Genomic DNA, 72,089 nt, shown 5'->3' on the forward strand with positions numbered 1-72,089 from the left:
CCATTGTTCTGTGATTTGCAAAGTTACTATAGCAATTACTGCTTGTTTATTCAAGGGTTGCTTAATTTATACAAGCAAACTTTCCTTTCTGCTTGATGAGAGTTTTCTCCCACTTCTGGCCAGACAGAGTTCTTTAAGTTAACTCTTATTTTGTAAGGAGATGCCATAAAATAGTTTGTACACATCATGCAGGGTTAGACTATCCACTGATTCCTATATTTCGTGAAATAGATGCAACTGATGTTAGGTCAGATGGCTTAGATTTATAATGAGGAAAATAGTGTATGGAATTTAATTTAAGTGATGGCTCATCGTCTCCCCTATGTTTAGTGCCTGTCTGTGAGAAAATATTGACATCGCTGCCCAGTATTGCATGTTTATGACAGGAAGACAGGAAATACAAAACCACACGAAAATACTGTACTTAGTCTTGACTATTTCTTCACAATGATGAAGTATACAATCTTCAAATATGCTTGCAAGATGAATTAGGAATTACTAATAGTACATTAACATTTAAAATGTTAAGCAACCTCCCAAGCTGAGCCGAAATCAGCAATACTTGAAGAAAGAGAAAGGAGGAAGGAGGGGGAGAAACATGGGAGAGAGGGAGGGTGGAAGGGAAGAAAAGTAACTGACTTAGAGGAAGGTGAGGGTAAGGGCAGGAGAGAAACTGGGGTCATTGGTGGTGGGAAATGCAGACTAGTGAAGTGGGTAGACTAGTGGGTGTTGGAATAGACAAAAAAATAAATTATATTAAATTTTACAAAGAAAAAGTATTACGCAATAGAAAATGAATCTCTACCACTAAAACATCATAAAAAATCAATTTTAAGTTGTTTCTTCATCTTTGCTCAGTCCAGTTAGCTGCTAAAGCTCTAAATGGCAAACTTTTGATCATAATTGACCATTTCTTAGCTAAACTGAGTCATGTTGGAATCACCATATTTTTCAGGCTAATGTATATCTGAAACAATAAGATCTGCTAAATTTGGGGAAATCCAGAGTTTATTTTTAATCTCATTTTCTATTTTCAAATTAATCCTCCAAATATACTGTAATTAATATATTGCATATGGTTTTCTGTTCAGTCATTTTATTGTTGATTTACTCGCAGCTTGTTTCTGTAACTAAAAATTCTGCTTTATCTGAGTCTTAATATGTAATACATACTGTAACTAGTACAGCATATTACGTAACTTCTCAAAGTCATTCTCTTTCATTGTAAAATATAAATAATCACAGTACTAGTATTTTCCACCTAAAATATTCTGAAAAGTACAGGAGACAATATATAATGCACATGATAAGTACAAGTCAAATAGCAATTGTTATCTGATGACAATTTCTATTCTTGAGATGACCTATTATGAGTTTTACTGAGCTTCTAATTAAAATGATTTTATTTCACTTTTTAAAAAAAATTTAATTAGTGAAAAACCATGAGGTACAGTTATGGACTTAAAAGTTTTTATGTTTTTTGGGGGTGGGAGGGATACTGGGATCCGTAGTGGTGGGAAATGGGCACTGGTGGAGGGATGGGTATTTGATCATTGTATAATTGAAACCCAAGCACAAAAATGTGTAAGTCTGCAACTGTATCTCATGATGTCTCACTATTAAAAATTTTTTAATAAAAAAAATTAAATAAAGATGAAAAGAAGTTTTTATGTTTGTGTTTCAGTTATACAATGATCGAGTACCCATACCTCCACCAGTGCCCATTCTTCACCACCAACGGTCCCAGTATCTCTCCCACCCCCCGAACCCCCCACATCCCACCCTGCCTCTGTGGCAGGGCATTTCCTTTTGTTCTATCTCTCCTTTTGGGTGCTGTGATTTGCAAAAGAGGCATTGAGTGGCAATCATATTTGGTCTATAGTCTACTTTCAGCATGCATCTCCCATCCTGGGAGGATCCTCCCAACACCCTTTACTTGGTGTTCCCTTCTCTATCTAAGCTGACTTTTTCCCTAGCGTGTGACGCTGGCCTCCAAGTCAAAGAGTGAACTTCCTCGTACTTATTGCAGCTATTCTTGAGTGTTAGTCTCCTATTTTGTTACTTTATATTCTCCAGATGAATGCAGTCTTTCTAAGCTTGTCCCTCTCTTTCTGACTCATTTCACGTAGTATGATACCTTCCATGTAGTACCACTTATATGTAAATTTCATGACTTTATCTTTTTTAACAGCTGCATAGTACTCCACTGTGTAGATGCATCAAAGTTTCTTTACCCAGTCATCTGTTCCTGGGCACTCAGGTTTTTCCAGATTCTAGCTATTGTAAATAGTGCTGCAATGAACGCACAAGTGCAGATGTCACTTTGACTTTACTTTTTTGCCTCTATGGGATATATTCCCAGGAGTGGTATTGCTGGGTCAAATGGGAGCTCAGCTCAATTTCTAATTTTTTGATAATTGTCCATACTGTTTTCCAAAAGGGCTGAACCATTCAGGACTCCCACCAGCAGTGAAGGAGGGTACCTTTCTCGCCACTTCAACGCCAAAACCAGTTGCTTTTGTTCTTTTGGGTGTGGGCCAGTCTCTGTGGTGTGAGATGATACCTCATTGTTATTTTGATCTGTATCAACTCGATGATTGGTGATGTAGAGCATTTTCTCATGTGTTTTTTTCCCATTCAGATTTCTTCTTTGAGAAAATTTCTCTTCATTTTGTCGTCCCATTTTTTGATGGGGTTGGATTTTTTCTTCTTGTGGAGTTCAGTCACTACTTTGTATATTCTTGATATCAACCCTTGTCAGATGGGTATTGGGTGAATATCCTTTCCCGTTCTGTAGACTATTTTTTGTTTTGCTCTTCTTTTTAGGTACAGATGCTTCTTAATTTAAGGTAGTCCCATTTTTCTATCTCTGTTTTCACCTGCTTGGCCAGTGGAGTGTCATCTGTGAAGATACTGTTAGCTTCAATGTCACGGAGGGTTTTGCCAACCTTGTCTTCAATGTACCTTATGGATTCTGGTCTGATTTTGAGGTCTTAAATCCATTTTGATCTTACTTTTGTACATGGTGTTAGGTAGAGATCTGAACTCATTTTTTTTGCATGTAGCTGTCCAGTTTTGCCAGCACAATTTGGTAAAGAGCCTTTCCTGCTCCACTTCACATTTCTTGCTCCCTTATCAAACATTAGATGTTCACACATTTGGGGTTGTGTGTACGGATATTTCACCTTGTTCCATTGGTCTGTAGGACCAGCCTTTGTTCCATAACCATGCTGTTTTAATTATTACTGCTTTGTAGTAGATTTTGAAGTTAGGGAGGGTGATTACTCCCATTTTCTTTTTCCCAAGAATTTCTTTAGCTATTCGTGGTGGCTTATTCTTCTATATTAATTTCAGGAGTATTTGCTCCATTTCTTTGAAGAATGTCATGGGTATCATTATAGGGATTGCATTGAATTGTATTGATGCTTTGGGGAGTATTGCCATTTTGACCCTGTTAGTTCTCCCTATGCATGAGCAGGGGATATCTTTACATTTTCTCGTGTCCTCTTTTATTTCCTGAAGTAGCGTTTTGGAGTTCTTATGTACAGGTCTTTTATTTATTTAGTTAAGCTGATTCCCAGGTACTTGATTTTCTGGAGCACAATTGTGAACGGGTTTTTTTTTTTCATGTAACTTTCTTCTCTCTCACTGTTTGTGTATAGGAAAGCCATGGACTTTTGGGTATTGATTTTATAGCCTGCAACTTTTCTGTACAAGTCTGTTTCTAGGAGTTTCTTGGTAGAGGTTTTAGGGCTCTCTAAGTATAGTATAATATCATCTCAATAGTGAGAGCTTTATTTCATCCTTTCTTATCTGAAAGCCCTTTATATCTTTTTCTTGCCTCACTGCTATTGCAAGTTCTTCCAGCACTATATTGAACAGCAGTGGAGAGAGTGGGCATCCTTGTCAAGACCCTTACCTTAGAGGGAAGGCTCTCAGTTTTTCCCCATTGAGGGTGATGCTTGCTGTATGCTTGTGGTAGATGGCATTAACTATATTGAGGAAAGTCCCTTTTATACCCATTTTAGAGAGGTTTTTCATCATAAACCGGTGCTGAATCTTGTCAAATGCTTTCTTTGCATCTATTGATATAATCATATGGTTTTTATCTTTTCTTTTGTTGATATGATGGATTATGTTGATTGATTTCCGAATGTTAAACCATCCTTGCATCCCCGGGATGAATCCCACTTGGTCATAGTGTATGATCTTTTTGATTAGTTGTTGAATTCTATTTTCTAGTATTTTGTTGAGAATATTTGCATTCGTGTTCATCAGGGATGTAGGCCTGTAGTTTTCTTTTCTTGTGGTGTCTTTGTTTCCTTTTGGTATTAGTTAGATATGGGCTTCATAGAAGCTGTTTGGGAGAGTTGCTGTTCCTTCAATTTCCTGGAAAAGCTTGAGAAGAACTGGCATTAGAACCTCTTTAAATGTTTGGAAAAAATCGCTAGTGAATCCATCTAGACCTGGGCTTTTGTTTTTGTGAAGACTTTTGATTACAATTTCAATTTCTTTGATGTTAATAGGACTTTTCAAATACTCTAGATCTTCTTGATAGAACTTTGGGTGATTATAGGAATCCAGGAATTTATCCATTTCTTCTTGGTTCTCTTGTTTCGTGGCATATAGACTTTCAAAGTAGTCTCTGATGATCTTTTGAATTTCTTTGGTTTCTGGTGTGATATCCCCTTCTCATTTCTCATTCTGTTTAATAGGATTCTCTCTATCTCTTTCTTTGTGAGTCTTGCTAGTGGTTTATCTATCTTGTTTATTTTCTCAAACATCCAGCTCTTGGTTTCATTGATCTTTTGGATTGTTATTTGGTTTCCATGTCATTGATTTCTGCTCTAAGTTTTATTATTTCTTTCCTTCTGTCTGGTTTGGGCTCCTTTTGTTGGTCCTTTTCTAATATCTTGAGCTGTGAAGTCAAGTTGTTTATGTGGCCCCTTTCTTCCTTTCTGAAAAACGCTTGCAGAGCTATAAATTCTCCCCTTACCTCAGCTTTAGCTGCATCCCATCAGTTCTGGGCGCTCGTGTCTTCATTCTCATTTGTTTCCAGATATCTTTTGGTTTCATCCTTGACTTCCTTCCTGAGCCACTCGTTGTTCAACATTAAGTTGTTAAATTTCCAGGTGTTTGATTTGGTCTCTGTGTCTGTGTGTGATTCACTTATAATCTCAGTACATCGTGGTCTGAAAAGATTGTTGATAGTATTTCTATCTTCCTGATTCTGTTGAGGTATGTTTTGTGGCATAGCACATGGTCCATTTTGGAAAATGTTCCGTGTACACTGGAGAAGAATGTGTATTTTTTTCTTTTTGGGATGTAAAGCCCTGTATAGGTCTATAAGACCTCTCTCTTCTATTTCTTCCTTCAAAGCTAATGTTTTCTTGCTGAGTTTTGTTCCTGTTGTTCTATCCAGAGGTGATAAGGCGATGTTGAAATCTCCAGCTACTATTGTGTTGCTATCAATGTCCTCCTTAAAATCTGTTAGCAGATGTTTTAAATATTTAGTCGTTCTCTCATTAGGTGCATATACATTTAAGAGTGTGATTTCTTCCTGTTGTACGTATCCCTTTATGAATAGAAAATGGCCTTCGCTGTCCCTTCAAATCTTTTTCAACCTGAAATTTATGTTGTCAGTTACTAGTATGGCTACCCAGCTTTATTATTATTATTATTATTATTTACTGAACCATCGTGAGAACAGTCACAAAGCCTTTCAGTTAAAGTCTCGGTCGGTCAAACAATAATCAAACACCCCTCCCTTCACCAGTGCACATTTTCCACCACCAAGAACCCCAGTATACCTCCCTCCCATGCACTCCCTGCCTGTGTGGCAGATTTCCACTTTAATCTCTCTCTCTCTCTCTTCTCTCTCTCTCTCTCTCTCTCTCTCTCTCTCTCTCTCTCTCTCTCTCTCTCTCTCTCTCTCTCTCTCTTCCATTGATCACATTCAATATTATGACAAAAGACCTAACATTGTTATTTGGAATTTTCCCCAACATTCAGACCTGCCACAAATACATCATTAGATAATTTGTTTTCTATTGCTGATTATGAAGAGCATATGGTGTCATGTGGCCACAATAGCGGCCATGAGAATTTGGATTTCTCATATTTTAGTAATAAACCTAGAAGGATTACTGCCAGAAGCCCCTGGGTTCTGAGATTGGTATGTGTGTGTCTGGGTTAATGGTTGGTCAAAAGCCGGAGGAGGCGTTTGAGGGTGGCAACCTGGAGCATTGTCATGGCGGGAAGCATGGACGATTCCATCCCCCATCCCATGAATCCCCACATGCCTCGTCAATGCAGTCTCATACCTGGCTGTTCATTAGGCTCTAAAAGATGCAGGCCACCATTCCACTACCACAAAGGGGGACCGACAAAGGAACAGACACCCTTCCCCTCCCAGGGTGGTATAGCACCATAGTTAAATACACAGTCCAGATGCATTTCGGTTGGACATTACATTTTGCTCAGATTTTCACACCACCATTCAAGCCTGGTTTTTCTGGGACAAACGCTCGATCATTTACTTTCCATTGATCACTTTGCATATCAGGAAATGTATGCTTATGCGGCTGTGTGGTTCGAAAAATAGTCCTGATACCTGCATGCGAGACCCAATCTTGTAGAAGTTCATGGTCACCAGGATTCCATCTGGAGAAAGTGGGGAGAGAGCACCTACCCCATCTGAGATATCCCAGTGATATTGCCTCTGTATGGGGCCCGGAGAATTCTCCGGGAGTTGTGGAGCCCTCCAGCCAGTTTTCTTCGCTGCTTTGTGGTGTAAGATGGCACTGGAGGCAGGTTGTGGGCGTGAGTTCCAGAATCAGAGGTTGCCTGGGAGCTGGGGCAGCCCTATTGCAGTTCGGAAAATGGTCCTGGTACCCGCATGCCAGAACCATGTTATAGAAGCTCATGGTCACCGGGATTCCATCTGGAGAAGGCATGGAGACAGCACCTACCCCATCTGAGACCTCCCAGTGATATCGGCTCTGCATGCACCCCAGCTTTTTTAAGGGAGCTGTAATTAAACTTATTTTAAAAGCACTCAAGTTAAGCCACCATTGTGTAAATAGGAGATGTGTATCAATCCACTATATTTTGTTTTTTTTTAAAAAATGGCAAATTAAAAATATACATTCTTCAAACATGCTTGCAAGATGAATTAGAAATTACTAATAGTGCATTAACATTTGAAATGTTAAGCAACCTCCCCAGCTGAGCAGAGAAGATCAGGAATACTTGAACTGAAAGAAAAAGGGGGAAGGGTAGGGAGGAAGATGAGAAGAGGAAGGGTGAGAGGGAAGTAAAATAACGCCTGGCCACCCACCTACAAGATGGTCAAACTTCTTCTTCAAGACCCAGAACGAACCATTTGATGATCCTCATTTTCCTGGAGCAAGCAGATGCCATTGGGCTACACTAGCATGCAACAGGGACAAATGGAGACATTACTGGCACCCACTCAACCAAATCAATGAGCAACAGGATGACAAAGGATACGAGTGATATTCTCTCAACTTCAGTTTTCACATCTCTTCCATACTCTCTAGCACTCAATTTACTATTCCTTGGGAATGCATACCTTTACTTTTTCTACTGTTGTCACTCACTTTTTAAATATAGTATCATGATACTGTAGTTCTATTCCATGTTCTGATTCCTGATTTTTTTTATCAGTTCTTCCTATTCTTTTATACTTCAACATCAGAATCTGATCTGACAAAGACCGAATTGCTATAAAGATACAGGGCAAGACAAGTTCAGATTGAGATGACTAAGCTTCTATTCTTAGTACTAAATCTAACTTACTAGACCAGGAGGGGAGAATTTGTAAGGATGGAGAGAATTGGACATCAATAGAGACAGGGGAGTTGTGACAACACTGTCATGTTAATTTAAGTCTCTCTGTTGGAAATTGGTGTCTCAAAGGTCTCCATTAATAGCCATTAACATTTTTATAGATGGAAAAACAGACTCAAATTTTCATTGTTAGCCTACATAAGCACAACTGATGTTTTTCCAGGTTAACACAGTAAAATTGATTGGCCTTTGCTTCCACCAATTGTGAAATTTCCATGCTTATCATAGTTAGGATTAGGACATAAGAATTGTGAACTTTCCATGCTTGTTGTAGTTAGGATTAGGCCATAAGAATTGTTCCATATTGGGCTAAAGAGATTTTTTTTAGGTTTTAGTATATAATTCATTTATTTGCCTTATTTCCACTACTGTAAACAAAAGTGACCTACATTTATCCTATCTTTCCCATCTATTGTCTAATTTTTTAATTAGTTTATTTATTTTGAATACCCATCCTTCCACCAGTGACCATTTCCCACCACCGCAGATCCCAGTATCCCTCCCACCCCCCACACCCCCTAACCCACCCTGTCTCTGTGGCAGGGCATTCCCTTTTGTTCTCTTTCTACTATTGGGTGTTGTGGTTTGTATAAGAGTTAAGCCTGATTTTCAGGGAGAAACGTTGGATGATTTACTTTCCATTGTTTGGAGTAAAAGTCCTGGTTCCCGCATACTCAAGCTATGCTTGTAGAGGCTCCTGGTCACTGGGGTTCCATCTGGAGGAGGTGGGATGAGGCACCTACCCCATCTGGGACTTCCCAGTGATCTCGGCTCTTTTGGGGACCTGGTACATTCTCCGGGAGCTGTGGATACCCCCCCCCCCACCCCCGCGGCCGGAATCAGAGGTTACCTGGGAGCCGGGAATGTCCCGGCAGTTTGGAGGAAAAGTTCTGGTTCCCGCATACTCGAGCCATGGGCTAAAGAGATTTTACAGTGAGTAAGGCCCTTGCCTTGCATGGGGATAAGCCTAAATTTATCTCTAAAGTTGCATATGGTTTCCTACATAGCTCCAGGAGTGATCTGAGCAAAGTTAAAAGTAAGCCTTGAGAACTGATGATTATTATCTTAAAAATAACACTCCTCCCCAAATTCTTTTTTTTTTCTTTTTGGGTCACACCCAGTGATGCTCAGAGGTTATGCCTGGCTCTGCACTTCGGAATTACTCCTGTAAGTGCTTGAGAAACCATATGGGATGCCAGGAATTGAACCCAGCTTGGCCACATGCAAGGCAAACGCCCTCCCCACTGTACTATCACTTCGGCCCTCCTCCTGAAATTCTTATACAGGTGATTTTACTAATTTTATAAAATTATATGTTGCATGAGATATGACAACTGGAATTGTGTTTTATTTTTTAAGCTTTAGAGGGGAAGCTTCCAAACAGTGATTAGAAGATCAGGGGGCTCTCCTAACAATTCTCTATCAATATGCAGGGGACCAAAAGTTGAAAGTGTGGACAGAGAATGGGGTGTTGCTTAGGCCTTGCAGTGCCTGAGATTACATAGGGTACCCAAAGGGTTCATGCTGAGCTTACTGGGTGCTCAGGGGTATACTGAGTCAACCCTGTAGTGTTGGGGGACCTCTAGGGTTGCATCAACACTTTGCACTCAGGAGACCATCTGGTACCAGAAATTAAACTGGGGTGGCCACATGAAAGGCAAAGACCTTAATACCCAAACCATCTCTCTGGATTCTTTATTTAATTATGGGACAACACTATCTGTATCAAGGTAAGATTTTTGAAATAAATACTTTAGCACACAATCAGGAACTCTTTTGTCCCTTGAATAGACTTTGTTGTCAGGTTACAAGAAGATATTTAGGGTATTAGTACAAGAAGCAGAGTCAAGAATTCATGGGAAATGTAATGTGAATAGTCATTTGTATTACTCAGATGCTCACTTTGGGGTCCCTTATGTCACCTATCAAAACTAGGCTTAGTTGTTTTATTTTTATTTCATCTTAACTTTTGTTTTGAAGGCCATAACAAAGCAGTACCCAAAGTTTACTCCTGGTTCTGTGCTTATTGATCATTTCTGGTGATGCTCAGGGGACCATATGTAGTGTTGGGGATTCAGTCTAGGTTGATTGTGTGTAAGGCAAACACTCTACCCTTGGAATTAGCTCTCTGGTTCTCCTTCTTATTTCAATCTCTCCCCAGAGTGAATTATTTCTACTCTGTGTATATCTCTATTATCATACCAACCCTCAAAATATAGTCCAAATCTCTCATTCAATGTGACCTTTCAGCACACCCTCACAACAATTAAAATCTCACATCTTGATTCCAAGTTCCTTAGTTAGATTGACTAACCTTGTTTTAGTTGTTTACACAAAACCCCAATGACTATGCCTGGATATCATAACCATTAGTTAGCTTCCCTTCAAAGCTGTGTGAATATTTTCACAAAAAATGTGAAAATAAAATTACTGATCTATAGTATAAGAACAATGATAAATACTGATAAGAAAATAGGTATCATTATGGTCTAATTAACACTGTATTTCACTTTGGGCAAGTTTAGTTGCTCAGTTCAACATATAGGACTTACAAAATCTCACCAGTCCAATTCATGAGAGAACCAATTGAAAAGAAAAAGTTATATTGTCCATTTATCAGATGCTTGCATTATCAAAAATTGTGGATAATCTAAAATTCAAACCTACTTAAACACTGACAAGGTATCCCACCACTATTTCTTTTTTGTAAGCAAAAAGTGCTAAACTCCTGGATCAGAGTCAGAGAACTTCAACTTAAGATAATATTTGTGACCATTATGTGAGTGCTTGTATTAGGTTTATAAGTTCCAAATCCCAAAGGACAATGCAAAGAGATATAGTAACATCTGCATGTACAATAGACTATTTAGTTGAGGAAGAATTCTGAGCTCAGAGAATCCAACTCGTTTTTAACAGGCAATAAAACTAACTGACCTTTACCATAGGGGCACATATATCTTTATTACACTGAGATGAAATACATCTACCTTTTTCCCCAGAGGGGAGTACTATCTTTATTTTTAAGACTGCTTTTTATACAAACACTTTTGAAAGATTGTCTAGAGCAAAGACAATCTCTACTTGCAAGATAGCTGCTATAAGAGAACAAATGGATAATTCTATGCTACTTTGAAAAAAATATTATCATCTTCAGAATGGTTATATTTCATATGAGAGAGTGGATTAGAAATTTCATGCATTAAGAAATTTAAATAGTCTGTGCTCATTTTCTCCCCATATTTTCTTCCTTGTCAGTAAAAACTTTAGAAAAAGAACATTATGAGGATATGCTACTTCAAAAGATCAGATAAAAATATTACTAATGGTTAAACAAAATCAAAATAACCTTGAGAGAAATCTCTCTGAATTTTAAAAATCAACAGATTTTCATTGATTTTTTCCAAGATAGAGCTTTATAATATGAAAGATTAGTAGCTTTACTGATTTCCCAACCATTAGGATTTTAGACAATCTTGTATTATCAATTTAAAGTTTTGAAATTGTAGCTTTCACCTGTTTTAAATTCATAAACTTTTGTGATACAAATTAGTTGTAATATATAATGTGAAAACAACATTTTCTTTCATAATCACATTGCATATAATTCATTAGATGTGCTAGAGTGTTTGGAACCTCACTAAAACCCTGGAGATGTTCTGACTGGAGAGAAAAAGAAAGAAGTGATGTGTTTAATCATCTATGTGCCTATGTCTGCAGGAGTGTTAGAGGCCTAGATCTCAAGACTCCTTACTTCTTGTAGAGGTTTCTTCCTACCACTTTGCAGTATACTACATTAAAAAGCAAAGCAGAAGTGCAAATTAAATTATACGAGAACTGGAGAGAATTTTCCTGTAGTTGAAGTCTGTCTGAAACACATTTGTGTAGCAGCATGTTGAACACTTGATTGAATTCATGGGGACTTTACTTGAAGAGGCTCAAGGATATAATCTCCCTCCACAATAGAAAATGTATCAAGGAAATAATTCTTTATGCTCAAAAGATTCAGTGGTGAAAAGAATAGAAGAACTCAGTAGGACTTCTATTCAGACTTGAAGTAGGAGACTTAGGAAAGAGGTTGTTAGAACAGCCATCCTGCAGTTTTAACATAAAGGTTCAGGGACTTTGAACACATGATGAAACTTTCCAGGAGATTTCTGAACTAGTGCTGTGGTTTGTACTGAGCATTTTTGTACACAAGTATCTTGGACAATTGGTGTAAAGAGTTTTGGTATCCCTCACCTTTAATTATTGCTAATTATTTAGGTATAACTCTAGGATATAGACTATAGATGCAATTAACAGTAAGATTAATTTTAAACTGATGTTCTGAAAATTAAAAAATAATTCTATTCATTATTTCCATATATATATATGCATATATATATATATATATATATATATATATATATATATATATGAGTCCAGCAAGCTACTCAGAGTATCCTGCCTGCATGGCAGAGCCTGACAAGCTACCCGTGGTGTATTTGATATGCCAAAAACTAACAATAACGAGTCTCATTCCCTGACCATAAAAGAGCCTCCAAGACGGCAATGTTAGGAAAGACGAGTAAAGAGAGACTGCTAAAATCTAAGGGCTGGGAGGAATGGAGACGTTACTGATGCCCGCTTGAGTAAACCGATGAACAATGGGGTGACAGTGATACAGTGATAAAGTAATTTCCAAATACAAATAAAATAGAGCCGGTTTTAAAATAAGAAACCATACAGTCACAAACTCACTAGAAAACATACTTATTAATGTTAGGATTAACACTAGTTGTCTGTATGTGGCTCGATGTGTATTTATATGTGTGTATGTGTGCATGTGTGTGTGTGTGTGTGTGTGTGTGTGTGTGTGTGTCCCTACCATAGCTGTTTTAGGTTTGCTGTGAAAACTTCTAGTATTTGTAAAATTTGTTAATCACATCAGTTTTTCTGGATCACAAGGAACAGAATGATAGACCTAAATTTGATCAATTGAGTTACTTAACATGACTAACAGTAATTCCTAGGTGAAAAAATGTTAACAGCTTAATTTGAAAATACTCAGATATTTAGAGCAACCCCGAGCATGTCAGCTCAAAAATACAAAGCAGAAGGCTACTATTTGGGCATGGAATTCATAGTGATGAAATGTTCTAAAAGAGAGTAGTAAAAACCAACTAGCTTTCTTATTCTTCCTCCGACTGAGGGCTGACATATTGCCAAAAAAGATAGCCATATTGTATCTTTTCTGTTCTTATATAAACTATCATAAAAGAATAATAATAAGAGAGTTATTCTTGTGAATATACTAAGATCTTAGAAAATTAAAATATACATATGCTGTAGATATGTAATTTGAATCAAAATTGAAAATTGTTTATTCATTTCACTTCGATTGTCTTCAGTTTAAGCATTTTAATAGATCAGAGGACCTGGAAAATCTAATTAAAAACTAAACTTCAGTTTAAATTATGACTCTTAAAAAAAATTGCCCAGGGGGCTGGAGCAATAGCACAGTGGGTAGGGGGATAGGGCATTTGCCTTGCATGTGGCAGACCCGGGTTCGATTCCCAGCATCCCATATAGTCCCCCAAGCACCGCCAGGAGTGATTCCTGAGTGCAGAGCCAGGAGTAACCCCTGAGCATCAGGTGGGTGTGATCCAAAAAGCAAAAAAAAAATTATATATATATATATTGCCCAAAGGATTGTAATCTAAATGGGGTAGAATGATACATGAGAGTGAAAATTGGGGATTAGTTTCTACATTGTCTTTTCTATCATTTATTAGAAATATGTCACCACAAACCAATACAGAAATTATTTGACATATTATTAAAATATTATTTGTTATAGTAGTCATCTCAGGATATCATGACAAAATGCCATGGACAGTGTGTGGGTTGAAATGATAGAAATTTATTTTCTGTTAGTTCTGAAGTTAAAAGTCTAGATGAAAGTGTAAGAATGCCTATAGACTTTGAGATCTTCCCTATCCATAAATTCCTTTTAATCTCTACATCTGTAAAAGCAGTCTTTAATATTTGTTATAACTTACATGTAATAAAATGAAATCTCATATATTGTAATGTTTCATTTTGGGGGCTGGAGTGATAGTACAGTAGGTGGGGCATTTGCCTTGCATGCAGCCAACCAAGGTTCAATTCCCAGCATCCCATCTGGTACCCCAAGCACCTCCAGAAGTAACTTCTGAGTGCAAAGCCAAGAGTAACCCCTGTGCATAGCTGGGTGTGACCCAAAAAGCAAAAAATAAAAATAAAAAAAATAGAAAAAAGTCTAAAAAAAAGACTCATTTATGTTGTCCTCAACAGTCAGATTTAATTTTAGGTGATTTAATTTTGACTTTAGTAGATAATTATATTTATCCTTTGTATATAAAATTTTCTATATTATCAAGAAATGTTTTATTGTAATGTGTGCTTCTTTTACCAACAGGCATGGTATAACTGAAAGCAGAAAGGACTATGGGATATTTGAAATTCTTATGAACATTCCTTCTACTCAGAAACTATGTTTGTTGATATCTGTCATCATTGAATGTGTCAATGATGAGGTAAGAATGTTGTGATTGGAAACAATCTCTGAACCATGTTCCTAATCTAGAGCAAGTGGTTCATCCTTAACGATATTCAAGCTATCCAATTTTGGTGCCAGTTACACATATCATTGGCTCCCTGTTGAAGTGTGATTTTTTTCTAGACTTCTTGATTGTTCAAGAATTTTCAAAAGAATCACAGAATAGACAATTTAGGTAGTCTCTGAATGCCTGGTATAGAAAATTATGTTATGCATATTTCCTCTGCCTAGTCCTCATTTCTCAGTGTCTCCAGGAGTCATTTAACTGCAAAGAATTAAGTAAACCATTAGGAATTATCTAATTCTCTCATTTTAAATATAACATTAAATCATCTATTAGAATAGTGATGAGTTTAAAATCTATCTCTCAGCTGGTATCTTGAAAAATAGAATGTTGCTACTTTCTAGTTTAAAATGCAGAATATTTACTTGTTTTAAGGATAACCAGCTCAAGTCATAAGTAAAGGCTGGCAAAATATGAGTTATTTCTTATTTAAAAATTGTTCTGATTGAGGGCCAGAGCGATATCACAGTGGGTAGGGCGTTTGCGTTGCACGCGGCCGACCCAGGTTTGATCCCTGGCATCCCATACGGTTCCCTAAGCACCGCCAGGAGTAATTCCTGAACGCAAAGCCAGGAGCAACCCCTGAGCATTGCTGGGTGTGACCCAAAAAAGAAAAAAAATAAACAAAATAAACTGGCTTCTAAAAAAAATTGTTCTGTTGATTTTATTTGTATTTGCGGCCTTAAATGTATTAAATTCAAGTGTTTATTTTACAAAATTTACCTTTCAAAAACAATGTGATGATTTTTCTTTGCAAAAGCAAGAAGTTCTTAGCAAAGGGAAAAAGTTTGAAATTGACACTCTGAAATAATGTACACCCAAATCAAACATAATGTTGTGTTTCAGACAGAAAGCTCTGAGTGGGAGAGGGTCTTAAAGAGAAGGGTGATGCCCCAAGTCAGGACACTTTGGGGGGTCTTCAAAAAAGGTCAGAAGCACTGAGTGTGTAATAAGCAGGGGCCACTACCTCAGCCATTATCTTTCTTCTGACAAAGCGGCGCACTGACCTGGCATGCTGACAAATGGAGAGGAAAACGCTGCACCGAGATGTAAATTCCCTGTCCAGGTCCCTCATGAATATCTTGTCTCCAGGATTCAAGCTAGTGACCTGGAAAACAAGGTTCCTCCCCAATCAAAATGACAGGCAGAGCTGGTTTCCTGTTAGGAAGACTATGAGGTGTGTAAAAAAATTATGATTTCTGAGGAGAAAAAATGAGATGTCACACAGAGCAAAATATTACTTTCAAATGGTCCTCTGCAGTTCTTTTGAATGGCAGCTGTTAAGAATTCAATTGTGTACATGACATGCTGGAATTCAGTAAGGAAGTTCTGTTGGGGGGTAGGAATGAATTGAAATTTTCTATTTAAATACTTATTTGAGAATATTTGAATATCTGTCATTCTTTGTAGCCTACAGGTTAATTCTTGAAAAAATAATTTCCATTAGAAACACAAATTCTAACCTTGTCAAATTCTCTTATGTAATGCCTCAGTGCTGAAAGGCTACCATTCTAAAACTATACTATTAAATGTATAAACTTGTTTTACAGATCATGTTTTTCTTTAGAAATTTCATTGGTCAGTGTTTCATTGTAGAGGAGTCAGTCAGATTTATTTGTTTTCATGATTTATTTGTTTTCATGTTTAACTTAAAATAATTCTAAATCATCATTCTTTGATTAGAAAAAATATTGAAAATACACACGTTTCAATGTAAAATTGTATAAAATTTATATAGAAAATATACTGATTTTAAAGCATTATATAATAAAAACTATGTATAATAAGATATGCCTTAGATTACAGTTATTGTTAATTACTATGTATAGTTAGGTATTCCTTAACTCTAGTTAACTTAAAAATATTCAACATATTTTCGTGATGCTTTACCTATTTTTCATAAAAACATGAACCTGTAAATAAATAAAAGTAAGTGAATAATTCTATGATACCACACTCAACTTGAAACAATCAAATATGTGATATAATATGCAAAGTGTGTGTATAACTCATTGATTAGTCTCTTTGGCTAACCCCAAAACACCAGTTATATTTATGCAAATTAAAATTAAATTAAAAGAACTGGCATACAACTCAGAAGCAAAGTGCATGTTTAAGCATAAGATTATGGGTTTCATCCATGGCACTACAAGATAATTAAAATAGAGATTTTTGTAATTTCTAGCGCATACAAAAACTTTTTAAGTAAAATTAACTTAATACTATTTTCAAATTTTTTACTTTAATGATTATGTTTAATCAGTTCTTAAAATTTCTATTTTAAGTTAGAACATCACTATTTGAAATAGGAAAGTAAAAGAAAAACAAATATTTGGGGATTTGTCACTCGAAATTTTGTACACATTGGCATGTTTCTCTCTTTTTAACTTCTGCATAAATTTTTTGTCTATTGCTGCATTGATTTATTTTGCTCATATTAAGTATAATTCAAATTAGTATGAGCACTATCATATTTTTTTCCCTGAGATGGAAGTTGTCCTTCAAAAGAATTGCTTGTTATGTAGAAGTCTTTAGGGCTTGACACTGTGCTATGAATGAAAGTTTTTGATGTTTTGGAGATGATATGAACCATCTTTGGAAACTACAATTTAAATTTACAATTGAAAGAATGAATATGTTAATGAGTTCTAGCCATGAATTGCACACTCAAATTATCAATTGTGCATAAAAATTTTCCAGGCTATTTGTTCTGAAAATAAGTACTAAATTATACATTCATCTTAGATTCAGGCATAAAAAAAGCTTTTCACAAATATTTTCAGATGGTAGTTTTTATGTGTGCAAATACTATACAACCTTGTTATATAGTATTTTCACTTTTCTAGATTAAAATCAACATACAACGAGTACATTTATTGTTACAATAATACAAACATATTTTTCAACTCTGAAATAATAAAATTCACAATTGTTTGGGAAAACTACCATGAGCATGTCTTCTATTTTGGTTATATTATTCTAATATACCCTCAGTCCAAGAAATAATATTTAAACATTCATTTTAATAAGCAATGTAGTAGCAAATATTTAAACGCTTAAATATTACATTATTTTTGAAGAATTTTAAAATGTCAGAGATATATTTATCTTTCGCCTTCTACAACATAATAGTCAATAGTTTCAGATCAAAAGTAGTTTCAACATTATAAACATAGAAAAACTTAATATTAGAAGAATGGAAAAGCAAATGACACTTCTATAATTAGAAATATTAGTTTTGGTTCGTTTTACAAAATAATTTATTCCTGATCATAGCCAAAAATATAAAATAAACCCCCAAATTCTCAAACCAAATATCAGATTATAGAGTGCATCTATATTCTTCATCAGGGGATTAGTTAGAATGAAATATTTTTCTGTATTGTCAGAAAGGAATAACAGCATGAGCTTGAATGGAATCTTGACTCTTCATTGCTACTTCATTTGTTTTTTAGAGAAAGGGTATGGAATTAGGAAGCAGATAGAACAAAGATTTTCACTGTCTTGTGAGCAAAGCGTAGAATATTCATAGTAAGTGATAACATGAACAGGGTATTCCCTCAGGATCTAAGCTGTAAACCAAATATACTCTACGAGAATGAATATTTGATATGACTTCCACTGAAGATTAGAAACCTGTAATCACAGAACATTAGACCTAGTAAAATGTTAAGGAATACAGTTTGATCCTATAAAGTTGGTTTTTGATGACTGTGTAGGTTCTAATGTAGTTTAGAATCACATGTATAAATTAAATAACTTCCAGATATGCTTGTTTGTATTTCAAAATTAACTGTAGATAAAAATATTAAAAAATACACCTTGTAATATGAACAATTAACTAAATAAATGAGTACAATCTTTGCAATGGTCTAATTCAGTTAGAATGCCTGCCAATTAATTAGTGATTAGAAATAATCTTGTCATATCTTTTGGTAGTTTTAAAAGATATTTCTTTTGACAGAAATTAATGATGCAAAATTTTTAATGAAAAAGATATTTCACATGCATAAGTCATTCACCTATTATGTATCAGGCAAATTTTTTCAAAGACATCACTTATAAAAAGTGCAGTTTTCTCTTTGCATATTTTCTTTTCATGAGAATGTCTTTCCTTTTGATTTCTCTAGTTGCCTTCTGCCCTTCTGACTCAAAGTCCTTTGCTTTCAAACCCTCATAGTGACCTTCTTATTTATTTAAAGAACTCCTGGTTTAGTCTCCAAAATCATTCTGTTTCATGCTATCCTTCCTTTAGTTTATCTTTAGGTGACTGTTTCTTTCAGGGTTTGCTTGATTGTAGAAATTGAAGCCCCCTACACTAATGAAAGAAAACAGAAATGACCATCTGCCCAAAGGTCAGAGCAGAAATTTCCACTATCCTCACATGAAATTGGAAAGGAAACCTGGGAGATCCAGTACAGTGGAAGCAATGATCCCCTTTATCTGGTTTTCTCTGAACATGCATGTGAATATATTTCTTGTCTTCATGTGACTTTTTCTCTTTTTATTTAGAATATACTCTACTTTGGAGGAGGCCCATCTTGACTTCTCCTTGGAAATGACTTCTATATAAGAGACCACATGCTTTTCAAGTCTGCTATCTGATTTTCATTTTTCCATACTTAGAGCAGCAGTTATAATTTTCTCAGAGACAAAAGTGATAGACCAACGCAATCTCTGAACTAGGTAGGGTTTCACTTCTGAATTAGCATGTTCAGAGAGAAGGAATTCTCTGACACAAACCCTGTTGACGGGTAGAGAGTAGACAAAAGTAGCTTATTCGATTGTTGATGAGAGGCACTCAGAGACCTTATTGTTTCCCATATAGCTTTTGTTTCCTTTTTATAAATTAAGAAATTTCTTAATAATTATTAAGAAATTTATTAATTACTTAGTTACTAATTATTAGGTGAAGTTATTAATCACTATATACTAATGGTTCTGGCAAATGCTTCAAGGAGTTGGACAAAAAGTTATATAAATGAAAACACATCTGGTATATGGCAATTGTCTGTGGAGGATTTATTTGTTAATTGTAAAGAGCATGACCATTGTAAAGGCATGGTAATCTATGAATGAATTAGAGAAACCAAAGTGTCAGAAGCAAGGTACAGTGTGAAGCGAGGTATAAGTGTAGTCTGTGACTCCTGAACTGATCCAAAAGTACAATTCTAATGGTTCCGCTGGTTGGCATCATGAAAATTAGTTCAAACGGTATATCTGCTTTATACAATTCTTTGAGTAGTTAACATACCTGGGTTCTAATTTTTCTGTCATGTAGTGACTTCAATAGTTTAAATTAAGATGCTCTCATTGTGTTTACAGTAAAAGGAATGACTGTTAGGTAATTCACAAATTAGAACACATCAGAATTACAAGATGGCAGTAGTTAATGGGAGTTCAGTGTCAAAGCAAAGTGGGACGATTGTAGATTCTATCCTAGATCACCAATCACAAATGTCTAAGAATTGTACCCAGGAATGTAAGTTTTTCAAAACTCTCCAGATGATTTCAAGCAGCTGTGATGGGAACTCCATTTGGAATACTGCTTGCTTCTCTCTCAGCTCTGACAATCTAAGAGACTAACATTACATTCTAAAACTAACCTTTCTCCATAAGCTGTTCAGTTACAAATAGAATCTGAGATTGCCATATTGAGTAAAACCAGACTTCCGTTAGGATAGATTAGCACAACTGCCATGATTTTTCCCCAGAGGCTAATATGAGGGATTTGGGTTTTCTTTTCTACTTATTTTGATTCTTGGATTCTTAATGCTGTTTTCATTTTACTGTTTCAGTGTTATATCTTTATACTAACTATAATTTCCTACTCTTCAAAAATGCAACTCCTTAGTTTTTAGTCTAAAAAAAGAATATATAATTCTTCTTTACGTATATAAGATTTTCCCCTAGTCATATTTCTCTAGATACTCAGTCTCAGTTATACAATTATCTTCTCTGTTTCTGGCATATATTATACATAATTACATCTTATATATTGATTGTAGAACTTGGTTTACTTCTCTGCCTTTACTCCACTAATTTTATTTTATAGAACAAAAATTGTGCCTTGTTTATTTCTTTCTTTTGCTTAACACGTAGTATGAAATACGTATGTCTATGAAGTGAATTATTGACCTGAAAACTGATGTCGCCATTGTTACTTACAATGTCAATGTCACTTTCATTAGACTCATTGCCAACTTCTGTTTGTCAGACTATGAGTTTGCTTATTTCTGTTTAGCCCTTTTGTTTTCAGGTGAAATATCTGGGATTAGCTCAAAATAAATGGATCAATGTCAGTATGTTGGTAAACTTCAGAACCAGATTCTAAATCTCCTAGGATTTTGGAGCCCAAGGTCTTGACCACAAAGATATACTCTCTCCAACATTTATCACTGTTTCTCTGAAGTCTGGAGTCAAGATTTGTAAGGCAACTTTAGACTCAGAGTTACCAACTTATTCACAAAAAGTAGATTGCAATAGTTGTTTCTTCCCAATCATGACTCACATAATACTAGATTTTGAGTTCTTATCTACTTATTTTCACTGCCTAACCACATCTCTAACTAAGATCTGGTTAGACAAAGCTAGAGGGTTTACAATTCTGAAATGGGTGGGGGGTGGGGAGAGGCATTATTTGGTGATATATCCATTTGTTCAGGGAAAATACAAAAGAACAAAAAAAGCAAACAAACTATCAAAACTCCAGTGCACATAGCCATCTTAGTACACTAAATGATTTAGAGGCAAACTGTAGTAGTTAATTAAAACTATTTAGCTTTTGTGAGTCATAAAGAGGTTTACTGATATTTTTGTTACTATTGATAACTTACGAATGCTAACTTAGTTCTCCAGCATTCTTAAATATCCCTTGTCACTGATACAGTCCTGCATTTCTGAATTCTAACGCTTTTCTGTCTATCGATGGTCAATCTCAATTACTTGAAATCCACAAGGAATAATTATAGTAACAACAATTAAGATGTTTTACAAATTTACTTTGCATCAATCTTTATATCATTTAACTCATTTCTAAAACAATTTATAAAAGAACCTTAAAACTATCCTCACTTTAAACATTAGGGTCAAAACTCTCCTTACTTTTCTGAGGCCTAAAGAAAACAAGTATATGTATCTAGAAAGTAGAAAAAATGGAATTCAAATAAAAGTCTCTGATTTTGAAGCCTACTCTATTTACCACAACTTTCTAAAAATGTCATCATTATATTTAAACTTCTCTATATTTTCATGTCTCAATCTGTTCCTCCCCTTAATTTCCTTTTCATTATTTAAAACTCAGGTACAGGACCAGGACAACAGTAGAGTGTGTAAGGCTGAATGCCTTACATGCAGCTGACCCAGGTTCAATTCCCAGCACCATACTTGGTCCCAAGTCATCTGGGAAGGATCTCTGAGTACAGAATCAGGAGTATGACTTGAACACTAGTACCCCATCAAAAAATGGGGAGAAGAAATGAACAAAAGTTTCCTCAAAAAAAGAATACAAATGGCCAAAATGCACATGAAAAAGTGCTCAACATAGCTAGCCATCAGGGAGATGCAAATCAAAACAACAATGAGATATCATCTCACACCACAGAGACTGGTACACATTCAAAAAAACAAAAGCAACCAGTGCTGGCATGGATGTGGGGGGAAAGAGATGCTCTTTCACTGTTGGTGGGAATGCCCACTAGTCCAGCCTTTCTGGGAAACAATATGGACAGTCCTTCAAAAACCAGAAATTGAGCTTCCATATGACCCCACAATACCACTTCTGGGAATATATCCCGAGGATGCAAAAAAGCACAGTAGAAATCACATCGATACTTATATGTTCATTGCACCACTGTTCACAATAGCCAAAATCTGGAAACAACCCAAGTGCCCTAGGACAGATGACTGGTTAAAGAAACTTTGGTACATCTACACAATGGAATACTATACAGCTGTCAGGAGAGATGAAGTCATGAAATTTGCTTATAAATGGATAGGCATGGAGAGTATAATGCTAAGTGAAATGAGTCAGAAAGAGAGGGACATAGAAGAACTGCACTCATTTGTGGAGGATAGAATAACATAACACAACACTGACACCCAAGGACAGTAGATACAAGAGCCAGGAGGATTGCTCCATAGCTGGAAGCTCATCTCATGAGCAGAGGGGTGAAGGCAGCTGGAATAGAGAAGATGATCACTAAGAAAATGATGGCTTGAGGAAAAGGTCGGAATGGGAGATGTGTGCTGAAAGTAGATAATGGACAAAACATAATGACCTCTCAGTGCCTGTGTTGCAAATCATAATGTCCAAAAGTAGAAAGAGAGTATGCGAAATATTTTCTGCTGTGGGGGAAGGGAGATGGCTAGGAAGGGGGGTATACTGGGAAGATTGGTGGTGGGGAATGTGCACTGGTGAAGAGATAGTTGTTTGATCATTGTGTGATTGTACCCAAACATGAAAGCTTGTAACTATCTCACGGTGATTCAATTAAAAAAAAATAAAAGCAATATGACTTGAGCACAGCCAAATATGCCCCCAAACCAAATTTCACATCCAGTAATGATAATAATAATAGTAATAATAATAAAAATGATAGCATATAGCACTTGTAGCACTGTCCTCCAGTTGTTCATCAATTTACTCGAGCGAGCACCAGTAACGTCTTCATTGTGTGACTTGTTGTTACTGTTTTTGACATATTGAATATGCCACGGGTAGCTTGCCAGGCTCTACTGTGGTAGCTTGCTGGGACTTCCAAGAGGGAGCGTAAAACTGAACCTGGGTCAGCTGCGTGCAAACAAACGCCCTACCTGCTTTGCAATGGCTCCAGCACATGATAAAGTGTAACAACAATTTTTAAATACAAAAGAAACAAAACAATCCAAGAATCATGTCTTGGAAGACTCTACTTGCTCCTTCCACTTCTACCACCTATTGCATTGTGTAACCTGACTGATGGCTTTATTAGTGTCAATCTATTATAGCATTTATAAAATTGTAGTTAATTTTTCTAAATGTGAAGTATACTCTTATGTTTAAAGTTCCAACAAACTTACTGGCCTGCAAGATCAAGTAAGGTATTAAATGAGCAAATAAATGAGATCAGTTTCTGATTTCTAAAAATCATCCAATTATTTGAACATCAAATCATTTGTAACTTTACAACAAAAGTTATGAAATTAGGTGTAAAGACATACCCTTTACTGGGATTCATAAGTATTTTTTCTATACTTTATATTATTACAACACCCATTTATTCTTTCAATATGTATTATTTATATCAATATAATAAAATATATATTATATACTTTTCTATATTTCTAATGTACATATAAGATTGATACCTATATTTACCTATGCATAAATATTACATTAATATTAGTTATATCATCATGTATGCTGTATCTCATGTACAAATAAAACACATATATGCAATATATGTGATTAAAGGTTACAGATATACATCATTGTGTTCTTCAATAATTTTGTTTATTATTTATAATGATTTTTGTTACATATAAATCACTTGCTTATTTGTTTATTATTTATAATAATTTTGTTACTATAATGACCAAATTTTAAAAATAATTAACAACTCTCCTAAAATTATAAGATCTACCTAATTCACAGTCATTTAAAAATTATCATGAGTTGTCCCAATAATGTCTTGTTAGTTTTTTATATCCCATACAAGATCACTCATTGTCTTTAGTTTTCATCAGTTTTTTAAAACTCAGTTTGGTATCGTTTTTCTCTCATTCTTTTTATTTCATTTTGTTTTAGGGCCACTTTCACTGATTCTCAGGGGCTAGTTCTGGCTCTACACTCAGGAATCACTCCTGGTGGTGCTTGGAGGACTATATGAGTTGCGGGGTATCAAATCTGGGTCATAGTGCACAAGGGAAGACCCCTACCCTCTGTATTATCCCTCTAGCCTCATTTTTCAACATTTTTCCTATATCTCATTATTCTTAGGAACATTGAGTGTATGCCAATTATGCTGTAGAATAATTGATAATTTTATCTGATAAATTTGTCTCAATTTTCCTCGTGATTTGATTCAATTTTGCATTTTGTCAAGAATTTCACAGAAGTTATACTGTATCCTTCTCAGTTACCAAATCTTGAGGCAGATCTTATTTATGTATTCAATTTCTTTTTATACTTACTATAGATAATGTTGACATCCTTAAAAGGTGATATTCTCTGCACTTTAATATGTCATTAATGATTGGCAAGTAATTTTATGTTATTTAGGAAAATTTTTTTTGGTCTTTTTTTTTTTTTTGCTTTTTGGGTCATGCCCGGCGATGCACAGGAGTTACTCCTGGTTCATGCACTGAGGAATCTCTCCTGGCGTTGCTCAGGGGACTATATGGATGCTGGGAATTGAGCCTGGGTCGACCACATGCAAGGCAAACACCCTACCCACTGTGCTATTGCTCCAGCCCTAGGAAAAGATATTTTGAAATAATGGAAATATTCCTTTTGTTTTATTGGGGACCATACCTGGTGGTGTTTGGGAGAAAATCTGACTCTGTGCTTAAGGATCATTCCTGTTGGTGTTCAGGGGACCATATGGTATTGGGAACCACTACTGGGCCCCCTGTACTCAGCCATCTGAGCTCTCTTTCCAGCTATGAAAATATTTTTTCATTCTAATTTTCCATTATTTCTTGAATAAAGTACCATAATTAGTGAAATACCATGTTTTGCTAAGTCCATCATTACTTACTCAGTGATTTAAAGTCCATACAGACATTTTAAAACTCATTAAATGCCCTTAGTTTTGGTCACCCGTGCACCTTATGCTAGGAGTCTTTTACAGTTTCTATTGATGAACTTTTATGAATTTGCTTATTTATTAAATAGGTATTTTATAAGTCAAAATATTTTGATCTTCAGATATATGTGAAGCTGTGTTAGGTAACTAACTTCTTGTGTGTCTTTCTGACTTGTTTTCAGTGACATCATCATGTTGGTGGCTTAAAATCTGTCATGCTGTGGAAATTGTCACACTTCCATGAATATCTTACCCTCTACAACATTTTCCAGCACATTGCTAACTATCACTTCACTTAATCACTTAACTTCCCGTTAGTCGTCGATTTGCTCGAGCGGGCGCCAGTAACGTCTCCATTTGTCCCTGTCGCGTGCTAGTGTAGCCCAATGGCATCTGTTCGCTCCAGGAACATGAAGGGCCTTAAACCGATCGTTCATGATCTTGACGAAGAAGTCTGACCATCTGGTAGGTGGGCGGCCACGCGGTCTTTTGACATCCCGTGGAATCCAGTCATTAACAGCTCTAGTCCAACGGTCGTCTTTAAATCTCATTACGTGACCAGCCCATCTGATTTTCGACACCTTGGCAAATGAGACAGCGTCCCTGATCCTTGATCGTCGACGGATGTCAGAACTCCGGATTCTTTCTCTTATTTGCGTGAAACATGATATTCCAAGCATAGCTCTTTCTATTCTTCTTTGGGAGACCTGAATAGCGTTCTCATCTTGTTTGTGTAGGGCCCAGGTCTCTGAGGCATGTTAATGCAGGAAGAACAGTGGAATCAAAGAGATGTGCCCGGAGCCAGAGGTTCTTCGTCCTCTTAGCTATTTCTTCGACGTTCTTGAAGGCGTTCCAAGCCGCTCTCTTCCTCCTGCACAGCTCGGGTGCCAGGTCATTTGTCATGTTGACCTCTCGACCTAGGTACACATAGCTGTTGCATTCAGAGATGGTGGTTCCATTGAGAGCGAATGGGGTGTCAGGAACAAGGCTGTTTCTCATAAACATTGTCTTTGTAAGATTCAGCTGTAGTTCTACCTTTCCACACTCACGGTCAAAGTCGGCCAGCATTTGTGCCGCTTGGTTGATGTTTGGTGTTATTAAAACAATGTCATCAGCAAAGTGGAGGTGGTGTAGTTGCCGACCATCTATCTTCACTCCCATTCCTTCCCATTCCAGTCGTCGCATGATGTTCTCGAGGGTGGCACTGAAGAGTTTCGGTGAAATGGTATCACCCTGCCGCACCCCTCTCTTGACATCAACGATCACTTCTTTGTAGAATGGTGAGATCCTGGTAGTGAATCCGCAATACAGCTCACGGAGGATCCTGATGTATTGGGCTTGAGTGCCCTGATTGGCTAGGGCTTCAATGACCGCTTCCGTCTCAACAGAATCAAAGGCCTTCTTTAAATCAATGAACGTTAAGCAGAGCGGCATCTTGAACTCCCGAGAAACCTCAATGAGCTTGGTTATTGTGTGGATATGGTCGATGGTGCTGAATCCTTTGCGGAACCCGGCTTGCTCGCATGGTTGTCCTTCATCTAGTGTTCTGCCAATCCTATTTAGGATGACTCGAGTGAACAACTTGTAGATGACAGACAATAGGCAGATCGGGCGATAGTTGCCAATGTCATGGATGTCTCCCTTCTTGAACAGTAGTACAGTCCTGCTGGTTTTCCATTGGGACGGAACCTGCTAACTATGTCAAAGTGCAAATATGTTATTAACTTCATTCACTCTGTCTAAATAAGCATCCAGGGCTGGAGTTGGTATAAATTTTCTTGAGATATTTGCTATCCCATCTTGATCACTTGTCTTAGAACATAATCCTAAGGAACAGAATGACAGAATGCTTAGATAGTAGGGAGCAAATTTGCCAACCTGTTACTCCTTCCCCAATATGTTAAAGAGGCATCATAAACCTAGAGGCATCTGTCAGAAAGAGATCACTTCTTTTCTCTAAGCTTGGTTCTTTGGGATCTCCAGAGGCGTGTGTCTGGAGCTGAAGAGTTCCCTTCCCAACGGGCAATTGCAATTTCCCTGCTTCACTGTCTTAGCTGCCATTTCAGGTCCACTGATTCCTTTCCCCCTCTACGTCAGAGCCTCCACATCACATCTGTGTCTCACCTCAGCCAATCACTGATAGCTTCCCAAGACAACAAGGTAAAATTCCCTGGTGGATTCTTTCTAGAAAGGTGTGTGTGTGTGGCGGGGGGGGGGGGGGGGGGGTGTCTCCATCAGATTCTTATCAAAAACGTGTGTGCCCAGCTGGAACAGTTATTTATCTCAGATTGATAAGCAAGCCTAGGGTTGTTTTCATCAGGTCTGAATCTGCTTTTACTAGGAATGTTGACTCTACAAACCTGGGAGCAAATTTAATCACATGCTTTTACTGAGAGGATAGACAACCGGCTAGGATTTCTCTAATGTGATAGTACTTGAACGTACTATCCGGCTTTAAATGTAATAACATTTGAAAGGTTTGCTCTAATACTATGAGGGGTTGTAGCATTCTTGAACAGAACAGATGCAATTTTAAGCACTGTGCATTTCTCAGGGAGATAACCTGGAACATGGAAGCTTTATATACCTCTTCCAAGTTCAAAAAGATCACTCTGTTTCCTCTTCAAAGGAAAAGAGGAAATATTAAGGGGAAAGCTAGATATTGAGATTTTCCTCTTTATTTTGTGTCATGTAATCTATATTTTACCATTTTTACAGTAATTTGTAAGAATAATTTTATTATGGCAAATTTTATAAACATTCAAGTTGCTTTATTTTATAGTATTTTATGATGTATGTGATTGTAAAAAAGAGAATTACATTAAATTTACAAAGTTAACAATTTTTCTGATAGTGAAAAACAGAGAATTTAAAGGCTGACATCTGCTATTATGTTGGATTTTTTGATGAGGTTCAAAGATGGATCTCCATGACCTGGAAAAATAAATCAAGGTCACTGATTGACTCATGCAAAGTCTTTTCAGCCATTTATATTACAATGTAATTATAGCAAACTGATGTGCAATCCTGAAAGAGCTGTAACCTAGTCACATTGATACATATGCATTGTATGATGAATAAATGAAAAGAAAAATATGCTAAAGAAATTGCTTATATTCTTCATTATGAGGAGGTTGGAAGTCCTGCACAAGCAATCTTAAAGATTACTTTTCACTTTCCCATCCTTCAAGTGATATTTAGGTTTTCCTAATTTATTATCATCCTATTATTAGGTACTCTTTATTTTGTTGTTGTATTTAAGACATAGTTTTATTGTCTTATCTAATCCTATAAGGAACATTATTCCTCAATTATGCTATTGAAAAAAATCTAAATAATTATTGGCATGTCTTGAAGGAATATGTAATTGATGTGTATATTGAGGTGTTATTTGCTACAGTTATTCTGGTAAATTGCTTGAGAAAAGATAAATACTAATATTTCAGATTATCCTTTATTCAGGTTTAAACTAAGTCATATTATATCATAATTTGTATTCTTATCAAAAAGTGATAACATAAACTAAAAGAAGCATGACATGAAATTATGCCTATTGGGGAAGCACATTCTTAATGGTGATAATTCTTTATTAGTATAAAAAGGAAAAAGTTGATTGCCTGAAGTATCAAAGAGGATGATCAAGAATTTAATGATTGAAAAAGTTATAAGAAGAGGTTACATAGCCCTTGTCTTGGTCTTATTCAAGGACAATTTTCTTCAATTATGCTTTGGAAGAAAAAAATAATATTAAGGATCAAGGAGCATAGCGGAGGCAAAGGGGAGTTTTACAAATATCCCTTACTTTAGAAAACTGGAAAAAGAAAATGCAGGTTTTTTTCCCCTGATTTCAGGAAATTTAAGTACATCACTGCACTTCTCTTTGTCAATAACTAGTAGAATGTTTAATAACAGTCGAGAGGCACAGGTAACATATTAAAAAAGGTAAAGGCCCTCCCGTTGATCGTCGATTTGCTCGAGCGGGCCCAGTAACGTCTCCATTGGAGACTTTGTTGTTACTGTGTCTGGCATATCGAATACTCTCGGTAGCTTGCCGGGCTCTCCGAGAGGGGCGGAGGAATCGAACTCGGGTCGGCCATGTTGGCCGTGTGTAAGGCGAACGCCCTACCCGCTGTGCTATCGCTCCAGCCCAGCATAGTTTTATTACTTTTATAAAGTGTCTAATTTTCCAGTAATCATGAATCTTTCCAAGATAGTTTTATGTTACATGTATTTGGACTACAGTCCCTCTAGTCCATTTTGGTACAAAACACATTTTTCACCGTTTATGTGAAATCTAATCTTGTTATTACAGAATTATCTATATAGACATCTATTTATCTATCCACCTATGTATTTATCCCTATAATTATCTCTAGTGTTACAGTATAGCATCACCTCCTTCTTTCAGAAGATGTTATTTATCATTTAGGAACAGGATCTTTTTTTTTCTGAAACCATTGCAGAAAAGCACTATAGCACTGTAGTACTGTCCTTCCGTTGTTCATCAATTTGCTCAAGCGAGCCCAGTAACGTCTCCATTGTGAGACTTATTGTTACTGTGTTTGGCATATCGAATACATCACAGGGAGCTTGCCAGGCTTTGCTGTGAGAGCAAGATACACTCAGTAGCTTGCCAGGCTCTCCGAGAGGGGCGGAGAAATCGAACCTGGGTCAGCCAACTTGGCCACATTCAAGACAAACACCCTATCACTGTGCTATCGCTCCAGCCTGAAAGGAAATAATCTTCTTAGGGATCCATTTGTGGGGCATTTTTAATGAAAAATGCCTTTAAATTTACAAAGTAAACAAATTATTTGAACATTTTCAAAGAAATTTTTGAAATTATTTATGAATGTTGCATTCCATAGAAATCAAAGTTAGTTTTTATTAAACTTTCTAACCAAGCCTGGGAATTAAGAAAACAGAGAAACATCTTTCCTTTTACCCCCTGATTAAAATTCAATATTATGCCAACCTTAATTAAGAACATAATTCCAAATTCATTTTTATTCTTAAAAGTATGACTGATGATACTGTAAATCATAAAAACTATCTAGTCACACTTGACTGGTTTAAGAAAATAACTTGCTTTCTCAAGAAAATTCATTATGCAGTGGATACCATATTAAGCACTGAAATTGAAGAAATACATAACTCAGTGAATGAAAAATAAATTCTTATATCTATAAATATTTACATTTGAAGAATGTATAATGTAGGGTGTCCTAAAGTTTGACTGAAAGAAGCATTCGTCTTCAGGTAAGTGGGAGTGGGGGAGCAACAACATATTTAAAACACTAAAGAGCTTGCAAAACTAAATCACATCAGATGCTGCAGAGTAGCATAAATAGGATTGTATCTCTGTGCATTTTCAGTAGTTAATATGCAGATAGAGCACTTTTGTGGAATTAGTTTGGCTCCTGTTCAGCTCCCAGCAATATCAATATTAAATCTCTAGTACAGTTAGAATAAGTAGGGGATTAACATATTTCCAGATTCATTTTATTATGTACCTTGATGGTTGATTTCTTGTCTAAAAATAAATTAAAAAGTAAATAAGCAAAGGAAAAATTTCTGAGGTTACTGCATAGATAAATGATTTCACTTTAAAAATGAGAAATTTTAGACATTTTAGGTACAGAAAAAAAGGAAAAGATTCATTTTTGCATCACTTTAGCATGACTAGATTTTGATATTTTTGTACAAATGACATTTTCCAAACAAAGATGATGAATACTAGCCTTACTGTTGACTTACTAAAATATCACATTGTTTCAATTCCCAGCACCACAAAAATAATTAAATTAAAAAATAATGTGTCAGATAAAAATTTATTAAGATTTGTCTCACCCTCACCCTTACCCTTTCTTTTAAGGTAAGTAAATATAACAAAAATAAAAACCTGTGGTTGTTATCTGTGATATTTTCTGCAGTGAATTCTATTTATGTCTATGCTTTGTCTGCAGTTTTCCTCTTGAAATTTGGCATAATATACATAAAAATTAGAATATCTGCCACTATTGTAGATTCTGCCAGAAAGAGCCATCAATATGAAAAGGGGGTGGGGGAATGGCACTGCCTTTCATAGATCACCCTTCAACCATCATAGTGACAAAATAATTGTAGGACCAGTAATATTAGTCAGACCACATGGGCACAGGACACTGAGTTTGTGACAGAAGCAAATGTGCTATTAAGGAAGTAGCCAAGTAAGGGCATGCTGTTCTGACACTTCGAGTGCTGCCTATGAATATAGAATGCCTTCTTTGAGTGAATGTCAGGGCACGGTGATTACCATAATTAAAACATACATGTATGGCACATTTGTAACTGTTTAAAGTTCTAGCAAGTAAAGATTAGTCACAATGGGAAATCTGCCACACTGACCATAGCCTGAAGACAATGCCAAGTTCAGGTGTTATATACAGTAATACCCATATTAAGAAAGCACAGCTCTAAACTTAAGGATTCTGTTTGCCTCATGGGATCATACTACCAGAATCTATTATGCATGTCATGGTTTGAAAGAGAAAAAAATGAAGTCATTGGCTTCAACCAATCCTTTTCTTTCTTACCAGGCAGCAGAGACTGAGGAGCTTTGGGTCTTATGTTTTATAGGAAAGCCAGAAAGCATTTCTCCCTCTGTGAAAACCTAGCAATAAAACATTCTGGAAAGTCCCATTAATTATGGTGTATTGAAAATTGAATTGAAGAGCAACACATTAGTTAGTGCCCAGTATTCTCTAAATTTACAAATGCATTAATCCCATGGTTGTCTATATGGGCTTATAGGTGGCCTGTATGATAGCACAGCGGGTAGGGCGTTCGCCTTACACGCGGCCAACATGGCCGACCCGAGTTCGATTCCTCCGCCCCTCTCGGAGAGCCTGGCAAGCTACCGAGAGTATTCGATATGCCAGACACAGTAACAACAAAGTCTCCAATGGAGACGTTACTGGGCCCGCTCGAGCAAATCGATGATCAACGGGAGGGCCTTTGCTTCATATGTATATATATATATATTTTTTTTTTTCATACACACATATATATGGGCTGGAGCGATAGCACAGCAGGTAGGGCGTTTGCCTTGCAAGTGACAAACATGGCTGACCCCAGTTCGATTTCTCTGCCCCTCTCGGAGAGCCCGGCAAGCTACTGAGAGTATCTCTCCCGCACAGCAAAGCCTGGCAAGCTACCCATGATGTATTTGATATACCAAACACAGTAACAATTGTCCCAATGGAGACATTACTGGGCCCGCTGGAGCAAATCAATGAACAATGGGAGGACAGTTACAGTGACAGTGACACACACATATATACATATATACATATATATGTGTGTGTATGTGTGTATGTATGTATATATGCATATATTTATGCATATTTATATGTGTATGTATATACATATATGTATATATATATTTGTGTTTGTGTATATACTGCATATATATGTATGTACATATATACTTAATCACTTAATCACTTAACTTCCCGTTAGTCGTCGATTTGCTCGAGCGGGCGCCAGTAACGTCTCCATTTGTCCCTGTCGCGTGCTAGTGTAGCCCAATGGCATCTCTTCGCTTCGGGAACATGGAGGGCCTCAAACCGATCGTTCATGACCTTGACAAAGAAGTCTGACCATCTGGTAGGTGGGCGGCCACGCGGTCTCTTGACATCCCGTGGAATCCAATCAGTAACAGCTCTAGTCCAACGGTCGTCTTTAAATCTCATTACGTGACCAGCCCATCTGATTTTCGACACCTTGGCATATGAGACAGCGTCCCTGATCCTTGATCGTCGACGGATGTCAGAACTCCGGATTCGTTCTCTCAGTTGAGTGAAACGTGATATTCCAAGCATAGCTCTTTCTATTCTTCTTTGGGAGACCTGAATGGCGTTCTCATCTTGTTTGCGTAGGGCCCAGGTCTCTGAGGCATATGTTAATGCAGGAAGAACAGTGGAAACAAAGAGATGTGCCCGGAGCCGGAGGTTCTTCGTCCTCTTAGCTATTTCTTCGACGTTCTTGAAGGTGTTCCAAGCCGCTCTCTTCCTCCTGCGCAGCTCGGGTGCCAGGTCATTTGTCATGTTGACCTCTCGACCTAGGTACACATAGCTGTTGCATTCGGAGATGGTGGTTCCATTGAGAGCGAATGGGGCGTCAGGAACAAGGCTATTTCTCATAAACATTGTCTTCGTAAGATTCAGCTGTAGTCCTACCTTTCCACACTCACGGTCAAAGTCGGCCAGCATTTGTGCCGCTTGGCTGATGTTTGGTGTTATTAAAACAATGTCATCAGCAAAGCGGAGGTGGTGTAGTTGCCGACCATCTATCTTCACTCCCATTCCTTCCCATTCCAGTCGTCGCATGATGTTCTCGAGGGTGGCACTGAAGAGTTTTGGTGAAATGGTATCACCCTGGCGCACCCCTCTCTTGACATCAACGATCACTTCTTTGTAGAATGGTGAGATCCTGGTAGTGAATCCGCAATACAGCTCACGGAGGATCCTGATGTATTGGGCTTGAATGCCCTGATTGGCTAGGGCTTCAATGACCGCTTCTGTCTCAACAGAATCAAAGGCCTTCTTTAAATCAATGAACGTTAAACAGAGCGGCATCTTGAACTCCCGAGAAACCTCAATGAGTTTGGTTATCGTGTGGATATGGTCGATGGTGCTGAATCCTTTGCGGAACCCTGCTTGCTCACATGGTTGTCCTTCATCTAGTGTTCTGGCAATCCTATTCAGGATGACTCGAGTGAACAACTTGTAGATGACAGACAATAGGCAGATCGGGCGATAGTTGCCAATGTCATGGATGTCTCCCTTCTTGAACAGTAGTACGGTCCTGCTGGTTTTCCATTGAGATGGAACCTTGCATTCAGACAGGTAGCGAGTGAAGAGCCGAGCCAGTGTATTGATGAGTACTGACGGCAGGTTCTTCAGGTGTTCAGGTCTGACCTTGTCTGGGCCGGGTGCTGTTTGCTTCTTTACTGACGAAATGGCGTGTCAGATTTCGGAAGGGAGAACGTTGGGAACGACATACCCATCCTGTGGAATTTGGTATGTCGGCAAGTGGACATGGCTATCGAAGAGATTTGAGTAGAAGTCATGGATAATCTTCTCCATTGCCGTTCTGGAGGATGTGATGGATCCATCAGGACGTCGGAGGGCAGTCATCTTGGTCTTATAGTTGGCGAAGGACAGGCGGGCGTTACGAATACTTTTCCCGGCTTCTGCCGCATCTACCAGTACTTCTGCTCTTCTCTCTTTGAGGTCTTCCTTGATCGCATCTCTGCACTGCTTTGCAAGCTCGGACGTTAGCTTGCGGTTGCCTGAGGCATGCGCCAAACCTCGCTGGCGAATTAGCTCAAGAGTTTTCGAAGATAGGCGACTTTTTGTGGCTATCTCTCTCTTGGCGTTCCTCGCACATTCATGGAGGTGCTGAACCAGTCGATCGTATTCCTCGTCAATGTTGTCAACAATGGCATCTTCCCATGTTGCCGCAATAGTACCAAAGAGTTCCCAGTTGGAGGTCGTTCTGGGAGTTCTCTTTTTGAACTTTGCAGCCCTTTCTTCCCGCTCTGTGAAGTAGAATTTTGCACGAAGGAGACGGTGGTCCGATCCCGTTCGAAATTTTGGGACAACAGCGACATCAGTCAGGCAAAACCGTCGATTGAATATGATGTGGTCTATTTCGTTGTGGAATCGTCCACCGGGAGACTTCCATGTCCATCGTTTAGATTCTGCCTTCTGGAACTGTGAGTTACCATGAATGGTCTTGGTCGACATGATGAACTCAGACAGTCTCTCACCCTGTTCGTTCCATTCTAGGCCATGGGTTCCGATGTGAAGTTCTTCAGCTGATCTTCTCGGTCCTATCTTGGCATTAAAATCACCCACAATGATCTTGTAGAAGGTGTGGTCTTCTTTATAGAACTTCTCTGGCTCCATGTAGAACTTCTCGATTTCTCTTTCATCATAATGAGATGTTGGTGCGTAGACAACGAAGATAGAAACTGCAGGCAGTGAGCCACATCTATTCAAATGTAAACGTCCGATTCGGGTCCGACACGACTTCCACTACCCAGCCGTCGCCACACTCCAGGACGCTTTCCGGACCCGCGCGGCAGCTCCGGCCGAGACCCACGCACAACTGAAGACCCACAGAACAAGGTAAGCGGAACTCTCTGAGACCTTGGACTCCAGGCTCGGCGGACCCAGGGACAGAGCTTCTCTGCTTGCTCCCACCACCACAGGTGACAAAGGGATTCTAATCAGGAGCCCCACCCTACCCTGCCCTGTCTGCTTCCATCAACCACCCAGGGATCGAATTGTGCACAGGAGACCCACCCTACCCAGATAAATACCCCACTGGCAGACTTCCACTCTCGACACGACTTCCACTACCCAGCCGTCGCCACACTCCAGGACGCTTTCCGGACCCGTGCGGCAGCTCCGGCCGAGACCCACGCACAACTGAAGACCCACAGAACAAGGTAAGCGGAACTCTCTGAGACCTTGGACTCCAGGCTCGGCGGACCCAGGGACAGAGCTTCTCTGCTTGCTCCCACCACCACAGGTGACAAAGGGATTCTAATCAGGAGCCCCACCCTACCCTGCCCTGTCTGCTTCCATCAACCACCCAGGGATCGAATTGTGCACAGGAGACCCACCCTACCCAGATAAATACCCCACTGGCAGACTTCCACTCTCGACACGACTTCCACTACCCAGCCGTCGCCACACTCCAGGACGCTTTCCGGACCCGTGCGGCAGCTCCGGCCGAGACCCACGCACAACTGAAGACCCACAGAACAAGGTAAGCGGAACTCTCTGAGACCTTGGACTCCAGGCTCGGCGGACCCAGGGACAGAGCTTCTCTGCTTGCTCCCACCACCACAGGTGACAAAGGGATTCTAATCAGGAGCCCCACCCTACCCTGCCCTGTCTGCTTCCATCAACCACCCAGGGATCGAATTGTGCACAGGAGACCCACCCTACCCAGATAAATACCCCACTGGCAGACTTCCACTCTCGACACGACTTCCACTACCCAGCCGTCGCCACACTCCAGGACGCTTTCCGGACCCGTGCGGCAGCTCCGGCCGAGACCCACGCACAACTGAAGACCCACAGAACAAGGTAAGCGGAACTCTCTGAGACCTTGGACTCCAGGCTCGGCGGACCCAGGGACAGAGCTTCTCTGCTTGCTCCCACCACCACAGGTGACAAAGGGATTCTAATCAGGAGCCCCACCCTACCCTGCCCTGTCTGCTTCCATCAACCACCCAGGGATCGAATTGTGCACAGGAGACCCACCCTACCCAGATAAATACCCCACTGGCAGACTTCCACTCTCGACACGACTTCCACTACCCAGCCGTCGCCACACTCCAGGACGCTTTCCGGACCCGCGCGGCAGCTCCGGCCGAGACCCACGCACAACTGAAGACCCACAGAACAAGGTAAGCGGAACTCTCTGAGACCTTGGACTCCAGGCTCGGCGGACCCAGGGACAGAGCTTCTCTGCTTGCTCCCACCACCACAGGTGACAAAGGGATTCTAATCAGGAGCCCCACCCTACCCTGCCCTGTCTGCTTCCATCAACCACCCAGGGATCGAATTGTGCACAGGAGACCCACCCTACCCAGATAAATACCCCACTGGCAGACTTCCACTCTCGACACGACTTCCACTACCCAGCCGTCGCCACACTCCAGGACGCTTTCCGGACCCGCGCGGCAGCTCCGGCCGAGACCCACGCACAACTGAAGACCCACAGAACAAGGTAAGCGGAACTCTCTGAGACCTTGGACTCCAGGCTCGGCGGACCCAGGGACAGAGCTTCTCTGCTTGCTCCCACCACCACAGGTGACAAAGGGATTCTAATCAGGAGCCCCACCCTACCCTGCCCTGTCTGCTTCCATCAACCACCCAGGGATCGAATTGTGCACAGGAGACCCACCCTACCCAGATAAATACCCCACTGGCAGACTTCCACTCTCGACACGACTTCCACTACCCAGCCGTCGCCACACTCCAGGACGCTTTCCGGACCCGCGCGGCAGCTCCGGCCGAGACCCACGCACAACTGAAGACCCACAGAACAAGGTAAGCGGAACTCTCTGAGACCTTGGACTCCAGGCTCGGCGGACCCAGGGACAGAGCTTCTCTGCTTGCTCCCACCACCACAGGTGACAAAGGGATTCTAATCAGGAGCCCCACCCTACCCTGCCCTGTCTGCTTCCATCAACCACCCAGGGATCGAATTGTGCACAGGAGACCCACCCTACCCAGATAAATACCCCACTGGCAGACTTCCACTCTCGACACGACTTCCACTACCCAGCCGTCGCCACACTCCAGGACGCTTTCCGGACCCGCGCGGCAGCTCCGGCCGAGACCCACGCACAACTGAAGACCCACAGAACAAGGTAAGCGGAACTCTCTGAGACCTTGGACTCCAGGCTCGGCGGACCCAGGGACAGAGCTTCTCTGCTTGCTCCCACCACCACAGGTGACAAAGGGATTCTAATCAGGAGCCCCACCCTACCCTGCCCTGTCTGCTTCCATCAACCACCCAGGGATCGAATTGTGCACAGGAGACCCACCCTACCCAGATAAATACCCCACTGGCAGACTTCCACTCTCGACACGACTTCCACTACCCAGCCGTCGCCACACTCCAGGACGCTTTCCGGACCCGCGCGGCAGCTCCGGCCGAGACCCACGCACAACTGAAGACCCACAGAACAAGGTAAGCGGAACTCTCTGAGACCTTGGACTCCAGGCTCGGCGGACCCAGGGACAGAGCTTCTCTGCTTGCTCCCACCACCACAGGTGACAAAGGGATTCTAATCAGGAGCCCCACCCTACCCTGCCCTGTCTGCTTCCATCAACCACCCAGGGATCGAATTGTGCACAGGAGACCCACCCTACCCAGATAAATACCCCACTGGCAGACTTCCACTCTCGACACGACTTCCACTACCCAGCCGTCGCCACACTCCAGGACGCTTTCCGGACCCGTGCGGCAGCTCCGGCCGAGACCCACGCACAACTGAAGACCCACAGAACAAGGTAAGCGGAACTCTCTGAGACCTTGGACTCCAGGCTCGGCGGACCCAGGGACAGAGCTTCTCTGCTTGCTCCCACCACCACAGGTGACAAAGGGATTCTAATCAGGAGCCCCACCCTACCCTGCCCTGTCTGCTTCCATCAACCACCCAGGGATCGAATTGTGCACAGGAGACCCACCCTACCCAGATAAATACCCCACTGGCAGACTTCCACTCTCGACACGACTTCCACTACCCAGCCGTCGCCACACTCCAGGACGCTTTCCGGACCCGCGCGGCAGCTCCGGCCGAGACCCACGCACAACTGAAGACCCACAGAACAAGGTAAGCGGAACTCTCTGAGACCTTGGACTCCAGGCTCGGCGGACCCAGGGACAGAGCTTCTCTGCTTGCTCCCACCACCACAGGTGACAAAGGGATTCTAATCAGGAGCCCCACCCTACCCTGCCCTGTCTGCTTCCATCAACCACCCAGGGATCGAATTGTGCACAGGAGACCCACCCTACCCAGATAAATACCCCACTGGCAGACTTCCACTCTCGACACGACTTCCACTACCCAGCCGTCGCCACACTCCAGGACGCTTTCCGGACCCGCGCGGCAGCTCCGGCCGAGACCCACGCACAACTGAAGACCCACAGAACAAGGTAAGCGGAACTCTCTGAGACCTTGGACTCCAGGCTCGGCGGACCCAGGGACAGAGCTTCTCTGCTTGCTCCCACCACCACAGGTGACAAAGGGATTCTAATCAGGAGCCCCACCCTACCCTGCCCTGTCTGCTTCCATCAACCACCCAGGGATCGAATTGTGCACAGGAGACCCACCCTACCCAGATAAATACCCCACTGGCAGACTTCCACTCTCGACACGACTTCCACTACCCAGCCGTCGCCACACTCCAGGACGCTTTCCGGACCCGCGCGGCAGCTCCGGCCGAGACCCACGCACAACTGAAGACCCACAGAACAAGGTAAGCGGAACTCTCTGAGACCTTGGACTCCAGGCTCGGCGGACCCAGGGACAGAGCTTCTCTGCTTGCTCCCACCACCACAGGTGACAAAGGGATTCTAATCAGGAGCCCCACCCTACCCTGCCCTGTCTGCTTCCATCAACCACCCAGGGATCGAATTGTGCACAGGAGACCCACCCTACCCAGATAAATACCCCACTGGCAGACTTCCACTCTCGACACGACTTCCACTACCCAGCCGTCGCCACACTCCAGGACGCTTTCCGGACCCGCGCGGCAGCTCCGGCCGAGACCCACGCACAACTGAAGACCCACAGAACAAGGTAAGCGGAACTCTCTGAGACCTTGGACTCCAGGCTCGGCGGACCCAGGGACAGAGCTTCTCTGCTTGCTCCCACCACCACAGGTGACAAAGGGATTCTAATCAGGAGCCCCACCCTACCCTGCCCTGTCTGCTTCCATCAACCACCCAGGGATCGAATTGTGCACAGGAGACCCACCCTACCCAGATAAATACCCCACTGGCAGACTTCCACTCTCGACACGACTTCCACTACCCAGCCGTCGCCACACTCCAGGACGCTTTCCGGACCCGTGCGGCAGCTCCGGCCGAGACCCACGCACAACTGAAGACCCACAGAACAAGGTAAGCGGAACTCTCTGAGACCTTGGACTCCAGGCTCGGCGGACCCAGGGACAGAGCTTCTCTGCTTGCTCCCACCACCACAGGTGACAAAGGGATTCTAATCAGGAGCCCCACCCTACCCTGCCCTGTCTGCTTCCATCAACCACCCAGGGATCGAATTGTGCACAGGAGACCCACCCTACCCAGATAAATACCCCACTGGCAGACTTCCACTCTCGACACGACTTCCACTACCCAGCCGTCGCCACACTCCAGGACGCTTTCCGGACCCGCGCGGCAGCTCCGGCCGAGACCCACGCACAACTGAAGACCCACAGAACAAGGTAAGCGGAACTCTCTGAGACCTTGGACTCCAGGCTCGGCGGACCCAGGGACAGAGCTTCTCTGCTTGCTCCCACCACCACAGGTGACAAAGGGATTCTAATCAGGAGCCCCACCCTACCCTGCCCTGTCTGCTTCCATCAACCACCCAGGGATCGAATTGTGCACAGGAGACCCACCCTACCCAGATAAATACCCCACTGGCAGACTTCCACTCTCGACACGACTTCCACTACCCAGCCGTCGCCACACTCCAGGACGCTTTCCGGACCCGCGCGGCAGCTCCGGCCGAGACCCACGCACAACTGAAGACCCACAGAACAAGGTAAGCGGAACTCTCTGAGACCTTGGACTCCAGGCTCGGCGGACCCAGGGACAGAGCTTCTCTGCTTGCTCCCACCACCACAGGTGACAAAGGGATTCTAATCAGGAGCCCCACCCTACCCTGCCCTGTCTGCTTCCATCAACCACCCAGGGATCGAATTGTGCACAGGAGACCCACCCTACCCAGATAAATACCCCACTGGCAGACTTCCACTCTCGACACGACTTCCACTACCCAGCCGTCGCCACACTCCAGGACGCTTTCCGGACCCGCGCGGCAGCTCCGGCCGAGACCCACGCACAACTGAAGACCCACAGAACAAGGTAAGCGGAACTCTCTGAGACCTTGGACTCCAGGCTCGGCGGACCCAGGGACAGAGCTTCTCTGCTTGCTCCCACCACCACAGGTGACAAAGGGATTCTAATCAGGAGCCCCACCCTACCCTGCCCTGTCTGCTTCCATCAACCACCCAGGGATCGAATTGTGCACAGGAGACCCACCCTACCCAGATAAATACCCCACTGGCAGACTTCCACTCTCGACACGACTTCCACTACCCAGCCGTCGCCACACTCCAGGACGCTTTCCGGACCCGCGCGGCAGCTCCGGCCGAGACCCACGCACAACTGAAGACCCACAGAACAAGGTAAGCGGAACTCTCTGAGACCTTGGACTCCAGGCTCGGCGGACCCAGGGACAGAGCTTCTCTGCTTGCTCCCACCACCACAGGTGACAAAGGGATTCTAATCAGGAGCCCCACCCTACCCTGCCCTGTCTGCTTCCATCAACCACCCAGGGATCGAATTGTGCACAGGAGACCCACCCTACCCAGATAAATACCCCACTGGCAGACTTCCACTCTCGACACGACTTCCACTACCCAGCCGTCGCCACACTCCAGGACGCTTTCCGGACCCGCGCGGCAGCTCCGGCCGAGACCCACGCACAACTGAAGACCCACAGAACAAGGTAAGCGGAACTCTCTGAGACCTTGGACTCCAGGCTCGGCGGACCCAGGGACAGAGCTTCTCTGCTTGCTCCCACCACCACAGGTGACAAAGGGATTCTAATCAGGAGCCCCACCCTACCCTGCCCTGTCTGCTTCCATCAACCACCCAGGGATCGAATTGTGCACAGGAGACCCACCCTACCCAGATAAATACCCCACTGGCAGACTTCCACTCTCGACACGACTTCCACTACCCAGCCGTCGCCACACTCCAGGACGCTTTCCGGACCCGTGCGGCAGCTCCGGCCGAGACCCACGCACAACTGAAGACCCACAGAACAAGGTAAGCGGAACTCTCTGAGACCTTGGACTCCAGGCTCGGCGGACCCAGGGACAGAGCTTCTCTGCTTGCTCCCACCACCACAGGTGACAAAGGGATTCTAATCAGGAGCCCCACCCTACCCTGCCCTGTCTGCTTCCATCAACCACCCAGGGATCGAATTGTGCACAGGAGACCCACCCTACCCAGATAAATACCCCACTGGCAGACTTCCACTCTCGACACGACTTCCACTACCCAGCCGTCGCCACACTCCAGGACGCTTTCCGGACCCGCGCGGCCGCTCCGGCCGAGACCCACGCACAACTGAAGACCCACAGAACAAGGTAAGCGGAACTCTCTGAGACCTTGGACTCCAGGCTCGGCGGACCCAGGGACAGAGCTTCTCTGCTTGCTCCCACCACCACAGGTGACAAAGGGATTCTAATCAGGAGCCCCACCCTACCCTGCCCTGTCTGCTTCCATCAACCACCCAGGGATCGAATTGTGCACAGGAGACCCACCCTACCCAGATAAATACCCCACTGGCAGACTTCCACTCTCGACACGACTTCCACTACCCAGCCGTCGCCACACTCCAGGACGCTTTCCGGACCCGTGCGGCAGCTCCGGCCGAGACCCACGCACAACTGAAGACCCACAGAACAAGGTAAGCGGAACTCTCTGAGACCTTGGACTCCAGGCTCGGCGGACCCAGGGACAGAGCTTCTCTGCTTGCTCCCACCACCACAGGTGACAAAGGGATTCTAATCAGGAGCCCCACCCTACCCTGCCCTGTCTGCTTCCATCAACCACCCAGGGATCGAATTGTGCACAGGAGACCCACCCTACCCAGATAAATACCCCACTGGCAGACTTCCACTCTCGACACGACTTCCACTACCCAGCCGTCGCCACACTCCAGGACGCTTTCCGGACCCGCGCGGCCGCAAGCGGCCGCGCGACAAATCATAAGACACTAAATACCCGTCCTCTGGAATTGTCGTACCATATTTGATAGGGTTCAAATATGGTAACACCTACAAGGGTGATTAGAGGTCACCCCAAAAGCCTCTATACCTCTCGGAAAGACTGGCAAGCTACCGAGAGTATTCCGCCCGCACGGAAGAGCCTGGCAACCTATCCGCTGTGTATTCGATATGCCAAAACCAGTAACTACAACTGGTCTCATTCACCTGACCCTGAAGGCTTCACCGACATGGCAGCACTGAGAAGGATGAGAAAGGAGAGGCCGACAAAATCTCAAGGCCGACCTAGGCTGCCACAATGAAGGAAGACAAAAATGATCATCTGTACTTTCAATGCACGTACGCTAGCATCAGATGCATCCATCGAGGACCTGATGGTACAAGCGCGAATGATCAAGTACGACATCATTGGTCTGACCGAGACAAGAAGACACGAATCTCACCATGCCGTTTTCGACACTGGAGAAGAATTGTTCCTCGGAACATGCGATAAAAGAGGTGTTGGAGGCGTCGGTGTCCTTATCAACACAAACTTGGCCAAGAGCATTGATTCATTCGAATGCCTAACAACCCGAATCGGACGTTTACATATATACATTCCTGGCTATTTATAAAAGTATATACAATGTGTATTTCACCATTTTGCTTCTAAAATTAGGGGTATTTTTCATACAAGGTAAAAGTTTTGCTTTGTTTTGTTTTAAAAATAGATTAGTCTGAGGTAAGTTGATGGTAGTATTGTACAGCATTTTTATTAATAAGTCAGGTTTTCAAATACAATCATAATTTTTCCAAAAATGAATATTGCTAAGAAATACCTTCGGCCTATTTTTTAAAAGAAGTTAAATTTGTAGAGCTTTGGACACCAAATTCATGGAGCAATCTGCTTGAGAACATCTTCCAGGGGAAAGGCATGCATAGTGTCTGAGCTCCTTGGTTGGATCCCTGGCTTCAAATGACACCAAAGTCATAGTACCCAGCTGTGGGGCCTAGATGTGACCCCTACTGAAAAAGTTTTCTGAAAGATTTTTCTAAAAGTTTTATTAAATGCAGGTAAGCCTTGGTTATTGCCATAGTGAGATTCAAATATAAAATAAATGTTGGGAAGAAGTAATATAAAGTAAATTTGTTATGTGCCTAAGGAGGCAGATTGGGAATTGGAGGGAAAATTCAAATGTTGCTGGAGGGAAGGTCACTCCAGTTGTGTTGAAACACTAAATGCCTGAAATAACTATATAATGAACAACTTTATATATTATGGTGTTTTTAATAAAAAGGAAAGAAGGAAAGAAGAAGGAAATAAAAAAGAAAGAAAGAAAGAAAGAAAGAAAGAAAGAAAGAAAGAAGAAAGTCCTTTAATGCTTCTTATTCAGCTGTGTTCAAGGCTATGCATTCCTTAACCTGTTGCCTATCCCCAGAGCATTATATTGTTCCTTCAAATCTGAATGGTATTCTAGCTTGATAGAGTATTCTAGATGAGGTGTTCATTTTGTTGAATTTTTGTATTATATCCTTCCATTTCCTTCTGGTTCATAGACTCTCGCTTGATAGATCTGTTGTAAATCTTATGCAAAAGGATTCCCTTAGCATGTAAGTTGTTTTATTGACTTGGTGGTTTCAATATATATATATTTTTCCTTTGGGGTAACACCCAGTGATGCTCAGGCGTTACTCCTGGCTTTGCACTCAGGAATTACTGGCTGGGCTTGGGGGACCATATGGGATGCCAGGGATTGAACCCAGGTTAGTCGCATGCAAAGCAAGTACCCTACCTGCTATACTATCACTCCGGCCCTGCTTTGAATATTTTGTATCTTTAGATTTTTTTCATTTTGAATATAATGTATCTTAGAGTTTTCCTAGTTGGGTCTATTTTCACTGGGACCCTTTGGGCCACTTCGATGTTTTTAAATCCTGCTTATGAGAGAGATCTTTCTCTCCTAACTTTACTCAGCATGATAACTTCCAGATTCATCTATGTAGCAGCAAATTATATGATTGATTATATCTTCTTTGAGGGAATAGCTTTTCCATTCTTATTTATAGATGCACTGTGATTTATATTTATTCATAGTACAGTTGATCAAGCATACAATGTTACAAAATCAATCCCACTACCAGTGTGACCTTTCCTCCAACAATGTTCTCTGCCCTGACCCCACCTCACAGCCAGTGTCCTTTACAAATTTATTTCATATTGAGACCAGAGTAATAGCATAGCAGATAGGGCATTTGCCTTACACATAACAAGCTGGGTTTGATTTCCAATACCCCATGTGATCTCCTGATCCCTGTCTGAAGTGACTACACAAAGAGTGAACAGTAAGCCCTGAGCACTGCCAGGTGTGGCCACAAAACAAAAGCCAACAAATTTATTCCATACTGTTTGCTCAAGAAAACTTAAAAATAAATCAGTGATAGTTAATTTGTGTTGATTGATTGCTACATTATTTAACTTATGTGAATCACTGATAACAAAGGAGATAAATCAGGCAGTACTAGTGATTTTTAAAGCATTCCTTTAGGAAAGATTTTAGAGAACACTAGTTGCCCAAGAACCTAAAAGTAGTTAATCTGAGTTTATTAAAAACCCTTGGGGAATGATAGTATTTAGTTTACGATATTTTTAATATGCTGTTCTCTACCACTTGATGCTTTTCAGAAGTATCTACATTCTAGTCTGGGGAGAGGATTGAAAGAGTTGAAATACATTCATGTTGTAGGCAGGTAGATGGGAATATGTTGTGGAGAGAGAAGGGCTGGAAATGAGATTTTTAATGGAAGTAGCAAAAGCCAAAATGTTTATTAAAGAATACATTGTGTCTTCAATCCAAAAGCAGCATGTATGTCAGATCCCGCTGACACTCAGAAAGGAAGGCCAGATAAATTTTTACTGAAGCCAGAACAGGTGGCTCATTCAGGAGAGGAGAAACTTTGGCAAGAAACAAAATTCTGTGATAACACAAAAGAATACCACCAAGAGTTCCAAGCTTCCCTTCCCATTGGCATAACCCTCTCAAAATATTCTTATTACATAGAAACCTGCATGTGGGAGTGGTTTCAGAAAACCCTTTAAAGTTAACCTTGCAGAGGCAAGGTATACATAGCCACCCTAAGGTTGCTCACATCTCAACTTGACACATATATACTTGGCTCTTTTCCCTCTAGAAAAGCTTCCCTATCAACACGTTCCTCTTTTTGTCTCCTATCATATTTCTTAAATAAATATACCTTACTTCACTATTTATTTCCTTCTTACAATTCATTTTTCAGTAAGGACTGATGGTAATCCTTTAAACCAGGGAAGAGGCAATGCCTGACTTTTATTTCCCTGCAGTGAGCAGTTCCTCACTACAACCTGAGTCAATGGCCCCCTGAGACCTCAGGTGGTGGGGCCAGGTTCCAGCACTGTGAGGATTAAGTGGAATTCAGGCACAGTTTGTAATGCCTAGAGGTGTCGATGGGACCTGAGCATCTGCTCTCTGCAGAGATTCTAGGCTGACTTTCTCAGTCCTGACCCTCTCAGGAACTTTCCCAGGTGAGATGAGTCAACAGCAAGGTAGTTGCACTCCCTGTGTTCTAGGCTATGAGCTCCCTTACTGCTTCCCACTTTACCTAAATCATCTGCAGGACTGACTTATAGGAGGCTCTGAGTTAGATCCCTGCCACCAGCTCACCCCCCTTGACCTCTGCTGAGCATGACTGGCATCTCTCAGCCCTCTCAGGCCAGAGCAGCAAGAAATTGCCAGATCTGATCACTGAATCATCAGACCTGAATCACTAGGAGCGCTGCTTCATACCCCCATCAAAATTTGTTGGCCTGCAGACAAAATCAAGCATCTCCTTTCTTTCTTCTCTGGTAGGACATAGTGGTCTCAAATTGTGGTCAGGATGCATATGACTTAAAATCATTTTCCTTGGCCTTAAACAGTCACTTACTGCAGGCTTCAATTAGTTTTGAGACCACAGTCTTCTCTTTTTCCTGTGTTCTGATCCAAGTCTCATGTAATGAGTAGCTTCTTTATGGACATCACTAATGTTAAATGTATATTAATAGTAGGCAAATTTATGATTTCTATTTCTGGTTGGTATTAAGAAATTCACCTATGCTTTCAGAAAAATACTTTATATTCATTGAGTTTGTAATTTTTGTGCATTAAGACTCACAAGGGGAACTTGTTAAGGATTCTAAATCTCAGCCTTTGTTTCCAGAATTTCTTGCTTTATTTGGATCTCTTAAATACTATTTATTAAATAATATTATTAGAAAGCCACAAAAGTGTTTCTGACATATATAAAATACTAAGTACAAAAGATATGGCGACTTAAAATTGTAGACTGTCAAACTAAAGGTACATGATTAAATTCCAAGCTCTGTTTATTAAAAACCGAGATGTTGGGTGAGTTACTTAGACTTAAATCACTTCTCTGTAAAATAAGGTGCATCGTAGTACTGTGCTGGAAGATCATTGTGAGAATTAAAAGTATCAGTCATAACAGTACTTAGCATAGTGCCTAGCACATAGAAAGTACTCATAAGATCCTCAGATAACTGTTTGGAAATGACAGAAACAAAGTTTTGGAGAAAGGAAAGATAGAGAGAAACCAGTAGAGGATAATTTAATGGACTGGTCATCACTGTAGACAACTCTGGGACAATTTTATGAAAACCATCTAAGGAATTTCTTAGAATTGGCTCACTAGAGGAAGGAGATACGAGTTGTCCACAAACAGCTGCCTCCATGAGGCAAATTGCTCTGGCGAGAAGTTTCTTGCTTCCTAACTATATCAGTTCACCTGAGACACCTTTCTTGGCTTTGATAAAGACTTGAGGCTCAATACATAAACATCACTGCCAAATTATAGGGGACTCAGATTGTGAATAAAACTTTTAAGCAGAACTGAGCTGACACCAGGAGGCCAGTCTTATAGTATCTGCTTCATTGTAGGCACCCAATAGAATTGTTAAATCCAAATGATACATTTTGTGCCAGATAGATGTTAATGATTGTTACAAGATATCAGATATTATGAGGGAGATATTTTATGTGCTTATTCCATTCACTCTCTGAAAAAAACTTTAGAAGTATGACTGCTACTAAAAATACTATTTTTACAAAAAGTGTCAATGAATATGAATATACACAAATATGCTGAGTTTAAATCATGCTACTTAAAATAAGCTGTTTTTCGTCACAACAATCCTCCTCAATGAGTATAAATTCATGGACCGGGAGAATTAACATTGTAAAAATGGCAATACTCCTGAAAGCATTGTACAAATTCAATGCGATCCCTATAATGATACCCATGACATTCTTCAAAGAAATGGAGCAAACACTCCTGAAATTAATACGGAACAATAAATGCCCACAAATAGCTAAAGCAATTCTTGGGAAAAAGAAATGGGAGGAATTAACCTCCCTAATTTCAAAATTTACTACAAAGCAGTAATATTTAAAACAGCATGGTTCTGGAACAAAGGCGGGTCCACAGACCAATGGAACAGGGTGAAATATCCGTACACACAACCCAAAATGTATGAATATCTAATCTTTGATAAGGGAGCAAGAAATGTGAAGTGGAGTAAGGAAAACCTCTTCAACAAATGATGCTGGCATAACTGGGAAACCACACGCAAAAAAATGGGTTTAGACCTTGATCTAACACCATGCACAAAAGTCAGATCAAAATGGATTAAAGATCTCAACATCAGGCCAAAATCCATAAGGTACATTGAAGATAAGGTCGACAAAACCCTCCATGATATTGAGGCTAATGGTATCTTCAAAGATGACACTCCACTAACCAACCAAGTGAAAATAGAGATAAACAAATGGGACTATCTTAAATTAAGAAGCTTCTCCACCTCAAAAGATACAGTGACCAAAATACAAAGGCAGTCTACAGAATGGGAAAGGATATTCGCCCAATAGCCACGTGTCTGAGAACAGATGACTGGTTAAAGAAATTTTGGTACATCTTCACAATGAAGTACTATGCAGCTGTTAGAAAAGATGAAGTCATGAAATTTAAACATACAAGTGGTACTACATGGAAAGTATCACTTGATAAGTGGTTGATATCAAGGATATACAAAACACTGGTTGAACTCCATAAGAAGAAAACATCCAACCCCATCAAAAAATGGGGTGATGAAATGAACAGAAAATTTCTCAAAGAATAAATACTAATGGTTAAAAGGCACATGAGAAAATGCTCTACTTTACCAATCATCAGGGAGATGCAGATCAAAACAACAATGAGATATCATCTCACACCACAGAGACTGACCCATATTCAATAGAACAAAAGCAACCAGTGTTGGCACAGATGTGGCAAGAAAGGGTCTCCTTCACTGCTAGGGAGAATGTCGACTGGTTCAGCCCTTTTGAAAAACAGTATGGACAATTCTCAAAAAATTAGAAATTGAGCTCCCATTTGACCCAGAAATACCACGCCTGGGAATATATCCCGAAGAGGCAAACAAGTACAGTCGAAATGACATCTGCACCTTTATGTTCATTGCTGCACTTTTCACAATAGCCTAAATCTGGAAAAAACCCAAGTGCCAGAGAACAAATGACTGGTTAAAGAAACTTGGTACATCTTCACAATGAAGTACTAAGCAGCTGTTAGAAAAGATGAAGACATGAAATTTACATACAAATGGTACTACTTGGAAAGTATCATGCTACATGAAATGAGTCAGAAAGAAAGGGACAGACATAGAAAGATTGCATTCATCTGGGGAACATAAAGTAACAAAATATGAAACTAACAAACAAGAATAGTGGAGATAAGTACCAGGAGGTTTACTCCATGGCTTGGAGGCCAGCCACACATACTAGGGGAAAAAAAAGCTCAGATAGAGAAGGGAGCACCAAAATAAAGGGTGTTGGGAGGATCTTCTCAGGATGGGAGATGCATGCTGAAAGTAGACAATAGACCGAACATGATTGCCACTCAATGCCTCTTTTTCAGACCACAACACCCAAAAGGAGAGAGAGAACAAATGGGAATGCCCTACCACAAAGGCAGGGTGGGATGAGGGGATGGGGGGTGGGAGGTGTACTGGGATCAGTGGTGGTGGAGATTGGACACTGGTGGAAGGATGGGTATTTGATATTTGATCATTTGTATAACTGAAATCCAAGCACAAAAATTTGTAAGTCTACAACTGTACCTCATGGTGTTTCATAATAAAAATTTAAAAAATAAATAAATATACTGCCACCCCCCAAAAAAACAATTCAAGTGGTATGAGATAAGAAATTCACATCCCCAGAGTTTGAGGTTTCACACTTTTATAGAAATGGTAGCAGCATTTTATATCTTAAAATTTCAAAGCTAAAATTTTAAAAAGTTGTATATAGTATTTTTCATAAAATAGTAGAACAGCTACAGTTTGATTTTCTATTCTTTACACTAATTCTGTTATTTACAGATAATGTTGTTTGAAAGTCAACCTAAATTTCTCTTTTGTTTTTATTTCTAATGACATTTTCTGATAAAGTGCTGTTTCAGTTTGAAAAATTTTATAAAATGTACAACCTGTCAGTAACATAGTTTGATAGAAAGGAATTTAGAGTTTTAAGATAACAAGATAAATGCTTTGATGCAATAATATTTGATTTGAAAAGGTTAGTGTTAGATATTGCCTTTAGAGTCACTTAATTAGATTTCCTAGTTGATAGGTTTATTTTTTAATCCAATTATTTGGGAACACAGGAAAAAGTGATCAATAATATCGCCTTTGAATATTCTAAACCCTCTAAAGTCTAGAAAAAACATACCCATCATTAACAGCTAGTAACTTTTGGTTAGATAATGATATGAAAATAATTATATATTTTTCAAAAAAGTGTAGCTGTTATAATTAGTAAAAATGAAACTGTATGACAAGTTTGAACTTATTGACTGATGATCTTGAATTAAATGCAGTTACCTGATCACTTCATCTTGGTATTTAATTAACATGAAATTGCATAATACAAGGCCTTCTATAAATCAGCATTGAGTTGCAACAATACCTCAAACAAAACATTACTTTTAAAAGACTATTTTGCAAAGATTGAATCATGAAATCTCTGATATGCTGAGGAGTGATTTTGAAGTGGGACCTGGTGCTGTGTCTGCACTTGGGCTGAGCAGACCAGCTGTGCTAGTTGTTCTGTTGGAAGGAATGCCTGCTGAGAGAATAGCCTGCATGTGTTCCTTAATTTTCTGAATTATCATATCCTTATAATCAGTTTCTGAACCATGACGCCATTATGTGAAGATCAGAATACTAGGTTCCAGGAGAGTTTCTAGGAGATTTAAAGTGGAATATTTCATTTGGCCTTTTGTCAATCAATGTGTACGTGTATGTGTTTGTATGCCTGTGTGTGACTTTAAACATATATGTATATACACATAGATTTTATGTTTTCCTTACTTAAGCCATGAGCCACTTATGTTAATTTATCATAATGATGTTTCAGACCCCCAGATGGTCTTCAAGTAGTTAAGAAATATTATCTCACTTAAGAAATCTGAATCAGACAAAATAGATTTGAATTGTGCATTCACAGAGAGAAGAGAAAAAATATCCAGTCTTATAGACACAGTGTAAGATCCAAAGTAGCGCCTAAAATTTTAATTGAAAATGACAATGATTTTTTCAAATTCGGTCATTAGGTTTCTTTGTACAGAAGAGGATACACAAAGTAAATTGATTCAGAATGCCCAACTTTTCATGAGGCTCCAGTGTTCTTTAAATTCTCAAATCATTATCTTCTATTTTATTCCTTGCAGTTTAGTATTGTGTTATGGACTTGGCAATTAGTGAGAATTTGAAGTTTTAAACTCTGAGAATAACAGTGGTAATAATACAAACCCACTTCCCACAGAACATTTTGATAGTATTACATATTAAGATATCCTTTATACTTTTCAATTGCAATTCTTGATGAAACTAAGATTAGATTGTTAAAAACTCAAAGATTTCAAGCAAATGTGATTTGGAGTATAACATAGCACTGCACTGTCCACTGTCCTCCCATTGTTCATCGATTTGCTCAAGAGGGCACCAGTAACATCTCCATTGTCAGACTTGTTATTACTTGTTTTGGGTCTAAGGTGGTAAAGGGGCATTCATGTGCAAGAATCAGCAGGTCCTTTTCACATGCTCGACTGAGCCAAATGCTCAGATTTTCTCAAGCAAATTAATGTTCATTTCTTCATGTCTGAAGTGTCCCTATGAATTAATTTTAAAAGTTTAACTCATTTGGTGCTAGGAATCAAATATGAGCTGCAGTTAAATAGCAGGATAAAAGGTCTCCTGGCTTTGAGTGAACATAGCTGTGGACTCTGCATGGAGGCTATAAGACTTAACATTCTAGGCCCAGTAGTCACTGATGTGCTGACAACTCAGATATCTATGTTTCCAGTCCAGATCCCTTTCTAAAGTTCACTGTATAGTCCACTGAAATGACCATAGGGCATTTATGCAAAGTATGCAAGAAAGAGAAGTCTTACAGTATCTTGTCCTCCCATGTTATTTATGATGGGGAAGAAGCCAATAAAATTAACATGACAGATGATATAATTTTTGCTCATTATTTATAATTATTATTGTTATTTCAATGTCAAGAACCATATAAAGGGTGTATCCCTGGCCCTGTGCTCAGGGATCATGCTCGGTGGTGCTTGAAAAAACAGGCAGTGTTGGGGAAAAATTTGGGTCGACCATATGCAAAACAAGTGCCTTATTTGTTTTTAACCTCTGCATTAGTTCTCTGAACCTGGCAATGTGATTTTCAATATGTAGCTAGTACTTCATTATTTTCTAAAAAATAATTATAAATGGAATATTTAATTATCTTTTAACTTTATTTAGAAATGATCTGTAAATAAGACTGCTACTTGTTATGATGGAAGATTATTCTACATTCCTTAGTTTAAAAAGAAATAAAACATCTTATTTTTCTCACTCTAAACCATCTTTCCTAAACTGAATTAATTGAATCACATTTTTTTACTCTCAGTGGATCCTAATATCCATAACTTTTCTTGTAGAGACTCTACAAGTTTGTCTCCAACATATGAAATGAAAGAAAAGTTTCATTTCCTCCTTAATGATTGTTGATCATGTGACCTTCTGTGAAACTGGTGGGTTGGGGTGAAGATCTCAAAACATCTTTATGTGGCTTACTTATTTTTCAAATTCTTTTTCTGCTTCCATAATTACTTTTTAGTATATTTAGGTAGGTCTATGTATTGTAGCTTATAGAGCATATGTCATAAATGCAAGTCTGTTACAGACACTAGTCAACTTATAAAAGAACCAGAACAATACAACAGATTGTAATTTGTTGCTTATAATTTAAAAATTATTTCAATGCAATATAAGAATTGTCTGATAAAACTATATTAATTGCTAAAATAAAATAAAATCATGAATAAAAATATTTTATATTCTCCAACATTTTTGTAAGTAATTTACTCTAAGTTTGATATTTTTAAATTGGTCTTTTATTATTTCTATTTATGTTGGAAATATAACTGGTATGTAACAAGTTACCTAAGCAATCAAATCAAACAGGTGAAGTCTAAGTTAATACAATATTAAAGTATTTCATAAAAAACTAATAAATGGTCCCCACCCCAATGAGACCCTGAGTCGCCGCCCACAAGCAGTATCTTCTGGCTACTGATCAAGCTGCTTAATGGCCATGATGTCAGAGACACACAAGCGAAACTTGGAACCCAGTGGCTTTTGGCAGAAATGTGTCTATCCCCCGCCCCAACTGATCAAGCTGCTTAAAGGCCATGATCCCAGAGACACACAAACGAAACTCGGAACCCAGCAGCTTTTGGCAGAAATCTCTCCAAATTTATTTATGAAAATTTCAGAATTTGGAATTCAACATCATATGCTAGTCATAATCAGCGATAAAAAACAAATTGTCTACTGTTGCCTTTTCAGCAAGTCTGAGTGTTGGAAGAAAATCCCAAATAATAATGGTGAGTTTGGTGTCAAAATATTGAATATAACCAAAGTAGAGAGAGAGTAATGTGGAAATCATCTGCCACACAGGTGGGGTGGTGGGGATACTGGGGTTTTTGGTGGTGGAAAATGCGCTGGTGAAGGGACTGGTGTTTCATCCTTGTATTACCAAGACTTAAACCCGAATGTTTTGTAAATGTTCTCACAGTGATTCAATAAATAAATTTACAAAGAAAAAACAACTAATAAATTATTGTATTAAGATGCTAATACATAAATTGATAAAGTTATTCCTGTTTAATTTCATGAATTAATAGTCCAGTATTTCACTTTATTAAAAAGTAATAATCACTTTCATAAAGTCATTGATAACTTTAATATAAGACTTCGGAAGTTTGGTTATGCTGCATTCTGCAATATTTGCTGTTAAAAATTCCCCGCTATAATATTGATATTAAAAACAAAAATATTTAACATACAACCTTACTATCATATATCTATTTTATGTTGAAATCAATTAAAACACAACCCCATAGTTTCTCTGGATAGATAGGGCCCATAATTTCTATCAACTTTTAACTTATTATTGACAATAAAACTTTCAAGCCATTAATGGCACTGCTTTCCTTAACCAGCACAGCAGTATCATAGCCCAGTTGTCATGTGTCTGAGTATTCAAGATAGTTTATTTATTCTCCTATTTCTTACCAGCATCCCCAATGCAGCTTTACTAAAGAGATGGTGATTATGCTCCAGGCACAGTAGTTTTTTGTTCTGTTTCACTTTCTTTAACAAGTCTCACAATGGAGACGTTACTAGGCCCGGCCCGCTAGAGCAAATCAATGAACAAGGAGAGGACAGTGCTACTGCTTTCACTTTCTTAGTTTGTTGCAGGGCCTTTTAGATTCCTCAGGATTTAGTCAATGTCTTGTGATTAAGGTTTCAGTACCCTAATGCAAAAAAAATATCACTAGACCTGCTCCTGTGACTAATTCTATGGTGACTTTTGTTTCCTGAACTACACTTCGCCAGGCATGATATTGCCACATTAAATTAAAGTTTGATTTGCTGTGGGGGCCTGCTCAGCAGTTCTCAGGGTCTATTCATGGCTCTCTGCTCAGGAGTTATTTCTAGCAGTGCTTGGGGGACCATATGCAGTGCCATGGATCAAGTCAAGCTTGATTGCTTGCCAGGCAAGCACATTAACCCCGGTAAACATTTATTTTCTTTATTGAATTTAATGATTACCTATAAATAAAATCTGAATTCTTCACTTCAAATTTTTTTGTTTGGCAACTATTTTTGATTGATTGGCTTCTTTTGCTTTTTCCCTACATTAAAGGATATATGCTGTTTGTTTCCTCTTTTTTTGTTTCTACTGAAAGACATATGCTTATTATAAGAATAGAATAATAGAAGAAAAGAAAATAAATAAAAGAAAACAAACATTTAACACATTAGTCACTCAGGAATAGTCAGTTTTAATATTAGTTCTGAACACTGGAAAAGTGCATATATACAATAAGAAAGATCATTAAGATAACAAAATTTGATGTTGAGACTTTTATAAAAACTCAATCAAATCAGATAAAATGCTTTTGAAATAAAACATAGAGATAGCACTAAATATTTATTGTAAAAATTAAAGAAGATAAAAATTCTATACCTCAAAATCATTTCTATATCTTTATAGCAAATTTATTGAGATTGTTATACTAATATACTATATTATTAAATAGAGTCTTTTTATAAGTATTTGTTTTCTAGTGGGCTCCAAGTCAAATTTTTCTAGCATACATTTATTTCCATTGACCACATAGTCCATAGAATATTCTGTCATTTTGCAATCATCTCCTTTCCACATCATTGGAATAGTAGGTCTTATCTTATTCTTCTGCTTAACATTTAAAATTCCAGGACACAGGTTTTAAAACTATAACAGCTTTGCTTTGCCATATTGATTGCTCTGCTCTACTTTCACTTTTAGTACCTGAGAATTTCACATATTTCTTTCAGTTATATATTCAAAAATATTTTTAAAAATTTAAACAAAACTTCTATGAATTTCAGAACAGAGGCACTTTCCAGAATATTTAGGAAGCTATCTTGGTGAATGAGATTTTACAATAATTTCAGTCTTTTTTTTTCTAAATTTTTTATGTTTTTATCGTTGTTGAAATTCGGGAACTTTTTTTTTTATAACTTTTGCATGTTATCCTGTATCCTATTTAGTGTTTTTTTTCTTTCTTTCTGCAGTAGGGTATGCTTTAAATTCTCATTATATGGCTGTTTTTATTAAGTTTTTTAAATTAAGATGATGTTGGCTGGAAATAACAGATGCAAAATAATAGAGCTTTAAAGATATTTATATTTCCTGTTATGGGCTGAAAGGGATCATCCAGGGTTGGTATTGTAATGTCTTCCAAGGGATCCTTGTTTCTTCTAATTCACCACTTTTTGGCATAACATAGTTGCCCCGCCACGTCACCTTTTCCAACGTTAGGCTATAAGACAATTAAGGGACACAGAATTATAAAATGGTGGGAAAGGTGTGCATCTTTTAAAAATAAGATATTTTAATACATAAGGTCAAATGATAGCTGATATACATTTTATCAACCATAATTCATCTATATTTTGCTATAGGAAAGATAAGACGAATGTGCTCATTATTCATTGTCTAGTTAAAAGTTAGAATTTATTATTGGAGAATTAAAGCTACAGGCTTTGGAATCAATGGCTATTTCCATTACATTTTACTCCTACTACAATGAATATCTTCCAAGAGAAAGAGTTAATGACTCAGAGGTCCAATAGTAGCATTCATGCAAATCATATTCTAAGAACACAATTTTAAATGTCTTCAAACCACAGGAAAAATTTCTGATTTTCAGTAGCAATTGTAAAGATTGCCTTCTGAGTATTTGTAATCACTTGATCAGTTGAACGCTTGACATAATGTTACTCATCGATTTGTTCAAGCGGGCACCAGTAATGTCTCCATTCATCCCTGTCATGTGCTAGTGTAACCCAATGCTGTCTGCTCATTCTAGAAATAGGAAGAGACTCAAACGGCCATGAGATCTATTGACGTCCCATGGAAACCAATCAGTAATGACTGTAGTCCAGCAGTCCAGCAGTCGTCTCCAAATCTCATTACGTGTCCAGCCATCTGATTTTCAACACCTTGGCAAACAAGACAGTGTCCCTGATTCTTGACCGTCGATGGAGGTCAGAACTCCAGATTCTTTCTCTCATTTGAGTGATGCGTGATACTCCAAGCATAGCTCTTTTGATTCCTCTTTGGGAGACCTGAATAGCGTTTTCATCCTGTTTTCAAAGGCCTCAGGTCTCTGAGGCATATGTGAATGCAGGGGGAACAGTGGAATCGAAGAGATGTGTCCGGAGGTGGGAGTTCTTCGTCCTCGTAGCTCTTTCTTCGATGCTCTTGAAGATGTTCCAAGCCGCTCTATTCCTCCAGTACAACTCAGGTGCCAGGTCATTTGTCATGTTGACTTCAGGACCTAGGTACACATAACTGTTGCATTCGGAGGTGTTCGTCCCCTTGAGAGTGAATGGAACATCAGGAACAAGACCGTTTCTCATAAACATTGTCTTAGTGAGATTCTGCTGTAGTCTGACCTTTCCACACTTACAGTAGAAGTCGGACAACATTTGTGCAGCTTGGCTAATGTTTGGTGTTATTAGAACGATGTCATCAGCAAAGCAGAGGTGGTGTAGTTGCCGACCGTCTATCTTCGTTCCCATTCCTTCTCATTTCAGTCATTACATGACGTTCTCGAGTGTGGCACTAAAGAGTTTCGGTGAAATGGTATCACCCTGCTGAACCCCTCTCTTGACATGGATGAGTACTTCTTTGTAGAATGGTGAGATCCTGGTAGTGAATCCGCAATACAGCTCACGGAGGATCCTGATGTATTGAGTTTGAATGCCCTGTTTGGTTAGGGCTTCGATGACTGCTTCTGTCTCAACAGAAATCAAAGGCCTTTTTAAAATCAATGAACGTTAGACAGAGAGGCATCTTGAACTCCCGAAAAACCTCAGTGAGCTTGGTTATCGTGTGGATATTGTCAATTGTGCTGAATTCTTTGGGAAACCAGGCTTGCTTGCATGGTTGTCCTTCATCTAGTGTTCTGCCAATCCTATTCAGGATGACTCAAGTAAACAACTTGTTGATGACAGACAAGAGGCAGATCGGATGATAGTTGTCAATGTCGTGGATGTCTCCCTTCTTGTATAATAGTACAGTCCTGCTGATTTTCCATTGAGACGGAACCTTGCATTCAGACAGGTAGCATGTGAAGAGCCGAGCAAGTGTATTGATGAGTACTGACAGCAGATTCTTCAGGTCTGAACTTGTCTGGGCCTGATGCTGTTTGCTTCTTTACTGACGAAATGGCATGTTGGTTATTGAAAGGGACAACATTGGGAACAACATATCCATCTTGCGGAATTTGGTATGTGGGCAGGTGGACATGGCTGTTGAAGAGGTCTGAGTAGAAGTCATGGATAATCTTCTCCATTGCCCTTCTGGAAGATGTGATAGATCCATCAGGACATTGGAGGGCAGTTATCTTGGTCTTGTAGTTGGCGAAGGAGAGGTGGGCATTGCGAATGCTTTTCCCAGCTTCTGCCGCATATGCCAGCACTGCTGCTCTTCTCTCTTTGAGGTCTTCCTTGATCGCTTTTCTGCACTGTTTTGTGAGCTTGGATGTTCACTTGCGGATGCCTGAGGCTTGCGCCAAGTCACTTTGGTGAATAAGTTCAAGAGTTTTGAAGACAGGTTTTTTTTTGGTTTTTTTTTTTTTTTTTTTGCTATCTCTCTCTTGGTGTTCCTCGCACAATCATGGAGGTGCTGAACCAGTCGATCGTATTCTTCATCACTGTTTTCAATGATGGCATTTTCCCATGTTGCCGCAATAGTGCCAAAGAGCTCCCAGTTGGTGGTCGTTCTGATCGTTCTCTTCTTAAACTTTGCAGCCCTTTCTCTCCGCTCCGTGAAATAGAATTTTGCATGAAGGAGACGGTGGTCCGATCCCGTTTAGAATTTTGTAATCACAAGTCTTAGGTAAATACTCCACAAAGGATTTTGCTACATCTTTTTCAATCAATATTATTTCTTTGATGTCTTATAAAGTTTAATAAACACTGATATTTCCATTGCTTTATACTTCTTAGTCTTGCATAACTGTGTTCTAAAGGGTGTGAATATTCTTAGAAGACTTGTAAAGTCAAAACCAGTACAGTTTAGCAGGATAACTCTTTTTTACTTTGAAATCTCACTGATTCAGAGATGTAACCTACTTTCGCCAAGGATGACAGGTTTCTTTCCATAAAATAGGTAAAAATAATTATGTATCAGCTACAAATTGATTTTAGCAATTTACATCTAATAGCTTTTTTGTTTGTTTTCGTGACGGATCATGTTGAAACAGTTGGCACTAAACCCATTGTCACCTGGGGAACATTCCTGGCTCAGTGCTCAGGGAGTGGTATGACACTCAGGAGACCAAATGCAGTGCTGAGGCTATGACCAAGTTGGAGCACCTCATCCCTTTATTTTATCCTCAGCTCTGGTTAATGGGTATTTTTCCCAGTTACGTCAGAGCCGTCAAACTTCTTTCTAATGATTTAGACTGTTAAAACTTTTATGTGTGTTTGAGTGGGAGAGATACTACAGCGAGTAGGGTTCTCATCCTGCAAGCAGCGGACCAGCATTCCATCCCCTACATTGAGCAGCACAAGGAGTGATTCTTGAATGCAGAGCCAGGACTGACCCCTGAGCATTGCTATGTATGGCCCCCAAACAAAAATCCAAAACAATAACAAAAGACTTCTATGTAGTTTCTTGGGTTTCTATTGAAAATTAGGTTGATCTTTCTGACACCATTTAAAAGGTGTTCAATTATTTTTGAAGCGACAACTACCAAAGCACTAGTAGGCACTAGGATAAATATTTTACATAAATTGTTCTCTGTAACTCTAATACTGCTTTCATAGTAGCACAGTAATCCTAACATCTTAGTTACTGCTCTCATCTAAGTGTTAAAAGTGAAAAATTAAGATGTAGAGCGATTAGCTTGCTGAAAATCACAGAGCAAATAAATGTCCCAGTTGGCTCTCATTCCAGAAAGCTCAGAGCTCCAGCTTCTAATATATGCACAATCTTGCTTCCTTTTACTAAGTATGGCAATTTCAAGATCTCCAAAATATATATTCAGTGTCATAAACATAAAGATTAACATGTCATTGTTTTCTAAATTTATATAATATGAGAGAAACCTGATGTTTACTCAGCTTCCTGGCTCCAAGTGGGAAAAAAAAGCCTTTCGGTTTTGATTAGTCAACTAGAGGCAGCTTAAAGAGAACAACTACTCAGGGGGCATTTTTAAATGTACCATCTTCAAATGATTTAATGTGTTTTCCATGATTATCTTTGACACTTTGAATAATTAACAAAGACATTTATTATTTTTGAAAGAGCTAGGATTCTCTCCTTTATAGATGATGAGAAAAATCATAAAACTTAAAATTAAAGCCATAGTCTGAGTGGTTATTGACCATGAAATCATTACTAGGGTACCATAACATAAGAGAGAAAAATCTAGTAAAATACTACTTGAGATATTTCGTTAAGTTTATGTAAAACCTTATTTTTGTGTACAAATTGGACATTGGGACTTATCAATCCCATCAAATAAATAATTGTTTGTTAAATAAGCAATAATAATAATTATTTCTCTATGTGCAAGTATATATATTTTATATATGTATATTACTTGTATTTTTGTATACACATAAGAATATACATGATTTTGATAATTAACAGCAATACTTAACTTAATCAATATAGTAATAATAATTTTGTTTTGTGAATATGACCGTAAGATTGTTTATGTAACTGTTATGTGTTCATTCTTTTATCTATACAATTTTATCTGCCTTTGTAGAATCAAAAAAGTTACCTGCCTTATTCTTGACTCTGTTTTTTGTACATGGCTCTAGCATAAAGTATGAATTGTTATAAATATTGCTAATTAGAGATTTTGATTTCACAACAAAAGGTATACAAGAAACACAAGTTTATGTATATTCCATATTTGTATAATCTTCATCATACTTTGAAAAAAATGTTTTCATATAGTTTATGGCTTAAGAGAATGTCATGAAATAGCTCTCTCTTACATTTGTCTCCAAGATTTTTAACTTTCTTCTATAAACTCAATGATAACAGTTTTTGTGGGTTCTCAAGAGACTTTATGCACTTATATGAAACCATCATTATATCTACTTTAAAATATATTTTTCATTAAAATCTACTGATGTGATATATATATACCTATGTGTATATATATATTTGTATGTGTTTCTGTGTGTGTATGTGTGTGTTAGCACACTGTTATAAACAATACGATTTATCCAGACAGTTGAAAGAAAAGAAACTTTTAAAAAATATATAGTAGCTCACAGAATATAAAAATATTAAAAGTCTGAGGAAGTAGACTCAAAGCTCATACCTCTGGAATAACCTGAAAAATCACACATCAGCCAAAATTAGAGGAGATAGCTTTATTTCACAGTTATGAAGCCAGGTCTGGGTTGTTGACTCCAGAGACACAGTGACTCTGCCTGAATTCACACAACTAGATGAAAGTTATGCATGAATAAATATCTTTCCCTCTTCCTAGGATATTTCAGGTTATATTGATGTTTCCAGAGTTATTTATTTCTCCATGTGGGCTGGTCCTAAGCAAATATCTAGGTGAATACAATCTAATTAGTAGGTCCCAGATCATATCTGGAACACTAGATTACATATTAAGAAAACACATTGTGCTATTCTGCTCGCGTCTTCCTTTTTTCCATCTTAATAATATATCTCAAAACTTATTTTATATTGTATGTAAAGAGAAATCATTATTTTGAATGGATGGATATATAGAAAACCTTAATATGACCTTGCTGTGATATGTTTAATCTGTTCTAGTTGATGAACTATTGAGTCATTTTTGCAAATGTAGGAAAAATAGAAATAAATAACTTTAACTGTATGATTACTACATCCAGTATTCCTGGACTATGGAATGAAACTTTGACAAATGCAATAAAAACTTGTTAGAATAAAAAGGATATGGGTAGGGAGAGCCGGAGCTATTAGAAGTGTTCAAGTTTTCCTTGAATCCTTGCATTCAGGGGCTATGTTTACATACTCTTCTGTGAGCTGCCCTTATGAGACTGGGCAACTAGTTTTTCTTGATTCCTGGTGTTTCAAGGTACACTAATTTACCTGGCATTGTCACCCTTGAGCCGTACATTGTTCCTGAGTCTTGCGCTCTTTAGAAGAGCACATAAATCCCTGTTTCAGATTCTTTTTTGAAAAACCCAGCATAAGCAAGGAAATACTATAAGGTATCTAAATAAAATATGTGTTACTCTAGATCATTTAAATACAATTAAAAGAAAAAAATAAAGAAATCAGAAATAGAGCTGATATTTCACAAATAGATAACTAGTGTGGAACAATAAATGATTTGAATTGCTGCCAAAATTAGTGCTTCAGGACTGGGGATTTAATACTCATCAGCTTATGGGAATGTTGGAAATTATTAGAGCCCACTTGGGTTTTTTTTTCCTAATAATTGGTTTCTGTGAAAGAGATCTACTTTTGATTGTAATACTTCATTTTCCAGAGTAGCCTGTGTCCAATAAAGAGCCAAAGAGGTTTGTAAATTGTTGATTCATTAGCCTGAGTGGTGGAGAATTTTGAGAACCATGTCAATCCTAAAGTTTCCTATGAAATATGCCAACATCGTTCTTGGGACTGCATACGATTCAACCTATTTATTTATTTGATACTATTTTATTCACATTTTCATAGATATTGTTCTTTTACCATTAAAAATTGTTTGCATGATATTCTTATATCAGTTTCTGTCCAGGTAACCCTACTAAAGATACAGCATATAGTTTGGTAGAATATTGAAATAAAGATGATCTCCACACTGTCTGGTTCAGTGACGTCCTCCAGTTCTCGTCTACAGCACTAGTCTTACAGGGTTCTATTTTAAAGCTATTGACTGTAAATTGAGTCACCATCATATACTAAGTTACTTTCAAAGCTGATTTCTGCTCAGATTAATAACTTGTTCAGAAGAAAGAACTTTTTATCCTAAAAGAAAGTCTGCCACAATTTTATTGCTAAATGTTAAAATTATGGAATGTTTTTATTAAAATGATAGACTTTTAATGATAACACATTAAAAGTGGTAGTTCCATGCCTTTGTTATTATTATTATTGCTATCATGTATGTGATACCATTACATATATGCATATATAATATATACAATGTAATTATAATTTATGCAATATAATATATTAATTATAATATATAATATATTATATATCCAATGTATTATAATATTGTAATAGTATAATATTTGTATTTTATTGAATATATTATATATACATATATGTATATATATTATAGATAGATAGATAGATAGATAGATAGATAGAGATTGGAGGTCGTCACCAGAACTGAGAGCAGTGCCCAGGAACCAGGGGTTATTCCAAGTGATAATGGGTCTGTGGAACTGAAAATTCAAGACACTGGCCTGGTCATGTGATGCTGCTTGGCTCCTGCGTGCTGTGTGCTCAGGGGATGTAGTACAATCTCAGGGCTGAAACTAGGTGCATAGTGTGCATGCATGGCCTGTCATTCAGCCCCAATATTTATTCTCTGGAAATCCCAAAAGTCTAGGTACTTGGTTTGACATGATTTTATTTCTTTTTCAGATGCAAATCCAATCTTACAGAGAATGATAATGACAACAACAATAGTAGTCTGCTTGAATGATAACTCATTCATCATTTCTAAATTATTTGATATGTGAAGGACAAGTATTAAATGATGCAAGTCTGGAAGTTTATTTTTTATCATGCTTAACAATATTTACTACAAATGTGAAAGTCCAATACAAGTCTTTGATAGGATGTGGGACTTGTTCTTTAAAAAAACAAACAAACAAACAAACAAACAAAACAACCAGAAAAGAAGGAATGCAGTAAAGTGATCTTTCCGTTTTTCTTCAAGATCATAGGGCTATAAAATATCTATTTAGTCATACCCACTCTCTCCATGATCTTAATACAAAGCATCTTAATAAATGAATGTTTAGACTGGAAGTATTCACTCCATCACATTGCAGGTTTGAAATCACAGATCTTAGAGTGGGTTTTCTTAAAGCATGGATGCCATAATGATTTAAAGTTGAGAGAGAACACTGGAAGTCTGGTACAAAAACCACAAATGCAGAGAAACATGGAACAGTCAGAAGTGCCACAAGGCAGTTTGCAGCCTTGTATTGAGCATGTCTTCTAGGAAACTGGCACAAAACTCCTCTGGATTCAGCACTCCTCTCGGGGAGGGAGGGGACTGGCAACAGATTGTGGCAAAGTCTGACATGATTCTCTGGAGGCAAGAGAGTTCTTGGTTACCATATGGCCTGAAAGGGCTTTTCACAAATTACAATATTCTGAAGTTGAGTCTCTTGGCTAATCTTCAGAGTACATTCTTAATCTCATGAGCCTAATTATCTATAAAGAACAGTTTAAGGGATGCCCCTTAAAATTATTCAGACTAGCCCAAGTACTTTCGTCAGGGGGCAATATAAAAGTCTCATGATGCGGTGATTACATTTTGGCTTTGAAAACGGATTCTAAAAAGGATTAAAAGGATTATTCATCTCCATGGTGATCAGTGTGTCCATTGTTGATCATAAACGCTAACATATCTGACTCATTCTCATTTTTAAAACATGCTAAATGTTCATGTTCCATTTGGATAATGAAGATACCAATGGAAATATTGAATCCTCTTCTAGAGATACATAAAATAAATATTTCTTAATTTTTCTAATTTTAATTTCACTTTGTATTGAATATACAATGGATTTTAAGAACTTTATCACAACTCTGCTCTGAATATCTTTCTTTATAGCAAGATTACACTCTGATATGATCACCAATTTATTATATCTACAGCTGATGCAGTAAGTCCAGTTTAGCTGTCAAAGATTCACTATATGAATGGAGACTGGGTTTATATACTGCCATGTTAATCTATTGAGAAGGGTGTTTTCTTCTCTGTGCTAATCACACTTAAAGAAGCCACACAAAGATAAATAATATTATTATAAATCAAGTGTTCTGGAAAGAGAGAAAAGTAAAAATTTCTCATTCACAAAATGTTCAATTGAAATGTGTAAGAATCTATTATATACAATTAAAATTTCAGCAATACATTACTTTAACAGATAATGAACTTTGTTATAAGTAGCTCCTCATTTGTGAGGTGATATACAGAGCTGGTATGATAATTTAAATCAACATTTATTCCCTAAAATAAGCCAAGATATTTAGAAAAAACTTCAAATAGCAAAGAGATTGTGTAAACTAAATGATTCTAGTTGCCTTAAGACTTAGTGAGATGATTATTTTTTTTAATTTATGATAACTTTATAGGAAATAACACTTTTGGAAAATGTTCTATTAAAAATGAAATATTTGTATAGTTGAGCTAAGAAATTTGCTTAAATAATAATTTGGCTAGTATCACAAATAAGCTTCCAAAATATCAAAATAATCAGGTGGTCACACATACAATTGATACATCAGAGACTTCATCCAATGAAATACAGAATCCAGGCGAGGGAGCAGTCAGTAACAGTTCTGGAACTATATCTCCCCAGACATCACTTAGGCACATTGTCCCACCACTACTCCTATAAATGAATCTTTAATAGGTTCATTGGGTAATGGGCTGAGAGGTGGGAAAAGTCTTGAACTCCAGCTTCACTGCTCCTTCACCTGTGCAAACAACTTGAACTTCACTCCTCTCCAAACAGCTTCCTAGTAATCTTCCCAATGTACAGCTGCTATATATAAAATGTGAATTATAGTGGAGAAGGTCCTGCTGTGTTGTGAATCACAGTGCACTCGACCACACTTCAGCAGGTTGTGGGATGAAAAGAATAACGTAACATGTCTGCAAACGCCTTGTTCTTTTCCCTTTTCCAGCTGGCAAAGTCAATGCATGGCAGCTTCCTGGAATGCTTTATTCTGTATCCAGCTGTACTAGATATGACCTATCCCATTCCCTTGCTATCATTTGGTATAAAAATAAATGGTAAAAGCATTTTTTCTTTCTTGAGGCACTGGGGGCCAAATCAATTGCCTAATCAAGTGAAAACAAAACATCTGTGATGTATGAAAGGGAGGGTGGCTTTCTCTGGAGATTTTTATAAACTGATTAAGTCAGGGCACTGCTAATCCTCTATCCTGCACTTCAAATGTTACATTGACAAGAAAGATTAGAATGAAAAGATAATGGTTATGTCACCAGTGTGCAATAAACAACGCTTGAAGAGCCAGCCAGGTTCAGAACTGTTCCCATTACAAATGTAAATGTGAACTTTAGCAACTGGGCTAGAGAATGCTGTGAGGGATATCTGCCTCTGAGGAAGAGGAGAGAAAAACACAAACAGAAAATTTCTCTAATAACATAAGACATAAATTCTATCATTATTGTAATGAGTGTTGAATATGTAGAATTGATACGAGAGCATGTGTGTTAACTGATAAAGTTACCTGGACATTAAATTAGTTGCTAGTTTCTCAGTGTTTTTAACAATTCCAAGGGATCCCAAACAAATGTCTCTTAAGAATTTGCTACACAATGAGTGGATGAAATCAGTTCTAGATAAAGTAACTTTCAATGAGTGAAGCTCTCTTTAAAACTGTTCATCAGAAAGAATCATGGGGTTAAGCAGTTTTGTGGGCTTTGAATAATTAATGTCTAGTATGTGCACATGTGTGTGCATGCGTGCACACACTCACACAACACACACACACACTCCTATACATCTCAGGACCCAGCACATAATGCCCTACAAAGAAATTCCTCAGATAAAAGACTTATTTCGTGTTACTTTCCAATTTAAAGCTTCTCCCAATATTAAAATTACTTCTGCGCAACACATCATAAGAAACTTAATACCCATTTCCAGGATTGAGGCACTATATTTAATAGGGTTCAAATATGGTTTCAACCATGGGAACAACTACAAGGGCCATTAGAGGCCACCTTAGAAGCCTCTATACCTATCCAAGAACCTGGAAAGCTACCGAGAGTATCCCGCCTGCATGGCAGAGCCTGGCAAGCTATCCATGGCATATTCAATATGCCAAAACCAGAAAATACAATGGGTCTCACTCTCCTGACCCTGAAAAAGCCAACAACACGGCAGCATTAAGAAGGATGAGGGAAGAGAGGTTGATAAAATGTCAAGACCGAACTAGGCTGCCAAAATGAAGAAAGGCAAAAATGACTGTATGTACTTTTAATGCACATATGCTGGCATTGGATGCATCCACTGAGGACCTGATGGTACAAGCGTGAAAGATCAAGTACGACATCATTGGTCTGATCGAGACAAGAAGGCATCAATCACATCACACCGTTTTCGACACTGGAGAAGAACTCTTCCTCAGAACATGCGACAAAAGAGGCATCAGAGGTGTTGGTGTCCTTGTCAACATGAACTTGGCCATGAGCATTGATTCATTTGAATGCCTGACAACCCGAATAGGAGAATTACACATGAATAGATGTGGCTCACTGCCAGAAGTTTCTATCTTCGTTTTCTACGCACCAACATCCAATTATAATGAAGGAGAAATTGAGAAGTTATATATGGAGCTGGAGAAGTTCTATAAAGAAGACCACACCTTCTACAAGATCATTGTTGGTGATTTTAATGCCAAGATAAGACCAAGAAGATCAGCAGAAGAACTCCACATGGGGACCCATGGCCCAGAATGGAACAAACATGGTGAGAAACTGAGTTCATCATGTCGACCAAGACCATCCATGGTAACTTACAGTTCCAGAAAGCCGAATCTAAACGTTGGACATGGGAGTCTCCTGGTGGAGTGTTCCACAACAATATGGACCACATCATATTCAATCGACAGTTTTTCTTGACCAATGTCTCTGTTGTCCCAAAATTCCAAATGGAATCGGACCACCATCTCCTTTGTGCAAAATTCTACTTCATGGAGCTTGTAGAAAGGGCTGCAAAGTTTAAGAAGAGATCTACAATAATAACCATCAACTAGGAGCTCTTTGGCACTAGTGCAGCAACATGGGAAGATGCCGGCATTGACAACATTGACGAGGAAGAAGATCAACTGGTTCAGCACCTCCATGATTGTGTGAGGAACGCCAAGAGAGAGATAGCCACAAAAAAACACCTGTCTTTGAAAACTCTTGAACTTATTCATCAATATGGCTTGGCGCATGCTTCAGGCAACCACAAGTGAATGTCTGAGCTCCCAAAGCAGTGCAGAGATGCGATAAAGGAAGACCTCAAAGAGAGAAGAGAAGCAGTGCTGGTAGATGTGGCAGAAGCCGGGCAAAGCTTCGTAACACCCACCTGTCCTTCACCAACTACAAGACCAAGATGACTGCCCTCCGACGTCCTGATGGATCTATCACATCTTCCAGAAAGGCAATGGAGAAGATTATCCATGACTTCTACTCGGATCTCTTTGATAGCCACATTCACCTGCCCACATACCAAATTCCGCAGGATGGATATGTCATTTCCAACGTTCTCCTTTCCGAAATCCAACACACCATTTTGTTTGTAAAGAAGCAAACAGCACCCTGCCCAGACAAGGTCAGACCTGAACACCTGAAGAACCTGCTGTCAGTACTCATCAATGCACTTGCTTGGCTCTTCACACGCTACCTGTCTGAATGCAAGGTTCTGTCCCAGTGGAAAACCAGCAGGACTATAGTACTGTACAAGAAGGGAGACATTCACAACATTGGCAACTATCACCCAATATGCCTCTTGTCTGTCATCGACAAGCTGTTCACTTGAGTCATCCTGAATAGGATTGGCAGAACACTAGATGAAGGACAAACATGCGAGCAAGCCAGGTTCCGCAAAAGATTTAGCACCATCGACCATAACCACAGGATAACCAAGCTCATTGAGGTTTCTTGGGAGTTCAAGCTGCTACTCTGTCTAATATTCATTGATTTAAAGAAGGCCTTTGATTCTGTTGAGATGGAAGCAGTCATCGAAGCCCTAGCCAATCAGGGCGTTCAGATTCAATACATCAGGATCCTCTGTGAACTGTATTACAGATTCTCTACCAGGATCTCACCATTCTACAAAGAATTGATAATACATGTCAAGAGAGGGATTCAGCAGTGTGATACCATTTCACCAAAACTCTTCAGTGCCACCCTCAAGAACATCATGAAACGACTGGAATGGGAAGGAATGGGAGTGAAGATAGATGGTTGGCAACTTATACCACCTTCGCTTTGCTGATGACATCATTTTAATAACACAAAACCTCAACCAAGTGGCACAAATGCTGGCCAACTTCAACCGTGAGTGTGGAAAGGTTGGACTACAGCTGAATCTCACTAAGACAATGTTTATGAGAAACAGTCTCATTTCTGACCTTTCATTCACTCTCAATGGAACGAACATCTCTGAAGGCAACAGTTATGTGTACCTAGGTCAAGAAGTCAACATAACGAATAACCTGGCACCTGAGTTGTGCAGGAGGAAGAGAGTGTCTTGGAACGCCTTCAAGAGCGTTGAAGAAATAGCTAAGAGGACGAAGAACGTCCAGCTATGGGCACATCTCTTCGATTCCACTGTTCCACTGTTCTTCTTGCATTTACATATGCCTCAGAGACCCGGGCCCTACAATAACAGGATGAGAATGCTATTCAGGTCTCCCATAGAGGAATTGAAAGAGCTATGCTCAGAGCTTCATGCTTCACTAAAATGAGAGAAAGAATCCAGAGTTCTGAACTCCATTGATGGTCAAGAATCAGGGATGCTGTCTCGTTTGCCAAGGTGTTGAAAATTAGATTGGCTGGACACTTAATGAGATTTGGAGATGACCACTGGAATAGAGCTGTTACTGACTGGATTCCATGGGACATCAAAATATCATGTCCACCTACAAGATGGTCAGACTTCTTTGTCAAGACCCTGAACGATCGGTTTGAGACTCTTTGTGTTCCTATAATGAGCAGACACCATTGGGCTACACTAGCACGCAACAGAGACAAATGGAGATGTTACTGGTTCCTGCTGGAGCAAATTGATGAGTAACGAGATGTCAAGTGATCAAGTGATCTGCTTTTAACAGATGTGAAAAGTATTGTTTCATAAAAACTTCAAATTTATAGTAAGCAAAAAAATATCATTGGAATAAAATGATATTAAAATAATATCATTATAAGTAAAGCTGTGGTTAAAAGAAAGAGCACTGTAGCACGGTAGCTCTGTCCTTGTGCTGTTCATCGATTTATTTGAGTGTACACCAGTAATGTCTCTGTTGTGAGAATTGTTGTTACTGTTTTTGGCATATTGAATACGCCAATCGGGAAAGAAATTGAATAATTTAAAATGTGCACATTATTTTTATGCTGTATTATTTTTCTGGCTATTTGATACTGAATAAAACAATACAATTGGAAATGCTATGACTTAAAAACAAAAGCTAAAATGCAAACAATGGAAAATAAAGATGTTGAGAAATATAAATGTATCATTCAGGAAAAAAATGATTTATGGAATATATACTATGAGGGGGCATAAGGATAAATGTCATTTTCCTGTTCTGAAAAATTGTTAAGGCAAGAAAAAGAATGAGTGACTAGATAATACTTACAGTGTGGAAAGTGCTCCAAGAGGAAGAAAAGTTCATAGGATGCTGCATGACCTGGGAGAGTACAGGAAAAAAATCCTGATAAGGTGATAGAATTCAACAGAGGAGATGATGATTGATAATATTTCAAAAAATAGAAAACAAAATTAGTGAAGAAAAATGTGTGAAATCACTTCAAATGTCTAAAAAATAGCTTCTGAAAATCCGTAGATGCATAAAACCTCAAGGTTATGTATCCCTTGGGAATGAGGAAGAATTAATGTAGAATTAAGACTGGCTCTACATGCTAGGCTCAGATATGAAGGCCTGAATTTGCTTCCTGTGGAATCTGGACTTGTGTTTGAGCATTTAGGTGTCAGATCCAGATAGCAATACAGTAAGTACTTAAAAACATTTGTTGGGTGAAGAGTGCCTTTTGGTCAGATGGCATTTTAGAATGCTCAAGATTGTTAGCAGTGTGGAGATTGCAGTGGAGTGCTAATGCTTAAGCAAGAGAATTCAGAATCTGTTGCATGATTTAGGAAGTTAATGATGAGGAATTCAACCAAAGAGGAGGTCAAGGCATTAAATTGTAGGGCATTGATGTAAGCTGTATGTCAGTTCGGTTATAAGGTTATATAGATTATTCTGTGAGTTTGGCATTCAGTGACAGTTTGGAGAGTAAAAGAATAAATTCTGGACCAAAAAGATAATACAGTGGATAGGGTATTTTCCTTGCACACTGTCAACCCAGTTCAACTCCTGGCATCCCATCTGGTTCCCCAAGCATTGCTTCTAATGATTCCTGAACACAGAGCCAAAAGTAAGAATTGCCTGAAAATTGCCAAGTCTTTCACACTTCTATAAGAAGAATAGATACTTACAGCAGTCCTTCCTAGGACTGGCAAGGATAGATACTTACAGCAGTCCTACACTGGACTGGCAAGTTAAAGAAAAACCAAGGTTTTCTTCACCCTCTGATGGATGGGGCTCACTTACACCTATCCACAGATTTTGTAGAACCATGCACTAGATTTCCTACTTATATCTCAGATGGTTGCTGTCATGTGTTAGACAAACTGAAAAATTTTGCTCTGGAGTTTCAGTGAGTGGGACTACTCTCAGAGTTCTGATTCAACGTTATTGCTTTAGACTTAGTGAATTTCATAAGTCTTAGGACAGCCACATGAGGATATCACAATTTCCACTTGAAATATGGATCTACGTTGGATGAGAAATTTAAGGGGCAGAAAAATCCTGGGTGAATAGCTTCAAATTTTCTATTGAGTATTGTCTCTGGGATAACAATGTTGTTGGAAGAGGAAAGGATGTGTGTCATTTAGAGATTACATTCATTGGAATGATTGGAACCAAAATAAAATAACTTTATTATTTGGGGTCAGGAAAAGTCAGGGTTAGAAGGGTTTT

The sequence above is a fragment of the Sorex fumeus genome, unplaced genomic scaffold, assembly GCF_029834395.1.
Source record: "Sorex fumeus unplaced genomic scaffold, SorFum_2.1 ptg000015l, whole genome shotgun sequence".
Taxonomy (NCBI): Eukaryota; Metazoa; Chordata; class Mammalia; order Eulipotyphla; family Soricidae; genus Sorex; species Sorex fumeus.